General features: G+C 44.5%; 2 protein-coding genes across 8 annotated transcripts in view; one reads left to right on the forward strand and one right to left on the reverse strand.

The window, feature by feature from the left end:
* Positions 1 to 730: 730 nt before the first annotated feature.
* Positions 731 to 55901, forward strand: slc35f3b (solute carrier family 35 member F3b). 2 transcript variants are annotated; one of them, XM_027016532.2, is made up of 8 exons: positions 731 to 894; positions 2053 to 2267; positions 43162 to 43504; positions 49007 to 49226; positions 52176 to 52301; positions 52953 to 53145; positions 53274 to 53363; positions 53825 to 55901. In XM_027016532.2, the coding sequence occupies exons 1-8, from the start codon at positions 788 to 790 to the stop codon at positions 54055 to 54057; spliced, it is 1527 nt and encodes a 508-aa protein (XP_026872333.1). In that variant the 5' UTR covers positions 731 to 787; the 3' UTR covers positions 54058 to 55901. The 2 variants fall into 2 exon arrangements, with proteins under 2 accessions (XP_026872333.1, XP_026872334.1); XM_027016533.2 differs by lacking the exons at positions 731 to 894; positions 2053 to 2267 and adding an exon at positions 33063 to 33218.
* A 4554-nt stretch (positions 55902 to 60455) lies between these two features.
* The window catches only part of tarbp1 (TAR (HIV-1) RNA binding protein 1), a 12902-nt gene continuing 1798 nt past the window's right edge, over positions 60456 to 71559 (reverse strand). For 4 of the 6 annotated variants that reach the window (XM_035530259.1, XM_035530258.1, XM_035530257.1 and 1 more), the window contains exons 4-29: positions 71412 to 71559; positions 70839 to 70891; positions 70554 to 70651; positions 70220 to 70355; positions 69743 to 69839; positions 69424 to 69513; positions 69179 to 69311; positions 68566 to 68805; positions 68328 to 68425; positions 68057 to 68215; positions 67640 to 67863; positions 67303 to 67537; positions 66831 to 67019; positions 66555 to 66748; positions 66314 to 66385; positions 66084 to 66204; positions 65777 to 65887; positions 65530 to 65682; positions 65335 to 65421; positions 64679 to 64899; positions 64476 to 64557; positions 64208 to 64379; positions 63919 to 64098; positions 63000 to 63124; positions 62475 to 62611; positions 60456 to 60930 (exon numbers count right to left, since the gene is read on the reverse strand). The exon at positions 71412 to 71559 is cut by the window's right edge. In XM_035530259.1, the coding sequence (XP_035386152.1) occupies positions 60768 to 60930; positions 62475 to 62611; positions 63000 to 63124; positions 63919 to 64098; positions 64208 to 64379; positions 64476 to 64557; positions 64679 to 64899; positions 65335 to 65421; positions 65530 to 65682; positions 65777 to 65887; positions 66084 to 66204; positions 66314 to 66385; positions 66555 to 66748; positions 66831 to 67019; positions 67303 to 67537; positions 67640 to 67863; positions 68057 to 68215; positions 68328 to 68425; positions 68566 to 68805; positions 69179 to 69311; positions 69424 to 69513; positions 69743 to 69839; positions 70220 to 70355; positions 70554 to 70651; positions 70839 to 70891; positions 71412 to 71559 (3718 nt within the window). In that variant the 3' untranslated portion in view covers positions 60456 to 60767. The remainder of the gene's footprint in view (positions 60931 to 62474; positions 62612 to 62999; positions 63125 to 63918; positions 64099 to 64207; positions 64380 to 64475; positions 64558 to 64678; positions 64900 to 65334; positions 65422 to 65529; positions 65683 to 65776; positions 65888 to 66083; positions 66205 to 66313; positions 66386 to 66554; positions 66749 to 66830; positions 67020 to 67302; positions 67538 to 67639; positions 67864 to 68056; positions 68216 to 68327; positions 68426 to 68565; positions 68806 to 69178; positions 69312 to 69423; positions 69514 to 69742; positions 69840 to 70219; positions 70356 to 70553; positions 70652 to 70838; positions 70892 to 71411) is intronic. The other 2 variants (XM_035530256.1, XM_035530260.1) reach the window with 2 other exon arrangements.

Consider the following 71559-nt stretch of genomic DNA (forward strand, 5'->3'; position numbering starts at 1 on the left):
TGATTTTGTTATAGGCTATTTTGCACAATTGTAACATTTTAATTCGTAAGCAAACCCGTTTCGTTATCACTTCCAATAACCATCAGCCGTTCACTTTTTAAAGCGGCAAAATGGTTTGACGTGAGACGATCAGGGAAGCTGTGCTAACTGTGGAAAAGGCCTAGAGCTGAAGGAATTAGAGCACTTGTATCCTATTTTTGGGTCGCAGTTACCATGGGTCTCAGTGAGACGACACGATTTTCGCGTAAATGTTCTCTCATAGGAAGCAGCCCACATACACGTTAAAGTGAACAAAAATGCCATGAACACGTCAGCAATGCCGAAATAACCACTGTCATGAGAGATGGGGGGGGGGACGGGACGACGACGACACAAATCTCAGAACTGACAAAATGAAGTAATTTGTAACTCCACCAGAGCGGTTTTCATCAGAGCCATCACGCTCTTCTCCCACTCGGTATTAAAGACTCGCTGGAAAATCGGTTGTCTTTTGCGTTAAGCCTAGCCCAAGATCAAAGCTAATTGCCCTCACTTGCACATAAAATTCGGAAACCACGACCGTTCTATCTACACGAACGGCGTCTTGTCCTCCATTAGATGGCGCTGTTGCATTTCTAGAAACCACTAGCGATGCTCGATAGGCTATGATCGTCTGCGGAGGGAAAATGTGTAAATGCCGCGACTCTTGCGTGGGTGCGAGGCGGCGTTATTGTGTCACTTCTGCGTCCCAGGTCAGTGTGGTTGCAGCGAGGGGAGCACAGACCGCCGACCCGCTCTGTCCCGATTCATGGGTATCATGTACAGCGATGGAGAGGGAACGGTTTGGGACCGTGTCGGACGCCCACGACGGGATTGCATGTGTTACCTGGGACCACCTACCACTCTGATGCCCATGTAAGTAAAGTATACTCTTACTTTGTCGCTGTTGACAAGGAGGTTAACTAAAAACTTTAGGTCTAAGCGCTGTAAATATTATTTTGTTATTTTATTTTTATTTTTTGGAAAATGGAAGGAAATAAAGAAACGCGAGATTTTAACAAAGCAGTCGATCTGTCCATAATTATCCAGTTAGTACATTTACAGCCTAAACAATGAATATTTATCTGTTGGTCGCGAAAAATACTAGTTTCTTCCAACTATGGACACCAGCCATTTTTAAATGTAAGGACTATGTCAGTATTCAACAGAGAGTGGTGGTAGACGAAAATGAAAATGCTGATACTGAAGTTAAAAGGCAAATAATGCTGTTTTACACTAGACCTGTTTATTTTCGAAGACACTTTTTTTTCCCCCAGACTAAATCTGGAATAGGCCGGCCTATTAAATCTCAGATAAACGGCTCGCACTGGCTATTGTGCGACCAAGGTACTTCGGAACTGGCGAATAACGACAATGTACTCGGAGATTTCCGTGCTGTGTTGATGCACTCTGCAGTAAGGACGCAGCCGTAGCAGTAAAAGAGTAAACTCTGTCTAAACTAGCAGGACTCTTCGTTTCCTGGGAGAGAGACATGCTTTTAAAAGTCCCCCCTGCTCTGCTGTTTCAACAAAGATAACAAACACAGTTGGCACGCATTGTAAAGGACACGGAGAAATTAATGTGCACTGTAGTTTAATTGAGCTTTCTGATAACTAACAAAATTTGCATAAGGTTTTCCTATTGGGGACTTTGCCTGTTGTGTCAGTAGGGCTGTCTCCGTTCTAGTAAGCGGCAGTCACTTTAGTTTAATGTCTCACACCCTCACTGTGCCCGCCGAGCGCCCTGCCAGCGAAGGGTGAAGATTCCCCGCTAATATTCTGTGCACTAGTAGCGGTGCCCACGCGTGCGCCACCCACAATTCACGGTCAATTATCCCGGGCTCAGCAATATAAAAACACCTTTTGGGCGAGTTAGAATAGGCCGTGCAGGTGCTCTATTCAGAAAAGCCGAAATGTCCTATCTGAAAGCAGACTAGTTTTCATTATGTCTGTTGGTACCGATTTGTCAAGGTCTCACCTGGCGGTCTGATTGCCTGATTGCCATATGCTCAGCTCCATTCTGTTTCCCCTCCAGCGGTATGCGGAAATCGCCCAATGTTAGTCCGAGACGGTTGTCCGACATCAGCCCCCAACTCCGACAGCTAAAGTACTTGGTGGTGGACGAATCTATCAAAGAAGACTTAAAATCGTCCCGGTCGGTGGAGGACATCAACAGCGCATCCATCGAGGAGAGAATCTTAAGAATAACCGGCTATTACGGTTACCAACCATGGAATTCAGTTTACAATAGTAAGCAATTTGTCTTAATCACTGTCTTTCAGATGTGTGGCCTTGGCGTTAACACCAGTTATAGCAGTATGCTTGTGAGGTCACGACTACAGTGTATAGATGTATGCTATCCATCCCAGCCGTTACTTCGGGTTTGTTTGTTTTTGTTAATGAACTCTTTCTTCAACTACCTGCGATAGGCAGTGAGAGGTAGGCAAATTTTGTGTGATGGGCTACATTACCTAAATGAAACAATGAGATATTAATCTATATTTTCCATAAAAGTGGGACCATTTTGCTTTAAAGGGATACTTGAACTAGTTCAAACCTGTTTGAAAATTCTGCTTTGGTTGTGGTGACAGTCTTGGCTCTATTTTGGTAAATGTACTGCGCTGGCATTTGTGACATCTGTCATGTTTTCCCATACAAGCAGAGGGAAGCCTGCTGGCTATGCACGTGGGACCAGCTCAGGACCTCTAAAGAACAGCTAGAGCGGCAGTGGGTAGCCCAATTAGCTGCACATACGCACTTGAACGTATCTAACTAAAGAGAACAATAACAACAAACAATTTGGCTTCTAATGTGTGATGTGGGTGTGTCTATAGAAGTCTTCAGTGTTGAGGTAGGAAATGACATAGCAAGTTCCTCAAAGCGAAACATCCTCCAGCGCTGTAGGGAAACGCGCGCTCAGCTTTCTCCTTCAGCCCATGGACAAAAGCTTGTCGTGTATCAGGTAGAATAAGTCAGACCTTTTTCCAATACTTTCCAATAACTTGGATGGCTCGTACAGCCGCAGTGCAGTGGAAAGATGTCTCCATCACTATTACAGAGTGCATGCAGTGCTCTGAACACGCGCCCACGTTCCCACGGCTTCTTTCTGCTCTCACATGGCCCCAGTCTCGTGTAAACACACCAGGCCTTTTAAGGGTTCCATTTGTGCCTCAAGGATTTTAGGGTTTCATTTAAAGGTAACCCTTCAGGGAGGACAGTGTAAATGTGAATGCACTGCTTTCATCACAGTGCCCATTTGGTTTCGAGTACTTCAGGTCTAATATTGTTTCAAAAGGTGTGGCACAGTTGTAGGACATGCACACAAGTAAGGAAACCATGATATTTTGTGTTCCTCTCATGGTATCAAGTAGATTGTAAGCACACAGCTTTTTCTTGCCCATATTTTCATTCTAGAATGTTTTTTGCCTGCGGTGGGGAAAAATAAGACTATCACTATATCACCAGAAAGTAGTAATGCTATCTTTTTAATTCAGTACATCTCCTGGGAATATTTTAGCCAAATGAAGGAGAAGAGCTTCACCACCATGATTAACAGAAGAAGAGCTCCCTTTGATTTTCAACAACCGTGAGCGGTCACCAAATAATTAAACGCACCTTATTTCTTACTGTAAGGACACATGGATTGGAATCCATGTACATGTATTTACTGAACAAAATGACAAAGGGAAACCTGTAGTGCAAACAGCAGCAGGGTCAGGCGAAACAATCCAAATAGAGAAAATCACAGAGAAACCAAAACCCATGAACAAACGCCCAAGATAAACAGGCTTGGTAAGCAGATACAAGCGACTGGCGATACCCTACGATGACTGCAGGTAGCAGAGGAGAAAATATGCTATGGGTGATTGGGGTAATGAACAGGTGAGTATAATTTGTAGTGATGGCAACAACCAGTACTCTGGAGATGAGGACCTCTGATGGCCAGAACGGTGATCAGCTTGGATCAGTTAAAAGTTTCACATTGTTGCCTCTTTTAAATACTATGAAAAGAAACATAATGGCACTTGGTGTCAGCATTAGTGGTAGGCGTACCAATACTTTCATAACATTTATTGTTTTGATTACTCATGTAATCAAAACGATAAACGTAGTCTTGCACATGCCGTTGCATGTGCCATTTTGGAGCATCGGCATTTGCTGTTGAGTGTGCGGAATCTGCTGGAGCAGACCCTGGCTACTGTGTTACGGTAGTTGTGAGTCTGTGCATGGAGGCATGACTGTATTCATCACGCATTTGGCAGGAGCTTAGGTGTCCCTCGCCTCGACTAACAACCGTCACGTCCACCTCCTCCAGGCTTCGATCGGGCCGCTGGGGAAATACTCGCCGGTGCAAAGGGAGGGCTTCTCGACGGCACCTTGAGCGCACGTGCAAAGGTCAAATGTGTGATGGCAGTGCCACCTTGGTGCAGCACAACACGGGTGTACCCGCAGATACATAACAGCCATATAATCTTAGGTCAAAGGTATTAAGTAGACGTGAAAATAACTTGGATCATCCCATCACCGGTGCGAAATCAGCAGAACTTTTCAATCAAAAATTTAGTAAACGACGTTGTTGATCTTTTTAGACCTTGAAGTGTGAGGTGTGGATCATTTGGAAATCCTACGGCCCCACCTGCGACGCATGGTAGGCCACCGTCACCAGTAGAAAAGATTTGGTTTTCACAGGGTTTTGTTACCGCAGTGCTATGCAAGACTATGCCATAGCATGTAGAATCGAAAAATCTTCCTTTGTGCTTGACATATAATCAAATACAAATGAGATTTCGCTGAGGTCATATATATTTGACACCTGCAGCTGCTGGAAAGAACATCCATGAACACAGCAAACCCCACAGCATCTATATTTCGTACAAATGGATGTTTAGACTTTTATTCTTATAGACCATATGTGGACGTAGACAGACGCAGTAACTTAGTTGTTTCTTGAAGAATCCTTGCGCTTCACGTATTACCATGAAACAATGGTCATTAAGACTCTCTCTGCATGAAAAGTGAAAGATTTCCTGCCGGTAGATGAATAGATTGATGGAGAGAGAAAGACAGTTATCCTCTTATTGGAGATGCATCCAAATGAAAATAAATAAATAAATAAACAAACCAACGAAGACCAAGCCAACATGCAGTCTAGCAGATACCGCTGGTATGAAGGCTGGTGAATCACTTGTTCTTGTTTGTGGAACCTTCCGACAGTGTTGCATCTTGCGTGTGAAAATGAACAACACAACACAGATGATGGAAAGAGAATTCGTCAGTGTCCAGGGATGTATACAAACTATATTTAATGAGAAACAAAAGCTATTTACCTATAAAACCTATTTACAAACGGTGTAGCAGTGGTTTCCTTTAAACTTGCCCTCAGAGCAATGCAGTTATACTCTAAGCTGATATTGCACAGACCAACAAATGATCACATGAGAAGTTTAATTTTTCTCTTACCCACAGTTTCACTGACAGACTGCAAATGGGTTTGTCCAACTCACTAGTGTATTCCATTAATGAACCAAGATAAAGCATATTCAGGTTAATACTATTATCAGGAGACTAAATTTGGTCATGCAGTTAAGTTAAAATCATTTGCAAGGCATCAAAGCGAGCTCATGCTATGCAGAATGTGCTATGTAATTTATTCAAGGGAACTGAAAATGCCACACTCAAGCCATGGCTTTGTGATTGCCTGAGACAGACAGCTATTTAGTCTTTGTAAATGTCTTCCATTCTGCCAGCAGATCAGTGTCTTTCACTCTACCCTTTCCATGACTGATGCGTAAAATAGTGCTGTTTGTTTGAAGTAGATGCCCGATGTGTAATTCAACAGTCTTTATACTGAAGTTCTCTCTCTCTCTCTCTCTCTCCCTCTCCCTCTCTGACTCCCTTTCCAAGGCTCCAATACATGCAGAAAGTTAGTTCTGTACAAATATGCAGGGAAACAGATGCATATGCTATATAAATTGGCATAATTGTGCTCCTAGAAAAAAGGCGATTTAACAAATGGATCTCACACACACATGCCACTCACAAATCAGAAAACCACAGCTGCTCATCATGGTGTACCCATTCTTCCCTGTAGTGGAAACGCTGTGAGTTAGGGTCTGCCTTTGTTTGTCTTTCTCTCTCTCTCTCTCTCTCTCTCTCTCCTCCCCTCTCCCTTACCTCTCTTGCTCATCTTTAGCTGCCGTGGAAGGAAACAAGCTCCGATGCTTAGCCTTCATCCTCTTTGCAATCGCAGTGACCTTGTGGTGCGATGGTGCCATCATGAAGTGTGTGTGTGTGTTGGAGTGTGTGACTCTCTCTGGCCTTGAATTTATCTTTAATGGATCTATAAAGACGAGTAGATTCTCTATTACCCAATTTAAGTGCAGTGGCTGAACTGGATATTACACTTTTTCCAGTTAATTGCGTGCATGTCCGATAATGGTATTGACCTAAACATAACATTTCAGTATGGGCATGGCAAATTGAAATGTCAAACAAACAAATAGGAGCTATCACAATATTACCACTAGCACCACTAACACATTAAAAAAAAAAACCTCTCTAAGCCTTTTTTCAACCAGTGTTTCAAAACACAGCATGACTCATCTGTGTTGGTCATATTCTTGTGGACTGCTGCTTGAAATAATTAGGCAGTACATGTGCAATTATTGTGTGTGCAACAGAGTGCTGTCACGTGTAAGAGGAGTTTGACATTAGGAATGGTACATATGGAAATGACTACTTGGGTATAACATTTTACAACGACTGTGATTCTAATTAGTAAATGTGCATGCGCGCACACAAACAAAACTACTGACTATGGTAACATGAACTTCTCTGCTACAGTCCATATACCATTTTCCTCTCCTCCAGTGAAAAAATGAAAGCCTACAGATAAAAAAAAAACCACTGAATGTAGTGCAGGCAGAACAATGTTATATAATATTTACTACATCAACACACATTAGCCTTCTATGCTAATCTGTGTACAAAACGACATGGGCTAAAGTGATTAGATTCCAGCAGATAATTAGTTGGAACCAGTTAACCACGCTGTTCAGGAGAACCACTTGAGCAATGTGTGTTCTGTTCAGCTTCTCTTCAGGATTGGGATTAAAAGTAAAATCAACCTGCCAGATTCATAACCTAATGTACAACCATTATGTAAGTTAGTGTCATCTGAACATAATTGGGCAATTGCTTTCTGTCATTTTCAAAGAATCCAGAATTCACATGAATGTACGTAAATAAGACCTCTGATTTGGCTATATTTTGTATGGGTTAGGTGAAGGATGTATGGCATACCTGAGCATACCTCCAGAAAGGGCTTAGATATAGAGGGAGGTGGAACAGAAAGTACTGAATGAACTAGAACCCAAAATCGTTTCGGCGAGTAAATTTTTTTTTCCGCTTGGGAACTTTTCCTTTTGGTATGGCTTTTCTGTATCACTCTCAAAAAGAACATGGTGCTCTTTTTGTTACGAAATGGGTGATTTTTACAGTGGCACATTTTGTAATAGTGACAGGAATGAGCTGACTGACACTGGCCAATCATAGGCATCTATGAGCTCCGCCCCCTGATGTTGCATGAACCTCAGCTCAAAATTATGCAGTGATTGGCTCCATATGCATTGGAGGAAGCATGTGACAGCCCTCGCCCTCTCTGACTGGAAGCTGTCTTGTGAGGGGAGATTTACTTGTTGAGTGGGAATAGGATACAAATAAATTCGGGGGAAAAAATCCTGCAAAAAAAAAAAAAAAAAGGACAGAGCGCAACATCAAGGCCACGACTTATCCAGAACAGGGATGGCCATTTGAAATCCATGTGGTCCCCCTAAAGCAATCTTAATGAACGAAGTAGGTGAAATAATCTTCCTTGTCACAACAGAATAATTAGTTCTAAGGATGTAGTTAAAGTTTAGTTAAACTTACTATTGATCACATAAATATAGTTAAGTGTTGACGTTCACACCGGAGGCACTGTGTTACTGAGTGAGGAGTAATGTTTCAATCACTGGGTCTTTGGGTCTGAGCAAACGCAAGCGGGTCAAGTGAGATGGCTTGGGGCTCTAGAAGGTGAATGCTGCTGCTTCCTGCCAGGTCCTGTATGCCTATCAATAAAACTCTTCTTCTCCTCAATCACAAAAGCGAGTAATATCACCATATGTTGCAGTACTTAACTAGTTCTTATTAGAATTATTTACAACTATTCTGAAGTGCATTCTGTTTGGATGAAATCCTGGTGGGATGCTATGCTTATTTATACTGGCAATTATAAAATTTGAACTTTAATCTTGATTTATTCAATTTAATTTTATTAAGACAAGACAGTCCCTGTATCTAGTAAACCTTTTCCACTTTTGTACTTTGTAATGAATTAACATCAGTACTTTAATGAATTTTGCACATTCTTTAGAACAACATCATATAACCATTTTAGAGATTATCTTGACTGTGGGCATATGGATTTGGTTTTCACTTTGACTGGACAGGATATGCCCCCAGCATTACTCTATTTTATGCCTAGGTGGTTTTGATTACAGTACTGCTTAAATTACATGGCAATATGGTGACCTTCTGGAAATAAAGATGAACTCCCAGTCTCCAAAGTAATTATACTGTCCATTCAAACATAAGAGAAATTCACAGGTGGCAAAAATATTTTGTTGTTGTTGACTTTGAGCTTCTAGTGCCCTATTTGGTGAGCTAAGGGCTCAGGCCTTACATATTTATTATGTTTTATAGGTGATTAAACTTGGCAAGCCTGAATAGTTCACTGTTTACTGACCCCCCCCCCCCCCCCCATTTGGAATTTAGAGTTTTCTGTTTGTTTGTGTCTGGCTGGATTGGTGTTGGCAGAGTTTCAAGCTATTGATCTTTCATTCTCCTTAATGGAGGGCAATCCTGCTCTCTCAGTGGAGGTGCCCATGAACACATTCTTTCTCGCTCTCTCTCTTTCTCCCCTTTTCTCTTTCTCACATTTATTAGCAGAACCAGCACGAACCTGCTTCTGCTGCCGTGACATAACCCCAAGCGTGCTCAGGAGACTAATTTGGAGTTGATTCCTGTGTCCACGAGAATGACCAGAGAAGAAACTCCTTATTTTCTTCTTTTTGTTGCACAATTTGAGGCAATTTGAGGCCCATGACACTAACCCTCAATTGGTCAAGTTGTACTCGGTCATAATTGTAAGTCACTTTGGACAAAAGCATCAGCTAAATGCCATAAAATGTAAATCTAGGGTAGATATAGACATAATGGCCAAAGGAGGATGCCCCCCCCCCCTTTGAGTCTTGGTTCATCTCAAGGTTTCTTCCTCATGCTATAGGGAGTTTTTCCTTGCCACTGTCGCCCTTGACTTGCTCACTGGAGGCTTGGACCCGGACATTTGTAAAGCTGCTTTGTGACATCTGTTGTAAAAACCACTATATAAATGCATTTGGATTTGAATTTGAATATAGAACTGTGAGGCATTTTAGATGCACAGTGTTACCTCGAAAGGTTGATAAGGTTAGGGGACAACAGTCAGCAGTCTGATGATGGCCGAGGACCGAGGGCCTGATCTGGAGTGCAAGTGGGGGGGGGAAGGGAGCAGTGGGATAGTGGAGAGGTTACATGATTTACTGAGCTGCTCTAGTAGCATAAATCACAATTCGGCCAATGCAGTCACCTTAATCATCACACCACCAGTGTACAATTCTCACTGCATTTTCTAAAAATGCGCAGTACAAGCACAAAAAAGTCTATCCTCAATCCATTATTAAGATAAAGCGTACCAGCAAAACCCGATATGTGCCAATGATGAATATACTCTTGAGAAAACTGGCTGAAATTGCTTAAGTTGTTTAGTTTTAGTTTTTTGATTAGTTTTGATTTCCCAAGCTCGGGTCCGCAGCACCCAGTGCTCTGATTATTAAGGAACCACTGTTCTTTCAGCCCTTAGTATTTCTTGAACATTTCATTTCAATGATGCTGCTATCTCTTGGGATCACTACATCTATCATTTCAGCGCTCTTGTGCTGCTTATCCATCACTACTTTGGTTGGCTAGCCATTACCATTTTGTCAGTCTGCATCTGGAAGTCCCAGAGGATCTTAGCTCAGTCATTCTCCACTACATTTGGGTGGTGTATCCTACTTTGACCTCGCAACTTCCAGCCTTTGCACAGATGTTTCTGTATACTATGCCGGCCTCTTGGTTATGCCGTTCCATGTACACGCCTGCAAGCATCTTGCATCCTGCTGTTACATGCTGGATGGTCTCATTGGCATCTTTGCACATCCTACAACGTCTCAGTTGGCTAACCTTTTTATTCTGTGTTGCCCTTATCTTGGCCTCCAACCTCCTTCTCCACGGAGGATACTGCTCCTTGGTGGCGAGCCAAATACGGAATATATTTATTTAACTGACTGGTCACAGTAGCGATCATCTAATGAGCTTCATTCACATTTTCCAGCAGCCTTTCGGGTACTTCACTTGGTAGTCTTGGTAGTTTGGTAGATGACTAATGCCTAGCCTAGCCATGATCTTCAATCTCAGGTCAGCAGGTCTGGTATTGGTTCCCAGATTCGGGGTGTGGAGATCATGTCCACCACTCACCCCATTCATCGGTCTGCCTCCCCCTTGCTGTAGTTGTACCTCTTTGATCACTAATTGTTAGAGCAGTTGCTGCCTGCAGATGTGGAAACATTGAGCTACTAGTTGTTTCGATGTTAGTGTGGATGTTGGGTTTCAAAGCATCCATAGTTATACTCTGCATATGCTCTCTTGCACTAAGGCCTAAGGAGATCAACAGCCTATATCAAGGTGTGCATAACTCGGGCAGCTTCTTTTCCTCAGCACAATGGGCCAAAAAGAGATTTAACTGACCCTGAAAAGGAAAATATTGTAAAAAGTCTTTCAGAGGGATGCAGTATTCATAAAATTGTTAAGATTTGGAGGTGTGATCGCAGAACCATCAAACATTTTGTTGCAAATAGTCAACAGGGTAGCAAGAAAGGTGTTGAGAAGAAAATATGCAAATTAACTGCCAAAAATTTAAGAAGAATCAAACGTGAAGTGACCAGGAACCCATTATCCGCCGGTGCTGTCATATTCCAGAACTGAAACCTACCTGTCTGGAAGTTCAAAGTGTTCAGTACTCAAAGACGTGGACAACGTAAGGATGGCTGAAATCCGACCACCACTAAACAAGACACATAAGGTGAAATGTCAAGACTGGGCCAAGAAATATCTGAAGACAGATTTTTAAAAAGATTTTATAGACTGATGATATGAGAATTGATTCTTGCCGGACCAGATGGATGGGCCCTTAGCTGTATCAGTAATGTGCACAAAGCTCCACTTCGACTCAGACGCCAGCAAGTTGGAGGTGAGGTACTGCTATGGGCTGGTATTATTAAAGATGAGCTAGTTGGACCTTTTTTGGTTGAAGATAAACTCCAAAAATTAACTCCCAAACCTACTACCAGTTTTAAAAGACGCTTTCTTTAAGCAGTAGTACAGGAAAAAGCCTGCATCTTTCCTGAAGACCATTACATTTACATTTACGGCATTTAGCAGACGCTCTTATCCAGAGCGTCTTACAAAAGTGCTTTGTGATTTACTCATAGAATATATCCTAGTACAGTACAGTAGGTTAGAGTCCAACATACCAATGAACTAGAAAACTATAGAATACAGGGATCAATGCTGCTATCTACAAGTACAAGACCTTATGTATTTATCTTAAACAATAAGTGCTAGAGTTTGTTAAACAACATAAACAATACCCTACAATAAGTACTAATTTAGTCAGTCAATATGGGTGCAGGGTCAGTTGTCATTTAAATATTCTGCAAATAGATGGGTCTGCGTTTGTAAACTGCTAGGGACTCTGCTGTCCAGACAGCAAGTGTGGGTTCATTCCACCATCTTGGAGCCAGGACAGAAAATAGTCTCGGTGCTTGTTGTCCATGAGACCTCAGGCAAGGTATTTCAAGCCGAGCCGTACTTGAGGTTCGAAGTACGCGAGGTACAGCTCTGGCTTTGACCATTGACCTCATGTATGAAGGGGCTGGTCCATTTTTACCTTTGTAGGCAAGCATCAAGGTTTTAAATCTGATGCTTGCAGCTACTGGGAGCCAATGAAGGGAGCACAGCAGCGGAGTAACGTGTGAACTTCAGAAGATTGAAGACCAGTCGTGCTGCTGCATTTTGGACAAGTTGCAGAGGTTTGACGGCTCTTGGAGGAAGACCAGCAAGTAGTGAGATGCGTTAGTCTAGCTTTGTGTTCACAAGAGACTGCACAAGCACCTAGGTAGCTTCCTGCGAGAGAAAGGGCCGAATCCATCGTATGTTACAAAGGAGAAATCAGGAAGACTGGGCTAGATTAGAAACATTGAGTTGAGAATAACAACTGATTTGTCCAAAGTTATGCCCAGGCTACGTGCAGCTTTGCATGTTGATACCAGGGAGTTCTTGACGGAAACTGTAAGGTCATGGTAAGGATTAGGAGTACCTGGGATGAACAGAAGCTCAGTTTTACTGGGGTTGAGCTTCAAGTGGTGGGCTGTCATCCATGACGCGATGTCAGTCAAGCATGCTGAGATACATCTGGAGACCTACATGTCAGAGGGTGGAAAAGAAAGAAATACATCACTAAGAGAATGAATATACAAAGAGAAGAGAAGGGGGCCCAATACTGAGCCTTGTGGAACACCAGTGGAGAGACTACATGGTTTGGATGTGGATCCTCTCCATGTCACCTGATTGGCTCTGCTTGGAGATGGTTTCGGTCCTGTCACACCAAGCCTGGAGAGAACAGAGAGAGGAATGTTGTGGTGCATTGTGTCAAAGGCTGCTGAAAAGTCTAGAAGAACAAAACAGATGACAGTTTGGCAGCTTTAGCAGTATGAAGTTTCTCCATCAGTGCTATGAGGGCTGTTTCTGTTGAATGTGATGGTTTGTAGCCAGAAGGATTGGGATCATGCAGCTGGTTCTGGGTGAGGAATAGAGGTAATTGATTCTAAACTGCTCGTTCAAGGGCTTTTGAGAGGAAAGACAGAAGTGATACCAGTCTGTAACTGGTAATGTTGGAGCCGTCAAGAATGGCCTTCTTGAGGATTGGTACCACCCTGGCAGTTTTGAATGCAGTTGGCACATATCCAGAAGATAAGGAGTTGTTGATGATAGAGATGAAAGGAAGCAGATCTCTTGCGATCGTCTGGAACAGAGTGGAAGGAACAGGATCCAGCGGACATGTAGTTGGATTGCTGGAAGTCAGGAGTTGAAGAATTTCATCTGAGGAAAGAGGAGAAAAAGGGAGCCAGGAGAAAAAGGAAAAACCATGAATTTTATTCAGGACAATGCTCCAGCATATGCATCAAAGTACTACACTGCGTGGCTAGCCAGTAAAGGCTTTAAAGATGAAAGAATAATGACATGGCCCTCTTCCTCACCTGACACAAACCCTGTTGAGAACTTCTGTGACCTAGTGCATTTAGGCATGAAGACATTCAAGACATGAAGTTCAAACTGAGCATCAACACGTAGCATGGTTGTTGGTACTAGACAGACTATTCTGAGTATTTCAGAAACTGCTGATCTACTGAGTTTTTCACGCACAACCATCCCAAGGGGTTTACAGAGAATGATCTGAAAAATAGAAAATATCCTTTGAGCAGTAGTTCTCTGTGCGAAAAATGCCTTGTTGATGCCAGAGGGCAGAGGAGAATTACCGGAATGGTTTCAACTGATGGAAAGGCAAAAGTACCTCGTTATAATCGAGGTATACAGAAGAGCATCTCTGCACGTACAACATGTCAAACCTTGAAGCTGATGGGCTACAGCAGTAGCAGACCACACCAGGTGCCACTCCTGTCAGCTAAGAACAGGAAATTGAAGCTACAGTTTGCACAGGCTAACCAAAATTGGACAACAAAAGATTGGAAAAATGTTGCCTGGTCTGAGGAGTGTCGATTATTGTTGCGATATTTCGATGGTAGGGTCAGGATTTGGGGTAACAACATGAAAGCATGGATCCATCCATCAGGCTGGTGGTGGTGGTGTAATGACATGGGGGGGGGATATTTTCTTGGAATACTTTGGACTCCTTAATAAGATTTGAACATCAATGAATTGGCACAGCCTACCTCAGTACTGTTGCCGACCACGTCTATCCCTGTATGTCCACAGTGTGCCCATCTTTTGTTCGCTACATCCAGCAGGATAATGTGCCATGTCACAAAGCTCTAAGCCATGAAGAATTAAGGCAGTTCTAGGGAAAAGGGATCCACAATATATGCATTTCTAGTTAGGAGGCACTGTTTGACAAATATGAAACGTTGGAGAAACACAAGGAACTGAGAGGACATGGAGAAAATATGGAAGGTTAACAACAAGGTTGTGACGGGGGCACTCGGGGCTGTGACCCCCAAGTTAGACGAGTGCCTTCAACAAATCCCAGGATGACGATATAGATCTCAGCCCAGAATCCTAGGAGCACATTATGAAAATACTGCACCACACATTCCAACTCCCAGGACTCTGATAGAAAGTCAGAGTGTGAAAGGAATAACTTGTTAGGTCTTAAAATTGCCATAGAAATGAACAGAAACAGCTTTTGGCATTGAGATTTGAGTTTGCATCACCATACTAAGTTCATGAAAGTCAAATTATGTTATTGTATCTGAGTCAAAACTCTTTTTGGCAATACTGATATAATAAGGAATGTGTTGTGGACCAGCAGAGAGGTGCATGAGAACAGTATCCCCCCCCCCCCCCCCCCCCCCCCCCCCCGCCAGAGTATCTGTATGTGTGGATTTAATTACAGTTTCTCCTTAATCATCTAACACAATCAGAAACCACCCACCTCTCCAGCTATGAACTGTCTGTACTCTCACTCACTCACACCCTCTCCCTCTCTCTCACACACACACACACACACACACACACACACACAGTGAGTGTATCTGAGCTCCCCAACTGTGCCATAGTTTTGTCAATTAGAGAAACAGAGGGAGAAGAACCATAGAGAGGTCAGTCAGAGCTGATCTAACCAAGCCCACATTTAACTGCTGCACTGCGCCCGTGCGAGTCAAACATTTAACACACTGGAACAAGGTGGACAACAAGGTGGAGGAAGACCGCCTCCCCACCCCTCCCCCATCGGCTCGCTGCCTTTGAAGGAGCCACACCTGGCCTCTTTGAAGAAGATTAATCTGCTGCAGCTCACGCGCCTGGCCTTCGATTCCTCCCACCCACGCCGGGCAGAATAGTCTGACACTGATGTTCGAGTGAAAGTACCTGATACAGAGGACTGATAGAGGAACAGAGTGTCCTCTTCTCTTGCTGTGTTCCGTGTATGGAGTGATCAGGCAAGCACGTGTCAATGTCGTCAGGCGATTGGAGAGGCTAGAATCACGTCACTGTGTCCGAGTTTCAAGTTTCAATGGGCCCCCACTGGTCTCCATACATCAGAAGGCAGAGACGGATGAGGCTGAACCGCATTGTCCAGACAAATATACCAACCTTCCCACCTTCTGCCCCCCCCCCCCCCCCATACACACACACACACACACACACACACACACACACACTCAAACCAATCCTTTGTAAGTTCACAGAGAAAGCCTCTGTTCACTACAAATGGCATCTCCATTCACTCCGGTGCTGTTAGCTGGCATCAAAGACAGCTCCAAATATGTCTAGCTAATTCATATACGACAAAGTGTCTGTTGCACCGAACCAGGATGGAAGATTGGCACAAATTGGAACTTTGCCGATGCACATTGCTCTTTTAATTGCCACAAAAAGAATCACATAACTAATTGGTTAGAACATTATCTATCCTTTTCAGTTTAACTTGGGTAGTAATAGATTAACAGTAGAAATTCAAAAGCATAGTTAGTTATCAGTGTAGTATTTAAGAAATGAATGTTCCTTTCCGGAACATAAGTCAGTGGACACTTAACTGGGTACAGGTGTCAGTATCTGGGGGGGGGTGTATGAAATCTAAAAGCTGAATTGACTTTTTGGAAAAAAGAAAGATGAGATGTAACGAGAGCTGCTCTGAATCATAAGAAAACATTCTCTTCCCAGACAGAAAGGATCTTTCTCCTAGACACACAAGCAACTACACAAGGAAGACATGGTTTCATTTTTTTTTTTAGATCAGATATAATCTATTCTTTCGAATTTGAAGGAATGGACTATGCACAAGAATACATGCTTGATCCTTCCAGATGGAAGGCCCACCCAAGAGCCAGCATTCGGTTGGCATTTGGTCAGCATTCTCTTCGCTTGTGAGTGTCTGCTCTGCGCAAGCAACTGGTTGGCCCCTGCACAGAAAGTGCAGCAATCGTTATATTTGCAGGAGACACGTGTGCCGGGTGGAGTGGGCATGTGGAGCCCCCTCAGGTGGGGATACAGGCCAAACTCATTCCTCCTCTCCATCATCCCAAGGATTTGAAAAGAATGCACATCGAAAACGCCACTTCCATTGCTCTCCGCTCCTGTGGATTCTTCTGGGAGAGCCCTGACAAGCTGCATGCACGTACGCAGCTGGTGCGGCCAAGTTTTGATGTACTTTTGATCTTTTGATTACACACAGTGCCTGCTGTTCCCCAGAGTCACCACTGCAATATTCTGCGGTGCAATTGCAACACGGTCTCATGCTCCCCTTGCCAAGCTAAGAAAACGCAGGAGGTAAAAGCCAAATCGTGGGCACAAAACCAAGACTAAGAAGCTCAGAGCTGGGCGCCTATGTGTAATAATTCAGTGATGACAGTCATGCAAAAAAACAAAGATGTTCGGAGAGAAACGGGGAGACTGATGTGGCATGCAGGTCCGGACTTCTGCGCTTGACACGGCTCACTCAGTGTAACAGTAGTAGATGACCCGTACGCACTGCCTATATGGCCAACCCTATAGGTTTGCTTTTAGTGTGAGGAACAGCAGTGCTCTGTTTGGAACAGAGGTGTTGTGCCTACCAGATTGTACGTTCTGCACTCATTAAACCTGTTCTAAATCTTCCCTGGAGGTTTTTTACTTTAGAACCAGGGCACTGGCCTGGAACATTGCTCTTTTCAAGCAGACCACAGAGTGGGTTGTCAACTATTTTCTACTTACTGTTTTTCTTGCATATTAGATCTGCAATTAAAAATTGAAACGCTTTATGCTGTCTTCTTTATATGCTGGTGGTGAAAAGTCTTTTTTGCTAATCTGAGAGCCTTTGGGCTGGAGTGACTATATCTTTACAATGTCACCAAAAAAAAATCACTCCTTGTTATAGAATTCTAGGTATTTGCAACCCAGATCTCAGGGAGCGCGAACCTGGGCTTACGGTGAGTACAGTCCATTTTTGTTGCACTAATTTGCTAATTGGTACTTGGTAAAAAGGTTTTGAAGATGTTTTCTGCTCATTTATATTACGGCTACACTTATTAGATATTTCTATCGATGCAGCTAGCACATAAAATGCTCTGTCTCGCGCGTGCTGCTTTATTTTTTAAATTTATTTATTTATTTTACTGAGTATAATTGGTATTTTTGCTTGCACTATAGCTTAGATGCCAGACTTTTCTATTACTTCAAACTGTTGGAATTAATGAAGCTGAGAGTCAGGCAAGCTGCATGTACTGGTGCTCTCAAACTATAGGAAGATAAGGACATATTATACATATATACAGGGCAGAAAGGGAATACAACATTTCATGAGGGAGTGCGCTGGCAGTGTAGGACCCAGACGCGAGTGGACTTCAACAGTTTAATGAAAACGAAAGTGAGGCACAGGTGACATGGCTAAGTAATGAGGGAAAACGAGACACCTGTGTGGGGGCGTGCCAAGAAAACCAAAAACACAAGCACATTGAAGAGACAAAACCAAGGGACCACATGGCGCACACCGCCAGGTGGAGGAGAGTGCTAGCGAGGGCGGAGGGTTCCACAATGTTTGCTGTGTAACTAGGGTGGTTATGGGGTGTTTTTCCACTAAATGCACACATTTCCCTCCACCCACCTCTCCTGTGCTTCCACTAAGAGCGCAAGGCCTCCACCACCGGCGTCTCGCACACGTGCTCGCTTGAAGAGCGGCCAGAATGACAGATGGTGCCGAGGCTGAGGAACAGGGCCCGGGGCCATAAACGGAACCTGGCCCGGGCCCGGCCAGCCAAGAGGGACCCGTTAGAACTGTTGTGCACGGTCGCCGCTTGCAAGGGGGGTGGGGGTGGATGAGGGGTTGGAGGGGAAGTTGGGATCACGGCGCAACAGACCTGATCTCAGGCCTCCTCTAGTCAACACGTGTGTATTTATGCAGGATTATTTTCTTAGTCTTATTCTATGTAATGCTCCAGTTTATGTTGATGCAATTTATGCAGTGTTAAATATAAACAAACAATTTAAATTTTGCATAATTTGCATAATTTCAGTCGAAACACTCCTCACTGGCTTTCCCCTGGCACAGAACCAAAAGGCTATTTGCATCTGCCAAAAGTTTCTTTAAATATTTTTTATAAACACTTTCATTTTTATTTGAGCCAACGGGAAGAAACTGAGTTGTAAGATTATACACACACACACACACACACACACACACACACACACACACACACAAAAACAACCTTAATATGACTACCTGCTGGACCAATTAGATTAACTGTACTTGAGAACGGGCAGTTGCTCTTCCACTAGTAAGGTTTCTGTAAGCCTTTTTTTTTTTTTTCCCCCCAATTCCTGTGCCTAACCAGGGTACTGTGAAAGGTGTGTTACTACCTCATAGCCTTGATTTACAAATCACAAGTGCACTTACAAGCAATTATGCTAATGCTTAATTTGCTTTGCTTTTTGGGCTGAAATTGCATGTATTTATTTATTTATTTTTTACATTTTGCTCCTGCTGTAAATGATTTATCATGTCGTGGGAGTGATACAGATGCTGTCTGGGAGTCTGCCAGTCGCAGTTTGGACCCCGTCGCACCAACTCGTCATAACTGAAATTCTGCAGGCTGCCCGGGCTGTCGTTTATTATTCATTTCCTTTCTGGCCGCGCCGAGTTGCACTAATCATTTCCTCTGCGATCAGAAATTGAGGCTGGCACAGGAAAAGGACCGTTCCCCCAGGGCCGGCCGAGAGGCGGCTGACTGACGGTCAGCGGGGGGCGTCCAGATCGAGCACGCAATGGCATGTCGGTGCAACCCGAGCAAGATTCTGCCGAGCTTTCCAGTGCAACCAGTTGGACACCACAGTTTCTGGTCTTTAACACACGCAAGGTGGCAGATAACAATGCAAGTTCAGGATGTGCCCTGCTGGAGTGATTGAATTCTCACAACTGTCTGAATCACAACTGCACAATCCAGTTCTACACCGGTGTCCAGACACGCGGCCCGCCCGGGTTCATTGCCGAAACAAATCGACGGAGGCAGCGATGGAATATGACCCGCTACAACGTGATCGGCAGTCACGTTTCAGCCGAAGCACAAAGGGACTCCGCTCAATCGGCTGAGCCCGGCGGTTCGTGGCCGAAGCCCTGTAGCGGGCGCCACCCAGTAGGACACTCGCCGATGCGAGCGGGCGGGGAGCCGTGATGGCGAGGCCCCGGCCGCCTTCTTCCGTTTCTTGGCCGTCGCAGAGCTAGAAAAAGAGCAAGGTAATTCTGGAGCGTGAGAACGTGGAGAAAGGGGTGTGGGATGTGACAGGTTGTCATAACGGTGTTCCCAAGAGTGAGAGTGAAAACAGGAGGACGACAGAGCCATGGAGAGCCGTCTTGGCTTCACTCCTCATTGGTGTTACTTGGGAGAATTTGCGCTCTCTCTCTCTCTCTCTCTCTCTTTATCTAGCAATTGAGCCACCCAGTTACAGAACATTTGAGCACAATCGTACTGCTTTGCTTTATGAGATGGGAGCGTTCATCTTCTTTTCTTTCTAGTTGAGTGAAGCAAGTGTACGTATCTGCATGTGGAGAAAGTGTGTGTATGTCTGTGCGCTGTCCTTGTACAGTGAATCCACAGCGACCCCTGCAGCTAGATCCATTACTGTGTGTGTGTGTGTGTGTGTGTGTGTGTGAGAGATCCTATAATGCTGTTAAATAATGATGATTGCTGTTAAATGAATTGCTGTAAAATGAAATGTAATTTGCTGTGCGGTAGTTGTGGTTGAATGCTATTTGGCTAATAGGGTAGATGTTGTTAAGGCGTATATTGCCTAACGTTAGTTCAAGGATAATTGTATGTCGGATAGTTGTGGCCGAGGGGTATTTCACTGTTGGGGTAGTTTTGGTTGAAGGCTGTTTGGCTGATGGAGTGATTTGGGTTAAAGGGTAATTGGCTGTGGGGGTAGTTGTTGATGGCAATTTGGATGATGGTGTAGTTGTTCGAGGGGATATGGGGTTTCATTTGTGTTGAGGGATTATTTACGATGGGGTAGCGGACACTGAGGAGATATTTAGCGCTTGGTGTTTTTTTGGGTTGAGGTGTAATTGGGTGTGGGGTAATTGAAGTTGAGGGATATATAACTGGTCCATGCACATGTTCTGTACCTACTGTGACATTACTGAACCTTACCTTACCTGTTACTTCAATGATTTATATCTGTGCTATATGATTGACAACAGGCATGCAGAGGCCGTTTTCATTTTTCTGGGTTTTTTTTTCATTTGAGAATGATGTCGGTGTCGGCAAACGTAGCTAAGTGGCTGAGGACGAACTGCTCTCATACCCCTTGCAAAACTGTATTTTTACGGCTACCCACCAGGTGTCTCTCTTGTAGCGTTACAACAGCCACCCAAGTGTGCAGGTATGAAGGCCTCTCGGCTTTAGAAATGAGAAGAGATAGGGTGATATGGAAGCAGTGTTCCTGAAACAGCAAACTCTACCACCATAGAGTACTAGACAGAAAAGGCACGCATTTCGGAATTGAAGGGGTCCATAGTATCATATAGCTATTCCAGAATGTCTAATCCGAGATGTTGGCAGGAATGTCGAGTCTGTTATGTGTTGAACACACGTGCCTTCCATCTATTTTGTGCCCATGTAGGTAATGCATCACCTCATTGTTTTAAACAGTAAGAGTCCTTGGCCAGTAAAGTATTTTTTTACTCTAGGATAAGACAATTTAAACCTGTGTCTCTCAGTCAGGTTGGGGTTTTTTTGGGAGCAAAAAGAAATATCCTTGCATCATTGGTCATTCATCTGAAATTGTGATGGATGGGAGCTCAGGAACAGTTTCGAACTCCAGGCCCCCAAAAAGAAAAGGTTTCCAGGAGTGGAATGGCATCCGCGCCATGCACCCCGGCAATCTGCATCATTGCCCGTCCTTCCCGTGGCCGTCAGAGACTCGGAGTCGATTCTTCCTCGGTTGGGAGCAGGGCTCGACATTCTCCTGGTCTCTTCATATCACTTGCCCCCTTCCCTCTGCCCTTGACGTAGCGTCCCCTTATTACGTGCACACAGCGTGAACAGAACTGAAACGCACCCCCCCCCCCCCCCCCCCCCCGCAATGGTGAAACGCCGTGTCTATCAGAAGCAGAAAGCTGCACTCTTCTGTCCTGTAATAACAGGTTAGTGGCCAGGCTACTTCCTGGCCTCTTGAAATGCACTCATTTGGACAGGATGGAAACAAGCTCTTAAAAGGGTGCTACTCCCTAGGGGAGGATCAGCCTTATTGCAGCATCCCCTCTGCTGAACTCAGACCAGTTTTAATGTGCCCTGCTGTGCTGCTCATGGTTAGGAATCTCGTTGAGAGCACCGATCCCATAACGGCTCTCCTGGGCCACTGCTCTGCACCCCTTTTTCGTACATCTAGGGCACTGGGTAATTAGCATGCAATGCTATGGTGGCTGCTGATTTCAAACCTGCTTGGAATGGAGACAAAGGTATTGACTCTTTCCCTTCCCTCCCAGTGAAGGGGCAGTAGCTGTCTGAGTCCAGATGTCCGCTCGTTGGCCAGAGGATAAAGAGTCTGGGTGATGAGCCGTGAAGGACTTTCACCAAGATCATGGTCACCTCCACAGGAAGACATGTGTGGCATGCACCTAAAATACACTGTGTGAATTAATATTTCCCTTTTTTTTTTTTACTGTTCAGTGTCAATGGAACTGATGTAAAAGAGTCAGGAGACTTGATTGGCCTGCAGTGTCTAAATGTAGACAGTGAGTGAATGAATGAGTGAGAGAGGGCAGGGGTAAACAGTGAATGAATGAATGAATGAATGGGCAGGGTAGACAAGTGAGTGTAAGGCTAAGTGAGGGCTTAGACAAGTGAGGGCAGGGGTAGACCGTGAGTGTGTTAACACCTCTGAGCTCAGTGTATGATACGATATGTTCCAAGTAGTGTGTAAACAGGGAAATACAAAATGCAGTGCAGTCCGTATGTAGACATATATAAGGATATAGAATGCATTTAACTACATATTACCAAGAATCAGGACCATACATGGTCACTGAACACTTTTACAAGTTATCAGAGGCAATCCTCCTTCCATTGCCCCGCTGATATTCCTAGGTGGCCAATCACAAAGCAAGCCTAATTAGCCTAAACCATATCCATGTAAGTGGGTGGTCAGCCATGCCTGCTCCTTAACAGACACTGTTCAGAACTAATTTTAGCTGGTTCACTGCACTCTCCATACAGCACAATGATGACACTGCTTACAGAACCACTTTTTACTGAATTCTACTGAGCGTGCGCACATACTTCGTGTGGGCATGTGCCTGTGATTTTGGATGCGTATATTTGACAGAAAAGTGGGGTTACAGCTTTCATGGGCAAAGCCAGGGTGACGTAGCGCGCTTTCTCCCAGATGTCCTTGGACGCCACTACAGCAAGTGGGCGCTCGGCCGTACGCCACAGATAGCTCATTATGCTGTAGTTCCCTAATAGTGTAAATAGTAGCTTATTCTAGCCTCTCAATGCTTTGATTTGCACTAATGCAGCACTGTCACCTTAGAAACGTGGACTAACACTCGTAGGCTGTTGATTTGAGGCGTCTTGGAGGCACATGATCCGGAATATAGTAATCAACCCTGATTAAGCTCTGGGTGTGTGTGTGTGTGTGTGTCGTGCGTGCGTGTGTATGCTGCGTGTGCGTGTGTAAGAGGGAGGAAGAGTAGGGTCCTCAAAGTATCTTTAATGACCTTAGTCTCACTTTTTGACAAGCGCCTGAATGTACTTGCTCTTAACCCCCACGTCACGGCTTTTTAATTATAACCTCACATAAACAACAGGGCCACAGGGAGGCAAAGCTAGCAGACGTCCCAGACTCCACACTTCAGACCGAGGGAAGAAAAAGGATGCTTGTTCTCCTGGACACACATCGCATCCTTGGCAACCTTATTGCAGCACAGCTGTCACCACGCCGTCTTCTTAAACGACTTCTTTCAAAAACTGGACGCGCTGTCCGATTTAGATGGACGCTCAGGATTTAGTCGCAGCACGGACGTTAAAACAAATCCAAAATGTATCCAAAAACGAGCGAAAACAAAGCGGCTTCGGAGGCCGAGAGCGAAACGAAGAATACTTCGAGGAGTGCGTGAAACGATGAAGGGTTTATGTGAATGCTCACAACTGTCCGGGCTAGAAACGGATGTCACTCGGGGCAATATTAGAAGTACTATGCTGAGGAGTATTTATGAGCCGCTGTACATCAGCTGTAGTTGCCATGGTGAAAGCTGCCTTTTCAGTCCATCAGTACACTATTTACCAGATGCCCTGTCAGAAGTCTTAGAATGTCAGTATGTTGGTAGATGGAGCTCTAATAGGACATGCATCTCCTTTTCCGGGGACACGGGTGCATAGGACTCGTAGCTAGAGGATGTCCTCATACTGGAGGTCTAGCACCATACAGAGGACAAGGAACAGCTTCCTGATGACGGGACTAATGTGGCCTGTCTATCAAAGATGCATCAGTAAAGACTTTCGCATCAACCTATTGAATTTACTAATCAGTTCCAGTTGGTGGCTTGAACAAATTAGTGCATTTTTAGGGGTTGGAACAAAAAATTTAAATTTCAAATTTCAAATAATTTCACATAAGTATGTTGTAAAAATGTTCATAATGGACAACAATATGATAAAATGTCACATTGTAAATGCCACACGTGATGGTATAGCATGGTATAGCATGAGGAGTTCACTATAAAAGGCTCCCCAAACCATTTGGATAAACCTAATGGTCCTATGGTGTGTTTATGCTGGTGGCGATCTCTTCATGCTTGGCTTGTGCCACAGTGAGAGTTTAGGGTCACCGAGCAGAGTAGGTGGCAACGTATCCATTGTAGTTAGTATCCACACATTAGTGACTCCTAATTCTCTGACATGGGAATGACCTTGGAAGCTACAAGGTTATAGACTACAACAGTTTACGTGATGAGGCCCACTAAAGAGAAGATATTTGGTGACCTAATATGAAAATATCATTAAAATGATATATTGTAATAAGAAAGTCTTTAAATATGGCATAAAATACATATTTTAAAACTGGATCTATATTTGTGGAATTTTGTAATAGTCATACTTTAAAATAATATATTATCTATATTATTTTGCTTGGCAGCAATATGCCTCTGTAATAAAGATGTATTATTGTTCTATGTTTTTTAAAAAGTATGGTCAATCAATACTAGATGATCACATTAAAATAAAATCAACAGTGATTATGATTGTCTTGTCCACAATATGGACTCAATAATATAGATAATTAAACCACAGTTCTCACTCAGCACAATTAACAAAGAGATTAAACCAGTATTGACATTTAAGTCTATGTGCAATCGTGGAGGCTGTTCCGGGTACTAAGCAAGTTGAACAAGATTTACCTAAAGCGCCTTTTGATGGAATATGAACATCCGATGGAAATCTACTATGATCAGCATTGGTTGTGAGTGTGTGTGCGTGTTCCTCCATCCATATGACTCCGATTCTGGGACTCTTCAGCAAGCATCCATCTTTCCATGTCTTCATGTTTGACTATACATCATTTTTCATTCTTTTCTCCTCCCCCCACCACACTGTTAATGCTCGGACGCATTTTCATTAAAGACTGGACAAGGGTTTGTATTAATTGCAAAACAGTTTAAATTTCATTTTCAGTGGATTGACATTAAACGCCTCCTGAGAATTAAAACTTGTAGACCACATATGCATACACTCACACAGACACACACACGCATGTGCGTGCGCGCACACACAGACACAGCAAGCATCCATGCTTTGTCTGATGCGTACTTCCTTTCATCTGCATAGTAAATAATTGATCAGCTCTCATAAGAATGCAAGGTTTCCCCCTTCTCCTCAAATAATGGCTGTATCCGCAGTCCTGCAAACATTTTCACTCCATACCAAAACACATTAGAAGCCACAGCTCCCAGCGTCCCTCGGTACAATAAAACCACACTCAAAAAAAAAGGAATGCATTCTCTGTAGTTCACTGTAAGTGCGTTATTGAAATGAATAATGAATTCCATGCCATTTCACACCAAAAAGGTGCAAAATATTCTCAAACTCTGATAAATGTTGTGGCCATATAGAGCTGCAGTGTTGTTGTTGTTTTTTCCAAGCTTTTCAACTGCCACTGCCTCCTTCAATTAAAACCTTGCTTAAAAGCTGTTCAAAGCTTAGGCTCAGATTTACAGACAGGCAAAACTCCCCCACAAAATGTAATGCCGCACGCTTGATAGGGCTACAGGGTAATAACTTCATTTTGAGCTCCATATCAATTTTACAAAATACATGGGCACATTTAAATATAACAGCTTTCAGTAGGTCAATGAGCTAACATAAAAGAACATAAAACTCATTTTGTGGGAAGCCATTTGAGCCTCATAATGGGAGCTGAATGTTCAGTGAACTGTTGAGCAAAGTTCTATGAACTCCGACCTCTGTTTACATCTCTTTTTAACACCGGGAATTCAATTAAAGGATGCTCCTCATTTCACTTCCTCAGTTCGGGCTTGCGGCTTTCTTTTATCGGTATCCTTTACCTTTTATTTTTTATCTGTATCTGCTAATATGGAACCATGAAGATGTTACGATCTGAAATGTGCGAAGACTATAACGGCTATTTTATGATTAAAGAACCCCACCCTACGGCATTACCTTCTCTTTATATTCTTAAAACTCTTAAAACTCCAAATGCTAAGTCGGAAATTAGTACAGTTGGGATAACTGTCCTTGACTAGTGCACAAGGCTTCCTATAAACCCTGTTAATTACAGCCTGGCCACAAAATCGTCAACTTCTATTTTATGTATTCTGGAGTCACATTAATTCACTTAAGAAGCACAGACCCTATGTGCATACATATGTGCTTTGCTCCAGAGCCGGCGATTGAATGGAGCTGTATTTTATCACTAATATAGTCTACTGCCACTGTATTTGGTTGGTTTGTTTGTAAGGCTTGCACGAATGGCTTAAAACTCAGTTTATCATTTAATTTTTTTAATTTAAATTTAAAATTAAAGGCTCCTTCTGCAAGTTCTGCCGCAGCCTGTTTCGTGTGCCATACTGCCACCATCAACAATTAGGAACTGCATCTTTAAGTCGTGATGTAGATTTCCATGGCCATGCCAGCACTTTCTGCAACATGAAGCGGTTACGAGGTGGACACACGTGCTGAGAGGAGTGAGATTTATTAGGGCAAATCCATTATAAGAGTCGTAGTCAATGTCCAGATTCATAGAAGGGGAATACATAGTTAACACAAGCACACAGAAAGGGGGAACTGGCTGTAACTAAACAACACAAATATAAGTTGCATTATAAAAACAAGCAATAAACCTAAGTGATAAAAAAAAAAAAAAATGAAGCAGCCACAAATGACCAGCCACAAGACTGAACAAACACAGAGTATGTACACATGTGCTAATGAGACCCAACAATGGTGATGCAAATGAGACAGAGAAACCAAAACAAGGACCGGAACAGGAACACAATCAAAACTAGAAAGTAAAGCAAAACAAAGACATGCGACAGGGTAACCACGATGACAGGATGCTAGCGAGGGGCCAATCGTTCATCTTCATCAGTCAGCTTGGGAATTGTTTGAAGATTGGGAAGCTCTCCTTGTGTTGCGTTTTGTAGTTACGCCCACGTCATTTAAATGACACTCTTAGAAGCCTTTGCGCTGTTACTGTTTAGTTTTAAAGAACAGGTTGAGTTTTGCAAGGAGTAATTAAGATGCTGTTGTGCTCATTCCTTTAGCCCTCAGTCCTCTGGGTTCTGTAGCCTTTTTAACGGCCAGCATAAGTGCATGCTCCCATCATTAATAAAGAGCATAAAGTGAGTCAGGCTCAGAGCAAAGTGGAGTGCTTAAAAGCCATCACATGCCCAGGCTATGGTGTGGACACCGTGCCCACCGGTGGCGTTAACATGCTCGTGAGGGGGAAGAAAAAAAAACAAAACACTACAAATGTAGGCACCTGCCAAGAGCTGATTTTCGACCGTGGGGTCACCTGAACCATGTGCACAGCCTCCCCGATAATGGCACTCACTCACATGAACTGACTTCGCCCATGTTATGTACAGTGAGCAGAGATGGAGTCACTTGCAGGAAATAAGTTCTGAGTTTAATAAAAGCGGGAAAATCCAAACTTGCAGTAAAAAAAACCCAAAAAAACAGGCAAATGATGGTAACTAGTAATCAATACAAATAGACAAACCAGACCAGTGACATACAAGAGGATAAAAACCAAGAGAACGGGCGTTAGTCAAAAACCAGAGAGAAACAATAAACTATAACGACGGCTCAGAAACGTAAGACCAAGCAAACGAAACATTGCAAGCACTAGCAGGACTGACCAGAATTTATAGACAGACATCATGAGGGAAAAAAAAAACAATGCACAGGTTAAACTAAAAGTCAGGGGACGAGGAACGAACAAGACGACTGTGGGTAGTGTAGTTCGCAGAAGGCCGGTCCTGTGCAGACTGCCCACCGCATCAGAGGGGTTCAGTGCCAAGCCCTTTTAGAGTCTGAGCCCATCCTCATCAAGAGAGTGGGCTCAGAGGATGCCAGACACTATGCCAGGTACTGCAGAATACTAAAGGAGTGGAAAGCTACATCAGCAAGTCTGGAATCAATCATGGGTGAGTCCGTCTAGATGCAGGGCCAACGTTTTATGCATGCCGTGAAGGTACTAAAAAAGATGTTGTCTAAACAGTTTCCATAGGCTTGCTCGCTCAGCCTAAGCACTTTTTCAAATTTAAGATTTTTTTTTGTCAGTGCTTTATGACTCTGCAGTGCTTTTGTTTGACTGATGTCTACATTACATTTAGAAAGGTTTTTATGTGTGTATTTCTTTGCATTTGTATATATATTACTTTTTGATTCCACCAGCTCCATATTTTAAGTTCTTAAACTTTGACCACGCAGTGTTGTTTAGGGTTGTCCTCATGCCCTTAACAAATATTCTGCAAGTATGTCTGAGCCTACTCTGAACAGAAGAAAATTATGCAAATGACTGATCGGTTACTCAAAAAATGGCGAAAGGAAAATGGTTCTTTACTCTGAAGCCATCCAGGGACCACAAAGAAAAGAACGTCCCGATCCAGGAATCGATTATTGTGGTAATCCAGTTAAGTGGCATGGACAGGCCCTTAAACCCGCATGACAGTTTACAAACTGTTTCTTTTGATATATTGAACAGGTGGGTGAGGATTAACTCCTCCGTGATACTGGGAAAGTGTAGTTGTTTTTTTTTCTCCCCACTTTGGGGTCTACCACAAGAAAAAGAAGACTAGAGTGATGTTAAGCTGCACTTATTATCCTCTCAACACACTTTTCTGAGCTCAGAGCTGCTACAAGTCCTTACAAATACTGTGCTGGATTAAATCCTAGGATTCCATCCAGAACCACAAAACAGTGGTGGTGATTGTGGATGGATAATGAAGGGATGTTTCAACAAGTCCAGGCTCCAGAGGATAATATCTTTTTTGCAAAAATGGAGAGAATTTTAAATAATCTGAACAAACTATCCAACCTCATCACTGGCACGTTTTAAAATTTGGGAAGCCTCTTCGTGCTCAGCTGTATAGTTTCTAGCTTCAACCAACCCACTTCAACATCTTAGTCCAAAATCCCTGTGTGATGGAAGAACCCACTCTCAAAATTTGACATCAATCCAGAGACGTCAGTTGCTAGGCTCAGCATGACTCTTATTATGAAACAGCTGTTACTCCTGACCCAGTATAAGAAGGAACCTAGTGAATTTGAAGGAAAACATTCGTTTGCACCTACAGAAAAGAACCATAGTCATCACTGCTTGCAGACAACCAGCAATCACCAACAACTGTTTCAAATGATAAAGGCCAAACACTTATTTCAGAGGTTCTTTCATACAATGAAGAGACAATGTGTTCTATGTTCAGGAGCTAAGGAAATGTGAAGGATCAGTACACTTTATAAGTTAAGATGTAGAAATCTCACCAATCAAGGGAGTCCAGAACAGCAGGGTAGGCTGAAAAATATCACAATGAATGTGGTTAAGGCCGAATGCCTTCCAAACTCTGCAAGATGGACTGGATCATTAAAGCCACCTCTGCTGGTAGGAGAACCATCTGAGGTTGCATCTCCTGCAGAAGCTAGAAAGCTGGCATGCCTCTGTGATGGGGCAGAAGATGGCTGAACTACCCTTCTTTCCACACATCAAACCTTTCTGGAATAGACTATTTTGGTCCTTAGAAGTAAAACGAGGTCAAAGCTGACTGAAGAGGTATGTACGGCTATTTACTAGCAAAGCAGTTCAACTTGAAATGTTTATTAGACAGACTCCTGTATTTCAGCACTTCGGAACTGCAACGATTTGCAGAAAAAGCCACAGCAAAGAAATCAAATCCGACATGCAAAGAAGCTTTGGGGAGATCAGCGTGATTAGCAGGACACTTGCTCACCTGAAAGAAGCAAGATCAATATATACTGCCAAAGTTATTAAGTGGACCTTTAATGCACTCTATTGTCTATGAAGCCACGCTGCTGTAACTTATGCAGAATGAGGCCTGGCAATGTCCTACTGAAACAGACATGGAATTCCTGGGAAATGACCTCCTCTTGATTGGTACCATGTGTCTCTACAGAATACCAGTATAATCCTCTGCATCAATAGGTCCTTCACACATATGCGGATCACCTCCATGCCATCACAGATGCCGGTTTTTGCCCTTTGGCTGGTACACAGTCTGGATGGTCTTTGTCATCTTTGGCACATAGAATCCTATGCCGGTTTTTCCCAAAAAACAAGCTGAAATGTGGACTCGTCCAACAACAGAACAGGTTTCTTTCGGTCCATTTCAGATCACTTTGGGCCATGAGAGCATGTCACCATTTCTGCACAAAATGAATATATGGCTTCCTTTTTACAGAATCTAGTTTCAGGTTGCGTTTCTTGATGCAGCAGCGGACTGTGTTAAGTGACAATATTTCTCAAAAGTACTGTACTCCCGAGCCTATGTGGCTATGTCCGTCACGTTTCTCGAACGGTACCGCCTGAGGCACGAATGGTAGCATACGTTCAACAGCAGGTTCCCCCTTGGCCTTTGTGCACTGAGATTTCCCCTGAGTCACTGAATCTTTTTAGAACATTATGAACTGTAGATGGTGAAATTCTTTGCAATCTTGTGAAGCAAAACATTGTGTTTGAACTTACAGACAGTTCTTTTCACACAAAGTTTGGCACAAAGTGGTGAACCACAACTCATCCTAACCATCCAGAGACTAAGCCTTTTGTATATATTCCTTTTATGTTTTATGCTCAGTCTTGATGACCTCACTTATTACCAGTTAAGGTGCTTATTGTGGAGGCTTCCGGAACAGTGTTGTATGTATAATCTTGGTCTTATTTTGCTTCTGGCCAAACTTTTTTGGAGCATGGTGCAGGCGGCACATTCAACTGTTTTTTTTTTTTATATTCACAAAATACAACTAGGTTTGTCAGTGAAAATACGGATTTTTTTTCTTTGTACTTTTATTAGGTAAATAAAAGTTCAAGCAATTTAACAAATTACAGTTTTTAGTTTTTAGTGCAATTTTAGAAAGTGTCCCAACTTGTTTTTTTTTTTAAAGAAATCCTTTAATATTTATTCATTTACTTTACTAATACTATTTTGTTGCCACATGGGTCAGCTAGATTACATCCCTTCGGATCATTTTAAAGAAGCCACCATGTACCTGTGGTGATATGATGCTGGGATTGCCCCTGGAATTGCCTAAAACAAAAAAAAATGGAGTTTTGCTGCACTGCTGCTGAATTGTATCTGCCCTCATGACTATCAATTTGTACTTCTAAACACCTTGAGTTTAGTGCTGCGAATTAGATATGGTATTATAAAGTCTTGCTTTCGTAAGAGTTTAGTGTCAGAATAGTTTTCAAAGAAAGGGATTGATTTCAAATGATAAATAACAAACAATAGCCAAATCCCAGACAAATAGTTGGTGGTGATGCATAGTGGTGATGGAGGCTGATCTAGAAATCTGAAGTATGCACACAGCTGTGGTCTGGTCAGCAGAGGGGAACACTACTGGTGGTAGATTATGATAAAGACTGGGCTCACTTAGCTGTTTTTAGCTTTTCAGAACCTCTATGTTGTGCAGAGGGTGCCAATGATTTGTCATAATTTGAAAAACCCCAGTGCGGTTTACACTATTACCGCTGTAGAGACATGTTCCTGACATATTCAGTATGGAAACAAAAATGTCCTGAAAATAAATCATAGTGGGACATCTAATGGCTCATAATGTGAAATTCAAACCTAGGTGAGACTCGTTGGCCTCGGAAGTTCCTGCCCTGGTGTTCTTCAAGACAAATCAGCTTAAACAATGTCAGTTTTAAGAAGTGACTCCTCAGTGAAAGATTTAAACAATCTAATGAGGCGAAAAGGAGTTACACAAACTCGCCCAGAATAAGAAGTGTTTGCGGGTGGGGACATCCCACATCCCAGTTTAAAGATGGGACTTTGCCTCATATGCAGAGTCTGGACAATAAATAATTCAGGGGATTTCTTCCAAGATGAGTGAACCATAACCAATCATCCCACCTTTTCCTCTTTCTTTTTATGCCTCTCTGTTACTGTCTTTGTCTGTTTTGACTCTTTCACTCACTCACTCATTCATTCATTCATTCATTCATTCATTCATTCACTCATTCATTCATTCATTCATTCATTCATTCACTCACTCACTCATTCATTCATTCATTCATTCATTCATTCACTCACTCACTCACTCACTCACTCACTCATTCATTCATTCACTGACACACACACACACGTGCCCTAATCAGCATAGCACGTGTTAGGTAAACTTTAGATTCCCTGTCCCCCCCTCCTCCCCCCCACTTCAACAGGAAAGACCAGGTCCGTTGTGCTATGGAAAATGACGAAGAGTTGCCTTGACGGCAACTCCCTGCTGAAGTGCTTCCAGCAGACAACAAAAGTGGAATTTTTAACAGAGATAAACAATGAGGTTTTTAATTGAGATGAAGGAAAAACACGCTTCATAGCTGCGTTTTTGGAGATATGAGCAAGCTCATCAGATTTCAGTAATTTTATATACAACACATTTTTACTAAGTTCTGTACATCAGTGTTGATCGCATATATTATGAATTATGGATTAAATATGTCACCTGTTTCGTGACAAATGAAACCAGTAATGCATTATGACAAACCAGCATCGCCACAATTGTCCATACTCGATGATAAAATAGGTTTGGAGATAATATGGGAACTGTATTATTAGTAATATGCACACTGATCTAACAGACAACTTTGCGTGTCGCTGATGTGTCGCCAAAATACCACTGCGGTAGTTTTCTCGCATTCATTTTTTCGTTGAACTTTAAATTGTTACTGTAAAAGGAACAAACTGCGATCACCGCAAGGCCGTTAAGGCTGTACTGAGACGCAGGTGCAAGATGTCCCCAAATTGCAGCACGATCTCAAATCGAAAGCTTACGGGACAGCGCTAAGAGGTTACCGCATAATCTCGGTGGGAGGAGAGCCGGAGGGGTGGGGGGGGGGGGGGGGAGGGGGACGGATAGACATAACGGGAGGGAGAGGGAGAGAATTAAAGCGCCGTCCACAGTCCATCTAGTCTAGCGATTTGTCCAACATTGCTTTTAGTGATGTAGCCGACGCGGGAAGAGCTCTGCCTCTTCGAGCTCATCGACATGAAGAAGCATTCGGCCAGGGTTGCCCCGCTGTCGGCTTGCAACAGCCCGGTCCTCACCTTGACTAAAGTGGAAGGTATGTGCGTTCCGAAGTAAATGTTTCGGGATATTTTTTTTCTGACTTAAATATGTTAACTGCATGATATGAAAAGTTCGTGTTTGGGTGCGCTGTTGCATGAAGAACGGGCGCTACAATGTGCGCTTGTCGTTGCTTCTGAACGGGCTGGATTTTCGGATAAGTGTGCCTTCGCTTACGCATTATGATGAACGGTGTTAAATGTTTAATTCGCAGTGCTACGTGGATGGACGTATAGAGAACATTTATTTTAGTCAATTTAGGTACATCATTATGTTATTATAAGAGAGTCGACGAAATCAGTCATCATTCTGTAGGATAATTGCTCCTCACAAAATAATCTGGATTGTTCTTGGTCCGTTCCCAGCCACATCGTAATGCAAGTGCATTAAGTTGTTATTGCAGTTAGGGACTCCCTACACCCCTCCCTTGGTGACAGCGCATTGGGAAATAAAAGCACAGTCTTGGATTATATCAAATGACCAAGGACCCACTAAAAAAAAGAGTAAATAAGACTCAGTCCATCTTGAATCAGTGATGGTACCCTTGCTGTGATCCTGACAATGTAATGTAATATCACATCATTTACCTTCATATACTGGAGATCTAAAAGTACAGATTTTTAGGATGTTGCTGTGTTTGAAGCCCAGTACCAAGTACAGAGTGATGAATATGCATATTCTGTGATGCTGGGATAAGTCAAAAATTGGTATTTCCTGTTGAGCTACTTTGTGCTAATCACATCTCCCGTCAACTCCTGCTTCAGAGCTGAATGACTGGCTTGCATGCATCAATCTGAGAGAAGCTGGAGGTGCATGAGAAAGCGAGACAGATAGAGAGAGCCACTGAGACAGAAACAGAGACATACAGAGACAGAGAGCCACTGAGACAGAGACAGAGACATACAGATAGAGAGAGCCACTGAGACAGAAACAGAGACATACAGACACAGAGAGAGTAGCAGTGTACTGTGACCAAAAGCAGCGCTTTTCTTTCAGAATTCTCCTCTAACTGTAATATACCTTCAGTTCACTTTTTCTCGTGTCGTTCCTTAAGCACTTTAAAGGTCAGTTCTGGAATATTTTATTTCCTGTATTACTCCAAAAGTTATTTAATGCTGGCCAATTTCAAAATGTCTAATGTCAGAATCATTAAGTGGCAGCGTGTTTCTTTGTTTTCTTGGCTTCTGCGTCATTACCACAGATGACGGAAGGCCGAGGGCGCAGAGCTAAAAGTGTAATCATTCAAAAGTATCATTCTAGTTGGCTAACTTTGTTTTTTGTTTTGTATTTATTGGGAAAAAAAATCACTTTCACTTATTTGGAACTTGACAGAATGAATCACTCTCTCGGGGACCAAATGTTGCTAATTTCAGGGCTTTGTTAAATCTGAAATCTAAACACATCAGAGGGAAAGAGGAGATTTTCGGACTTGACCCATTTTGGTCAAGTACATTCCGGCTCTGTTTTCCCCATCTTTTTTTCCCCGAGGTAATGGGTGAAACCTCGTATTGTCTTCCAAATTCTCAGAGTGCCTCATACAGAACAGTTTTTGGGCTAAGCAGTGTAGTGGTGTAGTAAAAGTATAGTATTTACAAGACATGCAGTCCTTTGTTGCATTTGTGTATTTTGATTAAGTCACATGGGGACCCTTGCCCGTTGTAGTGTGTCATGGGATACTCTTTTATCATATGCATTTCACTCACACTTAGCTGACTAAGACAGGAATTAAATCAATCATTCCATTTCAATGGACTTGACATGTTTTGATGAAATATTAAATAACTCTGCTCAGCAGCATTATCATGAAATTCTGTGACCTCTAGTTAGGAAGTAAATGCCACAATTATGGTATTTTGTATACAGTTCTCCTTTGAGATCATTGAGATATTTTACTGGTTTTTATTATTGTTCAAAAAAGGCCGGCACCTAAATACTGACGAGCTCTCTGGACTCTGAACTTATTTTATTTTTTTTACTTTTCTTCCACTTCACAGTAGTTTATATCAAAGTGTTGGCCTGATTCTCCTCCGGTTTTGTCCAGCCAATATGTACATAAATGCAGCATGTAATTAGACAAAATAGTTCACTTACTGTGAATCAGTGTCAAAATGCATAAAACAGAATCCTCCTCCTCAGGCAGGTGCGTGTGTGTGCGTGTGCGTGTGTGTGCGCGTGTGCGCACGCGTGTGTGTGTGTGCGTGTGCGTGTGTGCGCGTGTGCGCGCGTGTGTGTGCGCGCGCATGTGTGCACGCTTAATGTTTATTGTTCCCACTGAGCCTAGTCAGGTTTCAGCACTCACTCAGGTTTTGTGTCTCAGGGGATCCTTTACCGCAATCAGCATTTAAGTCACAAAAACAATTCTGTTTGCAAACTCAGAACTATTAGCTGGTGTCATATTAAACTTCAGTCATGACAGACCAGCATTATGTGAGGGCATGCAAAAAAGAAACTGAAATCATGTTTTTTGTTTGTTTGGGTTTTTTTGCAGTAGTAATGAACAAAATATAACATACTAAGCTTCACTCTCCCATCTAATTCTCATATCATTGTCCAGCCATATTTAATGGTAATTAGCTACACTGATGCCAGCTGTCAGACACGGTTATATTCTTGGGATGTGGACAGGTGCAGTAACCATGTCATTTACCGTTATCCTGGCAGGCAGTGTATTTGGTGCAGGAAACCAGAGGCAGATGACTGCAGAAAAGAAGCGGAGTGAGTCACGGAGCTGCCGTCGCCCGCGTCGCTTGGCTGGCGAACATCTCTCCTTTTCATCTCCGGCCTTCGGCAAAAGCGCAGCTCTTCACCCCCAAAGAACAACTGAAAAGGGAGCGAGGGAGCCTGCGTTTTTCTTTCATGCCATTCGCAGACATCTGCAAACGCCATAACCGGGCATGCGTCGTGTAAATCGGCAGGGCACACAGATGCGGTAACGGAACCCTTGTGCCTAGTTAGGCCAGGTTCACTGGGCCCAGCGAACTGGGTCAAGCCCAGTTCGCTGTGCTAACTATCGGGTTCGGCGCATGTTTTCGATTGTTTATCAATTAGTCAGCCAAATCCCCACGCAGAGCATGCAAGTGTTACGGCCTGGGTCTTGTGCATTCCTAGAGCAGCCCCTTGATGGGACAGCATGTTTCTGAGGGGGGGAAGAGCACACTAGGGCTTCTCTCCAGCCGAGTCTAAATGGCTGCACACTTGCTGGAACACATACAGGGGGCGCTGGCATGCTTAAAGGAGCAGTACAGTGGGAGTTCTGGAAGGCTGCTTTCTTTTTGCCATGACTCAAGGGTACCTTAGGTTTGTGAATGTCACAGATGTCAACGAAACGTCCGTGCGTGTAACCTAAAGAAAGCTGGAAAGGATGTTAGCTGTGCTTTAAGTTCACTTTATTCTGTCAATGTCCAACCAGAAGATTCCCAGAACTCTTAAATTAGACATTTATGTGGTTAAAGAGATTAAGGTTACTGCTTTTAATCAGATGTATGAAGTAGTCTTACAGATGCCTTACAGATGTCTTTGTCTCATAAGGGATCTAACACAACCGATATTCTTAAGGCAGTCTAGAGACAAACACCAAGCAAATTCAGCAGCGCTGCTGTATATTCGCATAAAGCTTCTAATAATGCTTTAGCAGAAGTAGAAGCATCCTTCTTAATTCAGTCATGAGGTTCAAACCCCTTGTGTTGTCTCTTACTGGATTATGTGGAAACACGCTCTGTAAACCTAGCCATTTTGCCGCCAGGGGAACAAAGATGACAGCTCGGTTCAAGGAGACACGCGGAAAGTGGCAGGTCATCAGTTAAATGCGGCAGGGGACTCACGGCTAATCTATGGAATATCGATCTGTAGAAAAGTGTGCCGAGGCCAGTGTGTTAAATTGCTCTCTGTCTTTGACACAGGGCGAGATGTATAAAGAGAGGGGAACTGTTTTGTAGGGGCCGGGGGGATGATTGTGATTGGCGCGGGGGCAGAGTGTGTGATTTGACACAGTAGCAGTAACTGGCATTTTTGGTGCCAGGTCATACGTACAGTTAAGTTAGATTTCAGAATGGAAAGGTAATTGATTGAAATGCTGATGGGTTAATTATAGATTTAAATCTAGTGCATTTAGATTACTGCCTGTTTGTTCACTGTTTGCTCAGTGGCCTGTTCACGGTCTCGAACGAGTCGAGTCGTTCTGTCAAATTCGAGTACTGCAGTGCCGAAGCTACAGGTAGAATTTCTTAATGGGGGGAAGGTCAATATACAAAGCATTTTATGTAGTGAAAGTAAGCAATGACATTATGACATTATAATGAGATAAAAGTAATGCTTATGGAATTGTTACTGTGGTAAAGCTGACTAGGTGAGGCCGATGCCTTGAGCTTTGACCTTTGACCAAGGCTCTTCCTAGAACGCACGTGTACACAGCTTGCTGGAGTGGTTGTGAGTGCTTAGTGGTGTGTGTGTGTGTGTGTGTGTGTGTGTGTGTGTGTGTGTGTGTGTGTGTGTGTGGTTACATCCTTTCCTGTTTGTCCATCCGCACTGGCAGTTGAGTCAGTACGTGTTCAGTAAGAGCGTGATTGACAGGCTTCTAGCAGCTGAGCTGTAGCTCACTCTGTGCCTGCACCAAATACTGTAGTAAAAAAAAGACAACCAGCCAGTGGCCACTTCTTCATATCTTTCTGATTCCTCACATCTCACTTAAAACGATGTACAAGCACACTGCATTTGAAATGTACTGTTATTTGCATTGCACTGCAGTGCTGTGCAGTTTTTACATTTTGCAGTGTCAGAATGTAAAAGGTACTATAAAAAAGCTTTCTATGTTCTTACCAAAATAGACTTTTAAGGAGATTATTACACTGCCGGACTGGCTGAAAGCGACTCTACTGTTTTTAACTGTTTTTCCAGCTTCTTTGATGCATACAATCGGGTCATGATCAGAGGAGGATGTGAGGCAGAAATGTCGACCCGCACCCCCATAAAACTGCCAACCTCTTATTGCACCCCCTATTGATCAATTTTGTTTTACTATACCATGTGAGATGACTTATCAATATTTTAATTCTATTTATAAATGAGTTCTTCAAACCAAATCAGCAATAGTTGTCAATTCGACCATGACATACAATGGTAAATTTTTACGGCTACATAATTCATGTTACAGACGATCAGTGAGTGGGTGTGTCAGACAACAGTGCTCAATAGTTTGTAATTTAAATGACCCAGTATAGTTTGAAACATGGCCATTCGCTCTTCATCCTGCCTTGCACCCTTGAAGTCAGCAGATGAGTGAGGTGCTGGCCACCTATCGGAACAGACGTGACGCTCTGACACATCCAGGAAAATGTCCAGTAGATGACCAGTAAAGATCTCCTCCCTTAGATCTATGGTGTAGGGCACTATAGATTTATGCCCTAGTCTTGCATTCTGAAGTGAATTCAGGTAGTCCCTTCAGAAGCGGCGCATCACGGATCAATGCCCAGGGGAAAAAAAATGTTCCTTGAGATATATGGCTGCCTCCCGGTGTGGGTGGGTGTGGTGGTGGAGGCCGAGGGGCATGCTTTTTCATGCTGCCCGAGCTTGGTGAAGTGGAAGGAGGGGGCAGGGGTCAGGGCCGTGCTGGGGGCCGTGCTGGGGGCTGTGCTGGGGGCCGTGCGGTCATCAGCAAGAGAAAGCTGCACTGCAAAGTCAGACGAGCAGGCGCAGAGCTCATGAAGGCTGCAACACCACACACACACACACACACACACACACACACACACACACACACACACACACACACACACACACACACACACACACACACACACACAGGTGTATTTTCCACTTAATCAGACACCTGTCAGCTGACTTCCTGAGGAACGCTGAACTTTAACATTTGACATTTAGGGCATTTAGCTGACGCTTTTACCCAAAGCAACTTACAATTATGACTGAACACAATTACAATTATGACTGAATCGAGCTACTGAAGTTTAAGGGCCTTGCTCAGGGGCCCAGCTATGGCAACTTGGCAGTGGTGGTGCTTTAGATAGCAACCTTCTGATTACTAGTCATGTACCTCAACCAGCAAGCCACCACTGAAAATAAACTTCGACTACGTGAAAGGGCGTTTACAACCATGAGAGGCAGCAATTGTGCCATTTCCCTGTTCGGCATGGAGGCGACCGAGATTACACGGTCATCTTATGCCACCCCCATTTTCAGTTTCTCCACTGTGGTTCCAGACTCGTTGGGGCCTTCCGATGGGAAGCGTAAAGTGGGTTTGCACAAGCGGGTGCTGTTAGGTTCAAATCCCAGGGAGGCCTCTGACCTTTTGAATCCAATTATATTGTCCCGTAGAGTCAATGGTTTGACCCTGGAGGTGCAGCCAGGTGGCTCTGCCTACCCTCCGCTTGCCGGAAGTGCTCTGTCCCTACCGGGCGCTAATGATAATTAATGAACTGACCGAATGTTTAGCCATTAGCAGATGAGTGACATACTTCTGCTGACTCTATTCATCATGCTTAAGACGAGGTCATCCATCCAGGGTCCTTTTCACTCAGTCACTTATTGCTCCTATCGATCTAAAAGTACACTCATCTCAGCTCTTCACCGAGAAGCCCTTTACTACCTGTGATGGCCCGACACATCTGTTCCTTTCTCTGCATCTTGAAAAGGCGAAATGATATGCAAATTGCTCCCACTTTCCAGTATCGCTTAGATTAGCTGATTCATGGCCCCTTCATTTCAAACAAGGGGCCTTGTGTTCAGAACATGGTTCATGTTTTATTTATTTGCAGTTTATCAGTGCAAGTGTGGAAGCGAATGTGTGTGATGTAGAGGGAGTGGGCCCGATGGCACGGTTCAAAAAATGTTCTTAGCCCAGTGATCCATCTCTCAGGAGTTGATTGGCTGGGTCTTCCAGCATGTTTGCATGATCAGGCTAAGCTGTGATCTGGATCAACAGCCAGAACAATGTGAAAGACAGAACAGATGCCCAAACAGAACAGGTCTGTAGGTGAAATGGAACCAAAGACAAAAATATCTCTGAAATCAAAATCTCCTTATTATGTCTTTGTGGATGTGTCTGAATATTTGTGTGTGTGTGTGTGTGTGTGTGTGTGTGTGTGTGTGTGTGTGTGTGTGTGTGTGTGTGTGTTTTAAATAACCCAACCACATGTCATTTTGTGTCATCCAGCAGAGATCAATGTGAAAGGTAACCACATGAACTTTAGGACAAAAATCAAAGAACACTGAAAAATCCATTTAAATAAATAAGGTTGTTAAAATAAAGAACAGTACTCATTTATTTATTTATTACAAGTTTTGATTTAAGATCTTTGGACTACGACAATGAATTTCATTCAATTCAAAATATACTACAGACTACAACAATTCTCACAAACCCTGTAAGTCAACAGCAATCTAAGAAAAGTTATTTATTGTAGAATGAAACAGCTGCCTGATTTCCGTTTACCACACAGTGAAGGGACGTGACGTTTAAGTTGGAATGCTTTGCATCAATGCAGTCCATCATAATCATGTATTATAATGTGTTCTCAATTAAAATGATGCATTTTTTTGTTTGTGTTTGTTTTTAAAAGTCAGGTTGTTCTGTAATTATGTGCTGAAGCGCTTCCAAATGTTTCCTTGTTTGTACTGGCTATAGCTCTTTTCCACATCTGATTGTTTATGGAATACTTAACTCTCAAGTAGTAGGGTAATGCAGTGGCCAAGGTACTTGACTAGTAATCAGAAGGTTGCTAGTTCAAGCCCCACTGCCACCAAGTTGCTACTGTTGGGCCCCTGAGCAAGGCCCTTAACTTTCAATTGGTCAAGTTGTACTCAGTCATAACTGTAAGTTGCTTTGGCTAAAAAGCATCAGCTAAATGCCATGAAAAAATGACTGAATATACTTCAGTACAATGATCAAGTTGCTGAAAGTGAATGAAGGCTATTAGGGACAATAAAATAAATGTCAGAACTAGACAAACAGATGGTTCAGTTCATTGACATTTTATGGCTTTTATAGGAAAGGTCACTACAAAGATGTTTATGCTCTATAAATCACTTCTTCAACTAAGTTCTTCCACACTGCATGATATGTGATTTTGTTCACATTTTACCTGCATTAAAGCAAAGGAAATCTTTTTATTTTGAGTGGCAGTACTAGAAGATTTCAAATACAGCTTTTTAAAAAATATTCCAGCCTTCAAATATTCCCTTGCAGTGTGTAGCATACAATATGATGCCTTTTCTGTGTGTTATGCATGATTTGAATCATGATCTAACTGCGTAACATGAGTATCATATGGCTGAATGGTAGTATGCAGTTTTTCAATAAAATATGAATAGAACTGTGACACTGATTGGCTAACATACTGGTGACTTATTTAGAAGTTAGAACACATTTAGCGATATATATGCTTGTGAACGCACCTTGGGGTCAAAAGCACGTGTAATATACATTTTAAATGCATCGTTCATGCCCGTTATTTAACCCATTACATCCTCTATACTGGTTTGGGCCAGACCAATAAAGCACAAAATATAGCAGTTGACAATTTTATATGATTTCTACTAGCGATTATAGTAGTAACTACTGAGAATTCAGAAAAGATGTATAACGACTAGACTAGACAGGACTGCTAATTTACAAGAAAAAAAGTGCAAGTGACGCTTTATGGGAATCACCGCGAAAGGAATTGAGGGCTCATGACATTGCAGTCGATGTGCTTTCTCAGCAGGTATAGACAGATGGAATACTCCACCTCGGACTGGCTGTCTCATCAGTCTGATAGTTTATTCTGTGCAAGACTGCGGTGAAAAAGAGGGGCTCTTTGACAAGCTCTTGTGACTGGGAAGAGCAGAAGGTTCCCACAGCGGCTCTCGCGGTACCTGTGGAATGCGACTCTACCCTAGACGATCGATGGGAGATGAAAAACGGGCGGCTTGTTCTTCTGATTTGAACATGGGAATTAATTTCAGTGCTCCTCCCTTGCTCATTCTACCCGAGTAAAGTTTCATTTTGCACGAGAGTCTTATCCCAATTCACCGTACAATTAATCATTCTGATAGACTGAGGTTAAAGGATTACCCCACCTAAAATAACATTTAGTAGTTAATTAATGTGGACGTGGGAGCCAGTTAGCATTATGCAAAGTTGTTCCCAAAGACCTTCATTAAGTGCAGGAAGACTTGAAGGAGAACAGATTTACCTTCAAAAAACAGTGGTAATATTACAAACTTTTAAAATAACTAATTCGGTGCAATGTTTTTAAAAAAATTTGATTTCTTAGTAGTCTCACAGGATTAGTGTTAAAACTGAGCTCTGGGTGTTGGCGTCTCTGACATCATCGGCGAGAATGAAGGTGAATAGGTGAATGTGAAGTGAGCTCGGGTTCCTAGCTATTCTCGATTACCAGATATTTTACTTAAAGGCCCAATTAATTTATTGACTCATGTAAGATGCAACGGGATTATTTTTAGTTTCTAAGAAGGACATACAAAATGTGAATATAATTTTACATAAACTGCACAAAGGTACACAAATGTCTGAATAGGAAGAATCGATGCTGATAAAGTTCCCTATTGTGTTGAAAGGTGTTCAGTGTGAGTGCTTGGACATTACTCACTGAAGACAGTACTTCAGTTCTTGTGCTTCGTGTACGTCTACGTTTTTCAGATTGTTTCAGATTTCAGATGTTATTTTCTGATCACATGATGATCAAGGAACATCTTTACATCGTCCATTAGTAAAGAACAAAGACACACAGTGTCACTGATATAAAGCTCTAAATCTAGTTCAGTGCTAAGTGTGTCCCCTTGTGACAAAATATGTTAAACGTGAGTGAGTGAGTGAATATTTAAGTGAGTTACAAGCCAGGTGCAGGAGGTGCTTTGCATATAAAAAAAAATGGTCTAGGTGAGGTGCTTCCACATGTCCATGGTGCATTGTCTTTTTGCGTGTGCAGGAGAGGACCGGCCGCGGGAGAATGTGGCAAGCACAGCGGACAGACAGCCGTCTGGAAGTGGACCAGGGACGGAGTCAGGGGCTGGGAGGCAGACACTGCACTGCTGCGTTCGTGTATCTGCAGGGCAAGTGCGCAAGGCGTTGTGGGGCGTGGCCATGGTGATATGCGTGTGCTCATCTTGGGCTGGCTTCACCCAGTTAGCCAAGCTGACCTTCAAGCAGTTTGACGCACCCTTCACCATCACGTGGTTTGCCACCACATGGAACTGCCTCTTTTTCCCTCTGTACTACATTGGCCATTTGTGCAAGGGTCCAGAGAGGCAGACGCCCAAGCAAAGGTTCAGGTATGTTGAAGGTAGTGCACTGGAATATGAAGCTGCACTGGAATATGAACTGGAGAGAGAAAATGTGAAGCTATACTTTAAGCAATGTCGTTCCTAAGTAAACCCTATCAGCTAGTTTTAATGTTAAACATTCAAATAGAAAAGAAAGATGCAAACTCCATAATTGGAGAATAAGTGGTCCCATCCTTTATTGCAGGTTAATGTTAACAAGCATTATTGAGGCACCCCCTGGAGAATGTCTAACAATCAAACAAAGAACCCACATTTGTCGGAAGTGATTGCGTTCACCCCATCTTCTTTTACATTTTAGTGCTTGCATTGTCCACCATTACATCCAAACCATACATTAGTCAAAATATGCAAACTGATATTCAAAACCCACACCAATTGGAACCCGTTGCCACTACAATCCAAGAGAAGACTCCTAAGGAAGATTGTTTTTCTATACAGTCCAGAGCCTGCTGGAGAGGTAATATATCTTATACTGAGGTCCACTGAAGCCTACCCAAGATCCTTTGCAGAAACCTATACAGAGGCCTCTGCCCTGTACACAAATCATTCTGAAAGGACACAGAATCTCTATACTCCCTTATATTTGATCTTATTAATATATCTAATGCACTGTTGAACCTCCCTGTAAACATTCTTTTTTGTTACCTCAGCAACTTTCACAGCGCACAAAATGAATTCCCTCACACATTCCTACACAAATGCTAATAATGACGTTTGGTGTAAAATAGATGCAGTGGCACCTAGATGAACCGCATATATACCTGAAACTTTCTCTAGACCTCGACTGGGTAACAAGCTCAATTAAAAAAAAAAAAACAATTTTTAAAAAACATTTCCACACCACGATAACCTCAATACAAAATCCTTTTTAAAAAACTTTCTATTCATTGCATTTACATGGCCTTTGTCTTGTGATAATTTTGCTGTGATGTTATGTAAGACCTAACTGAATGTGCTAATTGGTTAAGTCTCAATGAGCTTAAAGGCTTATTAACATCCCCAGCAGCATCAAGTTTCCTTCTAAGAGGAAACCTTGTTTTAATGAATATCTCTTTTGCTGCGACAATTTAGGGAGACTCAGGGACTGTCACGCATCACACACGCTACGGAATCTCAGTGGCACAGCTGTCTTCTCTGCTTCCCTTAAGATGTCCATACCTTACACCCATGTTCCCTGAATACTGAACACAATTCCCACAATGCCCCTACCTTGCACCCATGTTCCCTGAATACTGAACAGCCAGCTTTGTTCTTGTTGAATCTACAGACTAGCTACTTAAGGGAAATGCTTTATATATTATAAGATTGTGCCTGGAACATCTTGGCCATTAGATTTTTTGACAGAGTAGAAGTTCTGGCTAGTGGTTCATCCTATATATTCATGGTCAGATTGATGAAGGATGAAGTGTTACATTTTGCGCTCACCAATGTGATTAAAATACACTGCCTGACCAAAAAACAAAGGTCACCACCTGGATTTAACTAAGCAAATAGGTAAGGGCCTCCCATTGGATAATTACTGCATGGGTGATTATGTTTCAGCTAGAAACAAGTTATTTAACCCTAACTGATGCAGTGAGTAGCTTCTCATTTGTTAAATAATCATGTCGAAAGACACATCCTGTGGTCGTGGAAAAGATGTTAATCTGTTTCAGAAGGGTCAAATTATTGGCATGCATCAAGCAGAGAAAACATCCGAGGAGATTGCTGAAACTACTAAAATCGGGTTAAGAACTGTCCAGCGCATTATTAAAAAGTGGAAGGACAGTGGGGAAACATCATCTTCGAGGAAGGAATATGGTCAGAAAAAAAATCTTGAATGATCGTGATCGGAGATCACTTAAACTTGGTGAAATCAAATTGTAGAAAAACAACAGTAGAATTCAGGGATATGTTTAATAGTGAAAGTAAGACCATTGCCACATGCACAATGCAAAGGGAACTCAAGGGATTGGGAATAAACAGCTGTGTAGCCTTAAGAAAACCACTTGTCAGTCAGGCTAACTGGCAAAAATGGCTTCAATATGCTAGGGAGCATAAAGATTGGACTCTGGAGCAATGGAAGAAGGTCATGTGGTCTGATGAGTCCAGATTTACCCTGTTCCAGAGTGATGGGCACTTTGGGGTAAGAAGAGAGGCAGCTGAAGTGATGCACCCATCATGCCTAGTGCCTACCGTACAAGCCTGTGGGGGCAGTGCTATGATCTGGGGTTGCTGCAGTTGGTCAGGTCTAGGCTCAGCAATGTTATGGTCCCAAAGAATGAGGTCAGCTGACTACCTGAATATACTGAACGACCAGGTTATTCCATCAATGGATTTTTTCTTCCCTGATGGCACGGGCATATTCCAAGATGAGAATGCCAGGATTCATTGGGCTCAAATTGTAAAAGAGTGGTTCAGCATGAGACATCATTTTCATGCATGGATTGGCCACCACAGAGTCCAGACCTGAACCCCATTGAGAATCTTTGGGATGTGCTGGAGAAGACTTTGCATAGTGGTCCAAATCTCCCATCATCAATACAAGATCTTGGGGGGAAAATTAATGCAACTCTGGACAGAAATAAATGTTGTGACATTGCAGAAGCTTGTGAAAACGATGCCACAACGAATGTGTGCCATAATCAAAGCTAAAGGCGGTCCAACGAAAAGTGTGTGAGACCTTTTTTTTTGCCAGGCAGTGTATATTGCAAGGCATATCAAAATTTCAAAATATATATTCTCCCTATCAGAGTTGCTCTAGCCTATAGACTACTGGACATGTGTGACACTGCAATGAGCTTCACCATCATGGTGGAACTGTAATTCAACAGATACATAAAAACATGTGTCAAGCCTCTTCACTCAGACATAGGAGCAACAATTCTCCCTGTCCATGTTCCAATTAGCAGCACAGACCCACTTTAACAGATTCCTAATTTTGAGCGACATCGGATAACAAATCAGGGTTAGGGTCACCCTATCCCCGTCACAAACTCCAAACAACAAATCCCCATCTGCTGGCTATTAACAACCTGCCCGTCTCTATGAAGTGGCTGCCTACCAATTCTCAGGGACTGATATGGGAGTGTGGCCAAATTTGGTAATGGAGTGAACTTCCCTGAAGGTCCTTGACCTCACATTCATTTGAACAGTTGATAGCTGTGTAATATTGTATTCCCTGTACATTTATAGGATAGGAATGGAACCATATTGTGGCACTGCTGAGAATAACAACTGGCAACTCCAGCTCATGGACAGTGCAATATCTGATGCTTTTTAAGAGCATCGTCTGATGCATTTTTGCAGGGATATGAAAGAGTAAATGCCATGCAGTCTTCACTTTAGCAGATTGGCTTAGCCACCTTCTCCAACGTTTGCCTCCATATCAATTTAGCAAAGTGGTTTACGCAGCACAGGCTGTTTAGTTAACTACTAGACACCAACACTGGTCAAAGACCAGGGTCACCTGGCCCCACTGCTCCAAAGTCTTCTCGGCGGGGCACACAGTTGCTGGTCATAGCTGCAGCTGTGGAGGGGAAGCAACTGGGCAGAGCTAAGCTGGTGTGGTGCGTGGGATCGGCATGCCCTGTGCGGGGCTGCCACATTGTCCTGTGGGGTCTGCGCATTTTGACTTCTCCTGATCCAGTTCTCTCTACCCCACTGCTAGGCTGCTTTCATGCACTCCTCTTTACCTTTCTCCTGAGCCTCAACTTCAGACTGCTAAGGTGTCCATTACCATCTGAGTCTTCTTGAAGATGCTGCTTGGCTCTGAGCTTCCTGTCATCACACTCCACTAGGATCTCCCAGGTGCATCACTGCCCTGGATAGTAGGGGAACTGGTGTACTCTAACTGCAATGGCGCGCAGCCAGTCTCAAAGACATTTTACCAATGATCCAATGATGCCCGAGTCTTGGGTTTTGGTGAACCAGAACTCTTAGTCGATGGTGCAAGTCCCTCTAAAATGAGTTTTGATTAATGCCACCCTCACGTCTGGATAGTTTTCTGTAGCCTTGTTGCTAAATGATCAGTACATGGTAACAGCCATGTTCGGATAATGGAAATAGCAGGAGGCACAAGGGCTGCATGACGAACCCAAGCAGCCCAGGCTGAAGACTGGTTCTCGGCAGTAGTGTGCCTCGGGTCACTTCCTGCCCGCTGTATGTGACCATTGTGTGTGCCCTCACCCTGTTGCCTGTCTCAATATCTCACCTTCATTATCACTTAGTCACTTCACTGATGTGAGGTGTAGCCTCTAACCTCGCCGCCTCGCTCGGTGTGGCGTATCTTTAGGCACTGGCATAGTGGCAGAGAAGCTCGGGTTTCATGAACCGGAGCCGCAGTTCTGTCTTCAACGACGTGTTTTCATCGTATCCCCGGGCATAATTTGAGGCAGGCTTCTAGTGCTTTTACCCTTCCGATGACCCAGCTGATTTGGGTCCGTGTCCAGTGACCAGGTGCAGAACTGTGCAGCTAATTTAAACATCATCCACATGCCTGTTGTATCTCTGTTGTATCTCTGTTGTATCTCGACAGTCTTCCTCAATTCTACCTCTAATACCAGCGTAGTGTCGGGCAGGCAGAACAGATTCAGAAGACAACAATTCTATTTCATCACTTTTATTGTACAAAATAAATAGTGTTGCTGTTGACTCTCGTTATTTTTGCACTACACGAGGTTCCCCTCACCTGCCTCAAGCTTTACAAGCTAACTACATAATGGCAGGGGCACAATATATCTTTATATATCAGTTATTTCAAACACAAATTACACAATGGTGAAAAGTTACAGATTAGTTGACAATGCTTCAAATGTAACCAAATGAGCACCGTAATCTGTAAATGTATCTGACGAACAGTTTTATTAAGTGCACAGGCAGTTACAACATACAGATTTATCGAAGCAGGGAATAAAATCTGAAAGTAAGATTTGAAAGTACATTACTAAATAGCACAAAAACTACAACTTTTGCATTCCAACATCAAATGCCTTAGGATAAAGACAAGACATTGGAAAATGTGTCAAAGCTGTTCTGTGTCATTTTATTCAACATTCAGACACTGGTTCGTAACAGTAAAATGCTAATTTGATAATTTTTCATTTTTATGGTATCCATGAATAATCAGACTTAATCGCAATAATTCAATAAGGTAAATGGCAGTAGGCCAGAAGTGCATTACAACGTAACAGTCTACTCAATGATTGTACTGACCTGTCAAATATTGGTGACAAAGTTATTATTCACTGTGCAATGCTTATTCTGTGCTGTCAGAACTGTGTAAATGTATAACTACATAAGATTTCTCCCAGAAATTGTATAACTGCACCTATAAAGCTGTTTTAATAAATATTTATTAAAATGATATAAAATTGTTTAAAATGCAACTAAATCCCTAGATAAAATGTCCAACTGTAGGCAGGAGATTTCCTTGCACTAAAAAGCATCAGGTTGGAAGTGGCGTATGCCAAGCCTCCGTGTTTGCTGACCCGTGTGCCCACGTGTTTGCAGGGAATGTTGTCGGTTCTTCGGCGAGGACGGGCTGACGGCGAAGGTGTTCCTCACTAAAGTGGCTCCCTTTGGCCTACTGTGGACTATGACTAACTACCTGTACCTGCAGGCGCTGCACAAGATCAACACCACAGACGTGTCGGCTCTGTTCTGCTGCAACAAAGCCTTCGTTTTTCTGCTCTCTTGGATCGTGTTGCGCGACCGCTTCATGGGCGTCAGGGTGAGGTCTCTCCATGTTCGGGGTTTGTTTGTCTTTATGTTATTAGTACTGGGGTGGGGGGGGAAGGGGTGTTTTTTTTATGCTGAATTAATTTATCGTAGTGAATCGATCATAGATAATTGCTGAATTAATTGATCATAACTTATTCTAGATTAGTGTGGAAATGCAGCCTTTATGAAATAATACATAAAATGCATAGAAGGAACAATGTTTTTGTAAATAAAAGGTTAAATGAAGGAAAGTGCATAATATATTGTGCACATTGCATAATCTTCTAGTAAGCTCTCTATTCAATATCAACTCTATTTCAATTCAGTCTGGAAGTCAAATGATAATTACAATGTCAATATTGCTTATGAGAGATATATGGAATTTTGATAGCACTAACTTATAAAGTGGCCTCACTTGCCTGGGAGGGTTGTGAGGTAGACAGAAAAGAAAAATTGGTAAAATTATACACATCCTGCCCTTGCTAGAGTAGAGGACTAGCTCGGCAGACAACTTGCAGGCACACCCAGTATCTCCAGTAAAGCCTCCGATATAATAATTTAACCTGAGTGGAAAAGTACACCATCTTTACCTTGACACAAACACACCACTGAAAATCTCTGAGATGTGCAAACAGAAAACTGCATTATTGTAGGAGTAACGAGACATACAATATCTTTTTATAATGTTAATCACAAGATTTTAGAATTACAGCGCTGACCTTTGGCAGTGGGACAATCACGATGCACACTAGGCTATGAAAATAAGAGTCTCTGAAGTGTCATTTTGGAGCCTATACAGCAGCCTATACAACCAGCACTAAAAGTCAGGGTTATGATGTACATCTTGAGATTTTATGAATCAGTGGTGTCTGAGGCAAATGGAAATCAAATCCCAGTCCTAGAGTATGCCTTAGCCAACAGCTACTAATAGCACCCTGTGAGATAAAATGTTACCCATCATGCCACAACATATTTACATCTATACAGCTTCTAGTTTGGCAACATTAGAATAGGATAGACCACCGGAGCATTATCTATCATATTAGAGCAATACCGGAAGGCTGTCAAAGAGGATAATCTCACCTCTGAAGACGTATGAGATGTACGCGCAGTGTACATTTACCTCTGGATTTAAACAAAACGTCAGTAGTAAAGAGGGGAAAAACTAGTTAATCAGTTTTGTCTTAACAGCAGAAAATGATGTCATTGCTGTAGCAGCTGGAGAGTTTTTTCCGGAAGCCTGCCCGCTTTGTCCTGCTCGGTCTGTTCCTGTGGCTGCGGCGCACAGTACCGTCCCCTCACTTCCCATAATCCAGCCTTCCCATAATCCAGCCTTTTAATTCACTCTCCAGCCTGATTTACAGTGGACAACCCCCTGCGTGCAGTCAGTCTCTCTCTCTCTCGCGCTCTCTCTCTCGCTCTCTCTCAGTAGAGGAGCCAGGCTGTTTTGATGCCTGCAGCACTGCAGGGGAACTTGGAATCTTTTCCATCACGAGGGAAGGAATGAGAGCCTAGAAGGGAGAGATTTGTCTTGCACTTCAGACAGATGATGCTGTTAAAAATGCTTTCAATTCAGATTGTGCATGTTTGAGCCGTTTCTTTTTTTCCGTGGAAACGCTGAGCCAGCAAATAATAGCTTGAAAGCTATATCACAACAATCACCGTAATCAAATCAAATCCACATTTATTTATATGGCTCTTTTTACATCAGATGTTGTCACAAAGCAACTTTACAGTCCAAGTACAAGCCCCCAGTGAGCAAGCCAAAGGTGACAGTGGTAAGGAAAACCTCCCATGAGCATGAGGAAGAAAGACTCATGCTCCTCTGGCCGACAATGGTCACCACAATAATAACAGTTTAAAGACAAAAATAAATGTAAAAAATGAAAAAATAAGCAGTTCATGTCTAGCACAACTTTCTAGAGGTCCTAGTCCCAAGGGGTGCATGTGTCTAAGATCCATCCCAGAAGAGAATGTCCGTTAAGGGCAACAGAGAAGTAGCTGGCTAGGGCGAAGGTGTGGTGGGCCACAGTAATCTGATGGTATCCTGTGGAGCTCTTTGATGTCATGCTGTTGCTGTGCTGATGCTATTTTGACACCATTTGATGTCATATGATGTCATGCTGTTGCTAAGATGATGCTATGTTGATGTCCTGTGATGTCATGCTGTTGCTAAAACGATGCTGTGTTGACGCCATATCATGCTGAGGCTGAGATGATGCTATCTTGATCCAATCAGAAAACAAGCATCCCTGCCACACCAAAACTAGAAGTAAAGGAGTGCTATAAGAGAGAGACAAAATGATACAGGAAGAGGCAGGCAAGTAAAGGAACGCATGGCTGGGGGCGGGGTTCCAGAAGATGGGGAGGAGAGGAGGATGAGAATGAGAAAGGAGATGCTGTAGAAGTGGAGGGTCTCTGGGAGTTTTTGCCATTATTCTTTCTGACAACTCCCGAATACTGTACTAATTCACTTAACTGATCTGAGTTTCTGACCTTATTTGTTTTTATTTTTTTTAACTTAAAAAAAAAAAAATTGTTTATTGTGAGAGAGAGAGAGAGAGAGAGAGAGAGAGAGAGAGAGAGAGAGAGAGAGAGAGAGAGAGAGAACTGTGAATTGGATCTGGAGCATTAAAACTCTGTTTCTATACCAGTCAACACCCTGGCTGCTTATGGAGATATTAAGTTTTACGTTGGATCTGGCTCATAATGGAAGAGGCACTTGAAATGCTATGGTCATATATTCAATGATCGTTTGGTGTTTTATGGCCTCTAAAGATCAATGCAATCTAGTCATGTAGAGCACCACAACAGGCGCTTGGCCTAATATTGCTTTTAAGAGATTTTCTAGCCTAAAATCTATTGGATTTCTTTGATGGAACTTCACAATTTCTTTTGTTCTGGCAAGGAAGGCCTGTTACTGCTGAATCACAAATGACCACACTTTTACCTTCTGCAGATCGTTGCTGCCATTCTGGCCATTGCGGGCATTGTGATGATGACGTATGCAGATGGATTTCACAGCCATTCCGTTATTGGCATCACTCTGGTCGTGGCCTCGGCTTCATCGTCCGCTCTCTACAAGGTAAACCCGGTGATCTGAGCCAACGCTCAGGAAGGTGCGAATGCTCCACTGGGTTCCCACTTCTGACCTTCTCCAGCAACCTAGGGACAAAAATGCTAGTTTGCTTTCTGTGTAAAGCTAGCATGCAGGACTTTTACAGTGAAATCTATGCAAATGTTCACAGTTCACAGAGGTTGCTGGTTAGCGGTTCGTGGTTTTGTATTTCTATCTTGATGTAAAGCAGAAAAACCTACCATTTTGTCAGCATCCGTGACTGCGGCCTTGTATAGATCAGAATTATTAATGAAATATTAGGACAACACCTAGAATGTTCTCAACTAGCACTTTTGAGCCAATTTAGTTGTTTTTGAGCAGTGTTTTATTGTAATTCTGTGTATGATAATTCTCTTTAGTATCAAACTTTTTAACTTTATTTTATGTTTCTTGGGTTTTTAATTATTCAAAACAGAATATTGACCCATTTTGTTAATGCAATATGAAACAATATATAAACTTGCCTGTCTGTCTGTCTGTCTGTCTGTCTATCGAGGACGGGACGTCTGAGGGATTTGTGAACCCTCACTACTCAAACCCTCAAGGACAGTTAATGGATGGACAGACAGACAGATGAAAAATATGGAGGGGGCGAGTAAGCTGTGTTGTTTCTCGTAGGTGCTGTTCAAACTAGTGCTCGGCAGCGCCAAGTTTGGGGAGGCGGCGCTGTTCCTGACCATTGTCGGCGGAGCCAACTTCATTTTTATCAGCTTTGTGCCAGTAATTCTGTACTTCACCCACATCGAGTACTTTGGATCTCCTGACAGCATCCCTTGGGCCTACCTCTGTGGAGTAGCAGGTCTTCTGCTAGGTATGAGTTATGATTCTCACTAACAACTTTAGTGGTGTTAAGTTTAAGTCTCTATCGTATTGGCAAAATTGTACTTATTGACAACAGAATTGTGTATTAAATTCATATATTGTTTTATTTTTCTATAGCATTCAACATCCTGGTCAACTTTGGAATCGCTGTAACTTATCCAGCGTTGATTTCACTTGGAATTGTGCTAAGTGTTCCTGTCAACGCAAGTAAGTGATGCCTGGTGTTGAGCTCTCAAGGGTTTAACTTGGATCCATGTTCACATTTGGGGCTAAAGATTTCAAATGAGAACAAACTAGAATTAGTACTTTATATTCAGCTTTGAAGAACATTAGGTACCAGCAGGTAGGCATCTGGATACATTTTTAATAACACACATCAACAATCAAATCTAACATCAAACATGCAACCCACAATCATGATGGGACGCAGTCTTCTTGCTTTGATCAAAACCATGACTTATTATGGTACAATTTTAACATATGTTGTATACGACTAAGATTTTTAATGAAATATATTTTTTGCAAACTAAATATTAGTATATGCATTATATACGTTCAGCCTAATCCTTAACTTTGTACTGAATCAAGTAGCAGGGCCATTACTGTGTGGAAATAGCAGAGTGCACCTTTAACTCACCCCCACCCTCCCTTGTCTACACTTACGGCAGTGGTGGACGTGTACACCTGCGAGATCCACTTCAACACGGTGCGGCTCATCGCCGTTTGCATCATCTGCCTGGGCTTCCTGATGCTGCTGCTGCCGGAGGACTGGGACCAGTGCCTGATCCAGCTGGGCGGCCGGCTTCGCAATCGCGAGCTGCCCGGGGAGCCTTCTGACCCGTCCGCCAGCCTCGGCTGGAGCCGGAGGGCCCAGACCTCCGTGTCCACGTTCACCCGCTGACGCGGACCGGTGCGGAATTTGCTGCGTCGAAAGGAGAAGCGGCACTCGGAAATGTCAGCCTGGCTAGCTGCGGATGCAAGCCAGCGGGGACCGCTTAGCGCGTCCGCGTTTTCCCCAATGCCGTTTATTTTGTAATGGGTCTGATTCAGTGTTAGCCTGCCGGCATTTGCGGGGCGTTCTTTTTTACTTTAGCGGGACGTTAGCATGTTTTCTGATCTGTGTCCTTATCTGTTCAAGAGAGCGCTACTGGCATGGCTCGATGATTTCCAATAAGACCAAAGTAGTGGACCGTCATCTCATCATGCTTTTACATGACTCAACCCCCTCTGTCATAGATTTAGTAGATCATATCATATATAATGTTTGTTCTTCACTATTAGACTACACCCCCATCCCCTTGTTTCGTTAGGTCTTTAATTTCAGGTAGTCGAAGTAATTTATATGTGCACCAGAACTACTGTACGTAGCTGAACAGATGTGAAAGAACAGGCCCTAATAATTAGGATCGGATATGGTGCTTTATTTCTTCTCGCAATTCTCTCTCAACCTGATCCTGCACGCATGCTGTCATCTAGACACAGTCCATCTCTTAATGTCTGAGGTAGAATGACTGCTATACATACTGGAAACGCTAGGCCAAATGGCCATCAAACGCTTCAGTTTAGGGAGACTGATATGAGCAGTGACGGCCACAGAGCAGGGCCCCATTTCCCAAACTCATCGTAATGTTAAGATCATCGTAAACCGGTGAGAGAGCGTTCAGTATAACACACGCTCTACCATTTAAAGATGATGTTTGTTTTGCGGTGCTTTTGGGAAATCCCAGCCCAGGATATCCATGTGAGGAGAACGATGTTTTGTACATACGGACCTCACCTGACACAGATTGAGGAGAGACGAGAAACGCCTTGGGCCACCCGCTTCAACGTTCCCACACCTGCAAACAGAACATCTCTGGAGTTCTGACTGTTGCCTTAACAAACTTTCTTTCCGCTCCCCTACTAACAGAGAGCACCTCGGGGTCTGCCTGGCTTTTCAGAGTAATGGCTGTGACGAGGCCGGCACCGCTAACGCCTAACCTCCGTCTCACGTCGTGTCGTGAGTTGTGCTGAGTCATGCTAGCCGTTTGCCTGCGCATTCCCCACTACATTACTGATTATGGGCACGCATCCGTGTTTTCAAGTTTTGCTTTGTGTTTTCTTGTCCTTCCCTGTATCAGCGAACAAACATTTCCTGTCCTCTGAGCTCATTTTGACAGGACCCAAGAAGCTAAATGTTTTACATCAAGTCGGTCTACTGAACTCAAAATATGTGTTCAAAGTGGTGTAACTACCCAGATTCAACTGGCAGTGCCACGGAACAGGTGATAAGAACTAGTGCCATCTCTAGTACACGATGCTTTTTGCACTCATGGATCTCAATACTCCCCAAATATGGCTTTTCAGTGCATAATAACGGAACTGTGATGTAAGGTTGTTGTTTTTTAAAAGTATTTCCTCTGAAAAGGACGGTATTTTGACATGGAAACGCATGCAGAATTTACTGCTAGCGCTCAGCTAGAATTTAAGGCTAGCAGTTAGCTTCACTGCCTCTTTAGTTTGCGATTGTAATCATCAGCACTGTTTCCCATTGTCATTGTTCCAATGACAATAAATATGAAATTGTATTCCTCTGGAATTACTGCTAGAATTTATTGTAAACCTTTGTAAGGAATGACGATTTTTACACTGAAAATGCAACATAATTATCACATGCGAGGAAAATGAAAACATGAATAAATGACAATTTGAGTTATCAGATCTGCTGTATCTTTTGTGACACGTAAATACACGGACATGTTTTTATTCATTTTGAGTTTTGTCATTTGTTTTTATTTATTTAAATAAACTATTAACAGACGCTGATCTATAGTGACTAAGTGATCTACAGTGATTTACGGTATGTAAACAGCCATTCATCTTTTTACCACAGAGATTGGTACTGGGGTGTACCAATAAAATAGCCTGTATACAGGATAAAATAAAACAAAACTCACTTTTGGTAGCTTACGGGAAGTGGTGAATATAAAATATAAATATGAACGTATGTGATTATGAGGATTTCAGTGTAGGAGCCGTTAGCAGAGATCTCACTTTTGAAGGTTTTGTTTTATTCCATAAGAGGAGAGAGTAAATAATTAGTGTACTGCATTTTGGGCGTCACATTGTTGATTTAAAGAGCATTTTAAATTTTACAGACAAACATTCTCAGTGAACACAGAGAAGTAATGAATACATTGAACTTCTAATTAAATTCTCCAGGTTTAACAAGGGGTTAGTTGTGTTGAGGAAGTCGGCATTGGAGTCTCTTTGTTTTCCATTTAGTCGCTCAGTTAAATGAAATTTTAGTCGAAAATAATTTTTTTCTATCTTCACATTTGGTTGAGGTGATGTGGGTTGCTCTGTTCTGTTCCTGGTTATCTTCCAGGGTTCGATGTGACACACGTTGCTCAGCTATATGCACCAGACTGTTGTGCATGAAAGAACTTCCTATAGTAAATTGGGCGAACACCACAAAGCATGAAAGTAAACAGAGAATGAAAATGAAGCCATGGGCAATTCTCTGGACGTGTCAAATGCAGGGAGGAAACCAAGCTTAGAAAAACCTTAATATCTTCGCTTTAAGAAGATGATCAGTTAAAGTAGGTTCATATACTAGTTACAAACCATGTAAACTGTATACATCATTTCTAGTCTGCATCCTATATTTGCATTATTTCACTCTTAGAAACACTAATTTTAGTACTAGTTCAATATTACAAGTGTACCAGTAAAAAAAATGGTGGTTCAGGGATAAGCTTTAGATTAATATACTGATAGATTTTAAAGCCCTCTTGCTCATTTTTTCTGTTTTTCCACCCTCAAATCCACTCACAGGACCCCCAGATTTCTATTAACATTGTAACGGCATGAATTTTCAGGCTCTGTCAAATAAACCTGGTAATCATCTTTGGATAATGACCCACAGACCGCTGGTGTCAAACAACATTTGCTTTTAGTGGAATAAAAATACATTAAATATGAAAACATTTTTTATTTCTAAAGTATACAACCTGTATAATAAAGGTTATGAATAACTAAATGTAGTGCAAATTTTGAAAAAATAAGGCGTTGACTACCATAATCTGCTGGCATGTCAGGTTTTCCAAAAATAGAAAATAACATCAATGGCCTTACAATAAAGTATATTTTTTTGCAAAAGAGTGCACAAACGTAATTCAAATCCATAATTCCAAATGTAGCACGTTCAAGGCATCATGACGTTTCACTTCCAGCTTGCTAGTAGGCAAACCCTGCAATGCAGGCTCAACAAATTTCATGCTCCACTCGTACTGTAATCTGCCCGTAAAAAAACGTCGCCTGTGTCTCCTCAGCAGCAGCCGAGCTGGGAAGCCTGTCTCGCTCTTGTGGCTTGGAGGGAACTCGCAGACAGCCGGAGTTATCAAGGGAACTTTCGCCACAGCTGTGCCAAAGGGAACAGGTGGAGGATGAGGTAGAAAGAGATGACGACGATGGAGATGTACCACACCCCGGCCGAGCCTCGTTCGCTCTCTCCTTGTGGCTTTGGTGAAACGGCGCACTCACGGTGAAGACTGAGGAGTAGGCCGACCCCGCCATACCGGGCCCAGAGTCTCGGGGGCCCGACGGGCCACTGGCAGTCGCCACGGTGTTGGGAGTTAAGCACCCTCTGCTCTCCCCATCCATCCTCTCCTGCCCTCCCCTGCTGACCACCCCGCCCAGCCAGGCCCGGACCTTCTCCCTCAGGCTCTGCAGCGCCCCCTGGAAGCGCTTGCTGAGCAGTGCGTACAGCAGCGGGTTAATGTCCGAGTTGAACAGAACAAGCCAATAGGAGAAAGTGACGGCAGCGGGCGGCACCTGGCTGGCCGGGCGCGACAAGGCCATCTCGGTGGCCTGCACCAGTGCCACGCCCATGTAGGGCGTCCAGCACAGGAAGAAAGCAGCGATGACCATGAAGAGGCGTGCGACGCCGTGATGCTGGGCAGGGCCGGCGTGATGGGCGTGGCCTCCGCTCTGGAGGTGAGCCAGGAAGGCGTGCAGACGCCGGCCTGCGGGCCTGGAGCTGCCTTCCCCTACAGGTGTGCTTCCTGCCAGACCCACCGGAGGACAAGGAGCATCGAAGCGGGCCTCGGACACGAATCGCCCGCTCACGTAGTACACCAGCCGGGAGGGATCGTGCATTTCCGTGCCGGCAGCCGAGCCCCGGCGGGCTGATCTGGGAGCAGAGGGCGGCAGGCGGTCCCTGCCGCGCTGGAGGTGCTCCTCCAGGCTGTGGATCCTCCGCGCATGGTGGCGCGCAACGCGCACGATCTTCACGTAGCAGAAGAGGATGACCATGGCAGGAACGAGGAAGGACAGCGCCACCATGAAGACCGTGTAGCTGGGGCTGCTGGCCCAGTTGACGGCGCAGCTGTACATGGGGTTCACGAAGCTGATGTTACTCCAACCCAGGAGCGGCGGGGAACTTGTCAGCATAGCCTGCAGCCAGATCCACAGCACGGCCGCCCCCGTCCGCCAAACGGTGCAGCGCGCGTTATATCGCAGGCAGTCCACGATGGAGAAGTAGCGATCCAGTGCGATGGCTGCTAGCGTGAGCACGGAAGCAGTGCAGTAGACTGAGGAGGTGTAACCCACGTAAAGACACAAATCCTGCAGCAGGAATAAAGATCTTAACCCATACATCCGTAGAGTCAGTGCTTCATCTTATATTTCCAACTTAAATATTCGGACCAGAATTGATCATGTGGATAACAAATTGAAGATAAGCCTGACCTATATTGCATGATGCAGTGTTATTTTCCTTTAATATAAGCACTGTTAGCCATTATGATTTTATAACATCAAACATATCTGTGCGACAGAGAGGCGATGCTGGCCATACTGTGCAGTTGACCCATCCGTTATTGACGATCGAAACGGCCACAAACGGCATGACGCCAATGCCGACCAGGAAGTCGCTAACCGCGAGATTAATGATGAGCACCGATGTCACGCAGTGGAACGTCTTTGTTGCCATCACAATCACGATGACGAGGACGTTTCCTGCCGTTTGTGACAGTCGACACAGACAAAAGATCAGTGACTTTGAAAGCCATCACTACAGAGATGACACAAACGCACTTTACAACGTGACCACCCCCCCCCCCCCCCCCCCCCCCCCTTACAGGTGGGAAACGAATTAAGTTTAATGGAAACATGAAATAGCGAGGGACAGGAGTGTGTCTATAAAAGATGCTACAGTTCGCGCTAAGGTTATAATAGCTTGAGAAAGAACAGTTCGTGTTCATCATGTTCATCCACATTACAGTACTGTGCGTAATACAAATAAGTTGAGGACTGGCCAGCATTCCTCACGAAAATTTGTTATTAGTTAGTGGCCACTGTACACCCTTAAAGTTGGAACAAACGTTTGTATCACCTTGGCACAATTATTTAAATATTTGGGCATTTGTTTTCAAAAACAACTTTTAGAGTAGGACTAATTAAAAAATGATACGTGGAGCAAATCTTGAATCAGCCCGGGTTTCTTAAGTATTTAGTTTGAGAGTCATGTTGTTAACGCTGAGATGCGTCTGTGATGGTCTATATTTGCATAAGTGTTGGATTTAGCAGTAAAAACTATACACGAGGCTAATCGTTATATGGATAACAATAGCTGTTATAATCATAGCTGCTATAATCATTCGCGTAATCTTTTCCAAAATACGTTTTCCAGAAATGTATTTAGTACAGATGTACTAAACTCATTAACGCACCTGTCACTGCACCAACACACATCAAAACCATGAGCACCTCCAGAAGTTTCTCCATATTTGCATTTCACCAAGAAAAGTGTCTGTATCAAACCACCGGTGGCCTGGCAGGTCCGTTTGAATAGTCAACGCGGTCACATCCGATTTCCAAAGCTGGTGAAAAATGGTCCCGAAATTGCGCGCGTTAACGACAGAGGCAAGGGAGCCATTTATGTATTTGCCAAGTTATAGGTTATACCTAAGAAAAACGAGAGATTCGGTTAACGCGTAAATAATCGTCTTCAAACCAGAAAACGATATGTCGGGAGAAACCTTTCCTTCATCCTACCACCCCACCATGTCAAAAACATAACCGTGCGTAAAGCGGGGCGTGGTGTGCAGTGACCGCGTACAGGCTGAATCAAATCGCTGACATATCGGAAAATCAAACAATAACGAATTTGAATTATTAAATGTCAAAAATGACACATCAAGACAGGTAATGACTCAAGCTCTGCTATTAACTACATCCACGTTTAGGGTCGCAGTTTGCGAAAACTCTTTCGACTTAGTCCATCAGCATACATAAGTTTAGAACTCACCAGCAATACAATAGTTATATAAAAGTTTATTTGTCACAATAAGCCTGATAAAATAACAGTTCACTTCAGTCTTGACCTCCAAATTGTAAAGGAAAAACGTCATTTTGTATATTATAGTTTATAAGTTTCACTTCATGCGAATTTTACGGGGGATGGCAGATAGTCTCTGCGCAAAGCCATTTTGGAGGAGAAAGTTAACAGTTTTAGCAGAAACAGTTTAAGACGGTACAGAATGCACCCAGTCTCTCGCTAGAGCATGCCTGCTGCATTAGTTCCACATTCGGTGCTGGCACCGCTCACGTCTGAAAGCCCAAACACAGTCAGGCGCCGCGGCCAGAAGGCGCGTGTTGCTTGGTGTACTCCCACACCAGCAAGGCGGCGCTCACGTGCACGTTGAGCGAGCGCGTGACTCCCCGCTGCGGGATTTCCACGCACGCGTCCAGCAGCTGCAGCAGGCGGGCCGGGATACCTTCTCGCTCGTTCCTGTTGGAATGGATTGGGGGGGGTTTAAATGGGCTCGTCGACCTAGATTAAGTCAATGCATTCAAAAGGGAAGCCAAAGTGAATGCGATGCACACACAAAAAAGGTTGCAGGCCCAGGCAAGCTGGGGTTAACATTCATTAAACGTCTACAGCTGCAAACGGTTCAGGAAAGCCAAGCCGGTTTTAAGATAATAATGAACAGCACAGCTGTTAAATTAAGTAGATAACAAGCCGTAATAAAACATTGTTTTGGACTGATGCTGAGCTAAAATCTACAGATGTCTTTTTCCCACTGCAGCAAATTATGCATCAAAAATAAACACAGCAATGAGCGAACACACACAGTCAGAATAGTGCACCATAAAACACCAGATTAGAGATTAAGTGTCAAATGATATCATCCATGGTCCTAAATGATCAGAGAACCAGATACCCTTGAGGACAAAGAATGTAGTATTAACGTATTAGTTGACATTTAAAAGAAACAGTCAGCATTTTAAAACTGGGTTTTTCTCTGAAATAAGTGATTCTAAAATAAGATTCAACACAAAAAACTCTCCCACAGACTTTCATGAACAGAGTAAGACACCAAAATTGCTTTTAGAAACAAAGCAACCAAGAGTCAGTTCCGATATCCAGTTAAGTCCATTTTAACACGAAGATGAAACGGATCCAATTTCTGATGTGAAAATCCACCATGGCGACCTTCACAGTTTCATGGCCCTAGGGCTGATTTATATATGTATATTAGCCCTATGGCAATGAGACTCTGAAGGTAGTGGTTGTGGATTTTCACATCAGAAATTAAAGCTCGTGTTGGGGTTGACCTGGTTCTATGCTGACCTGGCTGGGCTGACTGCAATCTAAGCTCCTAAGGACCCTCTAAATGGTTAAATGAAACATATTTCTGTAAAATATGTACTCAGGTTGGCAAACATCACACACTAGGTGAACATAAGGCATTTATTATGGTATCTTTACCTCCTATTGCATTTCTTCTGTTCATTTTCTGTAAAGCTCTAGTAAGGGTTGTGCGAGTCTTGCAGTTCTTCACATAGAAGTGTTGCATCACCACCGCTTTGCACCAGATGTGGTCTCGTTTATGGGATCACAAGGAACCAAGAAAAATGCCACAGGCCCTTTTTTTCCCCCAACAGGAAAGGTCGTAAAGTATAATGGTGGGGTGGGTGGGTGGGTGCGTGTGTGTGTGTGTGTGTCATGGTTTTGCTGAGGAGGACGTGAGCATGCTGGGACAGGCCTGCACCATCTCTGGCAGCGTGCAGAGGTGAAGACATCACCCAGGGAGAGCAATGTCAATTAGCCTGCAAACATTCAACAGCCCTGTCAGCTCCCGCAGAGACGCACACAAGCCTGCCACAAAGCCCCAAGCTCTCTCTGTGTGTGTGTGTGTGTGTGTGTCTACCTACCTTCACATCACTCGCTCTCTAAACAATTATTACGCAGCCTTAAAAACAAGATCACCAACTTGTCGCAAACACTTTGCTCAGATGGTGACTTGCTGGAGAATGTGTTAGTGCCCTTACCCCAACAACAGGAGGGTCCTCTCTGGGAACCTGTAGTCTTGGAGACTCTCGCTGTTGGCTGTCTGCTCCACTCCGACTATGCAGTACCCATCCTTCTTCTTCAACTGCAGGAAATCTACCAGCTCCATGGGCTTCACCTGAAATGGGCAGAGACCCCCCCGTACACTAAGCAACGCTGTATAAGCGCGGAGACGGTCACCTTCGACAGAGTAGGGAGAGCGGAAGCTCGGAATATTTACGGGCAATAAGGGGGTTTTGGTTTTGGGCAAGTTAGCCTCCCATTCGGACTGTGAAAACTAGCTTTAGTCTCAAAGCCGACCCTGGGAGTAGTAGGTGTGCTTTGAGAGAGTTAAATGATCTTTTATGAAATGCATTACAACTAGTATTAAGACAAATAAAATTTCAGGTTTGAACTGGACAAACGGCAGTCTGTAGAGCAGAACGGAGCTTCAGGATGATGGATCGAGAGCACAAAGCTGTCAAAAACACCTGCACCCACACACCCACCCACCCACACACCCCTACCTCCAGCAGAGGCAGCCATAGCTCAGAGGACACACTCAGGGCTTGGAACTGTTTGTCACTGATGTGACGCAGGCTGTCCAGCACCAAAGCACTGGCTCCAAAGATCTCACACGTCCTACAGAGACCTGTGACACACACACACATCACTGATTTCACATGTTCACAAAACAAGATAGAGAAAACCTATATGCATGATGTATGCCAATATGCTTCACTTGCTTGTCATTCATGGATGTATGGATGGATGCATGGCTGTATCCCTGGGGAAACTGCAGAATGTCAGTGACCCTGAACGGAGCGCCTCTCAAATTCATCAAGCGAATATTCGCATCTGATTGGCCGCACTCCTGAGATAATGCACGCGCACACAGGTAGGCCTGCCCCTGGGTAAATAATGGCCAACGGTCGCCGAGTCCAGCGTCTGTAGAATCAGTGTCTATAAAAAGCTCTGACAATGTGCAAGGACAATACGCTCCCCTGAATCTACCTTATCATTAACAGTCAATATTTATTCACAGAATGGTTTTCCGTTAGCTGAAAACATGAAAATGAACTCTATGCACAAATACAAGGAAGGGAACTTGGGGTGGCAAAACAAAACAAAACATGGGGGCGGGGCCTGTGGCCCTCACGGTCTCCGTGCCAACTGAACCAGACATTTAGATAAGGGTTTGCGTCTCTGCATTTGCCATGTTGTCATGTTTGGGAGAGCATAGCAACCAAGCTTAGCAACGGCGCGCCACGTTTTCTTAACCGCGATGGCAAAAGTGGGCTTGCACCTAAGCGCGAGCGTCAACGCAGTGTTCCGACGACGAGAACTTGCGCTCCTCCTAAAGCGCCTCAACGGGGAACAGGAGTTTGTGCCTTTGCGTGCGCGCACGTGGCCGTACATGTGCGCGCAAGAAGGGACGGCCGATACCTCCCAAGTTCGTGGGCTTGTCGATAAGCGAGGCGACCACCAGGAGGGCGCCGGTGAGCTTGCCCAGACGCGCCGCTCTCTGCTGGGCCACGAGCTCCGGCTCCTGTTCCTGCACGCTCAGCCTCCAGGGGGCGATCTTCTTCTGCACGTCTGCCCAGCGTTCTTCCTGGTCCAACTCGCCTACAGTGCGCACATATGCAGAATACACGCACAAAACCCCATGATGCCATGCCAAAGCAATTCGTGTTATTCCTTGGCAGGGCTCTCTGCCGCCCCCTGGTGGTGCTACCTTGGTCCTGCTGGACCCAGTCTCCGGGCTGCAGTTCGCTCAGTAACCTGCCCGCGTTGTGCAGAGGGAGGGAGGAATCGCTGCGAAAGTCTACCAGCTTCTCGAACTTCCACGCGGGAACCCACTCGTCATCCGCCACCGCCGACAGACGAGGGAACGTGTGGAATATCGTCTGGAGAAGGGGGTGGGATTCAATCCCAAGATTTTGGGTCAGCCAGTCTGCTCAGAGGTGCACGCGTGTGTGTGTGTGTGTGTGTGTGGGCCTCACCTCTACACTGTAATCATTAAGGGGATGAAAGGCACTGAAGAAAAAGTGCTCTTGAATTCTGGACCAGTTCTTCATAGCGTTGCTGAAGGGTCAATAGTCAGTGGATGGACGCACACACACACACAGCACATGTTAACAAGAACTTCTGTGAACCTTAATATAACGGCTCCATTTTCGCAGCAGGTGTGGTCCGAAATACTCACCCCGTGCTCTGCATGACCTCTGCCTGGTGCAGGCAGGCCCGCACAGCCGTGGCGAGCCCACCCAGGGAGGCCCCCAGGGTGGCCTCGTCATGAGCTGCGGCCTGCTGGGCCTCCAGGGCCCAGAGGCGCTTCAGTGCCAGGAGAGCGTAGAGGCGCACGCTGAAGATATGGCTGAAACACCGCAGAAAGACCACCTCCACCGCCTTCTGCCACTGCTCCACCTGCAGGGTGGAGAGAGAGAGAGAGAGAGAGAGAGAGACACATGGATGCAGCCGTTTTTCAGGGACTCCCACCTCCGCTCAGTCCCGCAACAGCCGCTCTTGCGCACCGTTGTCAGTAATCGAGTAACACGAGAACCGAACGACCGTTGGTAGTTACGCAGCCTTCTCTTCCCAAAAAGGCCTCGGTTCATAAGACCCTTCACGTGCAGGAGGCCAGCGGCTCATAGTGCCATACTGTAAACTCTGTCTCCTGATTCGGTAATCCCAAGGACATTTACAACTCCAAAAAACAAACAAACAAACAAAAAAACAAACAAACAAAAAAAACCACATTCGGTGCACCTCACGGACGAAGATTCCTGATGTGGACCGGCATCAGTGGCAGTTCCTTCATCAAACCGGCCTCTCCCAGATTAGCGTCAAGAAGGATCCTACCTTATTCTCCAGCCGGGGGAGGAGGACGCCCAGGTGCACCATCACGGACAGGAGCGTGCAGACGCTCGTCTTAGTCTTCTCCCGGTCCTGCGGGGGGGGTGGACAGGCGAGAGAGGTTTGGTCTCCGTGCGTCTCGTTCCCTTCCCGGCGCCGAGGGGGAGGCGGAGGGGGTTTGGAGGGGGGGGGGCCACTCACCGCGCTGAAGCCGTCCCAGAGGCGGTGGATGAGAGTGGGCCAGAGATGGAGGATGAGTATGAGGGTCCACTCGATCAGGTACTTTACAGAGGCTTGGTTGGCGTGGGAGGCCGCCTGGAGTGTGGCTGGAAGCACGCGGCCCGCCACGAAGCCCTGGCATTAAGGACAGCGAGGAAGAACATTCACAGTGTGGTGTGTGTGTGTGTGTGTGTGTGTGTGTGTGTGTGTGTGTGGTGTGCGCGCTCACCAGCCTCAGTTTGGGCAGCAGTACCAGCAGTGTCTGCCACACGCGGTTCTTTACTCTGTGCTGTATGGAGTTGCTATAGTAGCGCACTTTTGACTTTGAAATCTCCTCGTCCTGACCAAGCGCGATTAAAAAGTACAGCAGAGAGAAAGAGAGAGAGAGCGAGAGAGAGAGAGAGAGAGAGAGAGAGAATACATTTGAGATCATGCATTGAGTATCTAAATCAAAACATACCCATCACACATGCACATGTCTTCATTTTGCCTAGCCCTACCCCACCCACACCCCCACCCACACCCCCACCCGCCACCTTGCCCAGCAGCCGCTCTGCCAGCTGCTCCATCAGGCTGTGCTGCAGGGTGTCGCTCACGTCCAGTCTGCACAGCAGGGCCAGCGCGCACAGGCGCGGGTACTGGTCGTCTCTGGTAGCGCTGCAGGCGAGAGGCGGGCACACACGTCAACATGGGTGGGACCACCCCCACCGATCGGAAAAGCAAAGCAGGTTCGGGCGCCCACGGGGCACGGGTAACGACCTCTGACCTGCCGATCACCGCGTTGGCTGCGCACTCCTCCCCGAGCTGCTCCACGTACGTCTGAACCTCCCGCACGGTTCTACGAGGAGAAGATCCTGTCGATTAGCCCAACGCCGTCCGGCACAGCGGACGGCTGGAAGCCCCAGAGTCCTTCATCAACACAAACGCCGAAAGAGCCTTTAAGTCGGGCGAGCTCAACGACCGAGTTACCCACGGCCGGCTCTGAGCCCGAGCCCGAAGGCCGTTACCGTTGATCTCTCCGGAAGACCGGCCCGTAGACGCACGCCTCCGTCAGCAAGTCCAGGTGGTTGAGGGCGCCCCCGAGAGCGGGGTCGGCAAGGGGGTCCGGTCCCGAGGGCAGCCAGGTGTGGCCGCAGTGCCGGATCAGCTCGTTCAGCACGCCTGACTTCAGTTGTGCCATCTGCAGCAGCTCGCCCGTGACCTGCGGAGAGGAGAGAGCCGCCTCAGGGCCGCGCCTGGCGGAAGCGCCCGCGCCCGCCGCGCCCACCGCCTGCTTGGCTCACCTGCCGTACGCGGGGCACCAGCTCGGGGCTCTGGGCCTCCGTCAGTTCCAGGATGGGACGCTGGAATGTCAGGCACACAAAGGCCCGCAGCGCCGGCCAGAAGTCGTGCGAGTTGGTGCTCGACGCCTGCACCAGCCGCCAGGAAGCGGCCACCGCCTCCGCGCACAGGGCCTCCTCGTGTGGCACCACCTAGTGGCCGAGCCCGAAAAACAATGAAAAGAGTTTTTAAAAAAATGAAAGCTAGTAAAGGACTGCCATCGTGGAAGTCAGCACGAACCCACAAAGCTATGAAATTCTCAGGAAATTCTTCAAGCGGGAAAATGCTAGAGAGAGAGAGAAAGAAAAAGAAACCCATCCCACATACTACCAAACACATTCACATTGTGGGTTATTAATCTGCCCCTCGACCCCTACAGAAAGTGGGTAGAAGGCCAAGCGACCCAAGGTGCCCACTCCGCCCCGCGGTCCTGACCTGCGGCAAAACCACCCGTATGAAGTCCAGCGCGGGCAGCGCCAGGCAGCCCGGCAACAGGGTCAGGGCATCAGTGGCTGCAGCGAGGGAGGCGACATTCCAGAGTGGTCCGGCCCTCTCCACGGGCACCATGCCGCACCTGTGGAGGAAGCTCAGGCACACCCACTGGTCCCGGACGAAGCGGGCCGCCAACCTGCCCCAGTCCCTAAGCAACAGGGGGCTGTCATCTGGACCGCTGTGGAGGCAACCGCAAAAAGGTCAGGGAGCTGCTAACTAAAACACCCGGGGGCGGGGCAGAGCTGATAACGCACAACACCGGACCCTTAGCCGAACGAACCCGACTGCCGAGATTGTGGATGATGAAGGCTTCTGTAAGGTCTGCGTAAGGCACGGGGGTGAGGATGAGGAGGAAGGAGACGAGTGGAAGTAGGTCCAGAGCGAACAGAGGGACCTCGTGGCCTCGGACTGTGGCTCAAACAAACTTTGCTCGCCCAGTTCGCACAGCAGGGCCAACGTCGTCATGGCGACAGCCTTCTGCACCTGCCCTGCAAAGGATGAATTCTGGAAAACAAAAGTGCATAAGGTCACGCACGCACACGCGCACACGTGAACACACGACATCCGAATCACATCAGTGAACATGACGCTGGCAACATCCGGAAGCAGGCAGTCACGTAAACTTGTTGGGGAATCCCACAATGCTCGGCTCAAAAGTCAAAACCGTCCACTGCAGAAGACAGGTGAACGTTGCTACCTGCTCGGAAGGTGCATTCAGAATCCTCAGGCAGTTCCCGGTGAGTCTGGACACATAGTTGTTCTGCAGGTTTGACAGGTAACCCGGAAGACTGCAGTAGGTCTTCACCAGCTCCCCTAAGACAGAGTGGTACAGGGCAGCCCTGTCCAAATCGCGCAGCTACAAAAGAGAAAACGATCACAGTTCAAACACACACCTGTGTGGCTGCTTTTATGTGTGTGTGTGTGTGTGTGTGTGTGTGTGTGTGTGTGTGTATACACACAGTGCCCACCTCCTTAAGATCCCCATTCAGTCTTCTTAGTATGAACTCTTGTACTGGCTCCACCACGCTCAACAGCAGTCTTCTCACGGCAACAGCTACCTTGTCTTCTAGAAACCACAAAAAAAAAAAAAAAAAAACCCAAAGGAACAGAAAATAAAAAATAAATAAACAAAAAATCTGAATAAAACTCCCCTCCAAAAAAAACCCGACCTCCGTTCGTCCAGCCCCTGGGAGCCGGCGCACGCACCGCTCTCCCCGCGCCTCTCGGCGCTCGGCCCCAGCAGCTGCAGGAGCCGCAGCGCCACCTGCAGGCTCCTGTCGGCCTTGCGCGGCGGCAGGTAGGCGCTGGTGGCGAGCCGGCGCAGGACGTCCAGCAGGGGGCGCAGCAGCTGTTCCAGGCCGTCGCCGTCCGCGTCGGCCGAGAGGAGCAGGGCGCAGGCTGCCACCTCGGCCTCGCCCGCCGGCGGGATGACCTCCGCCTCATCTGCTGGGGGCGACAAGCTGCGTTTCAGAAATGTGATATTATAAATATATATTTATATAAATATATACAACGTAGTTTATGTAAAAGGACGCTTAAATCGTACGTAACAGTAACTGATCTCTTAAAGTAAGATTGTCATTCCTTATTTTGTAGAAAAAATGGGAGCAATTTATTACTTCAATCCATCAGTAACAGTATTTTTTATAATCATCATAATAGTACATTATAACATTAGGTATAATAACATTGTATGACATATTTTAAGGTGATTAGTACAATGGTCATAAGCTGAATGTATACTGATCCTCAAAATAAGACTTAATTAGGTATACAGAACATAAGCGTGAACCCAAGTACTGCTGTCCCCAGGTCTCACCTGAGCTTGCTGGTACCGTGAGGAAGGCCCTCAAACACTCCGAGCTGTACACGGAGACCCTCTGGGGCGTGGTGCCAGCACAAACCCCAATTGGCCGAAACCGGGCCTCGTTAGCATGTAACCAATCACGGAGCTGGAAGAAGGTCACAGGCATGACATGGGTCATGCTAAGCGCTAAGCTACGTGGGCCATGTGGACCATTTTGCGCAGCCCCGCCCCCTTTAAGCATTATCTCCTTCCGTTACCTCGCTCCAAAGTGTCGTGTCTCGACGAAGGGACTCATCGGCTCGGAAGTGTGCCAGAAAAGCGAAGACTTCCTCCAGAGACACCTCTGACTGCGAACAATAAACATGCAGCTACATTCAGAGAGCAGTGATATCGATTAAGTATTAAAAGATTAATAATATTGATTAAGTCTTGCATAGGCTTACAATGCAAAGAAAATCAACTGTACTGCAATTGCACAATTAAACTGGGCCATGTTTTAGCACAGGCTTCATTAACGCATTGACTTATTTAATAGGATGAATTCGTATAAAGCGGGTTTAAAATAAGCGGTCATACCACATCAGTCAAGCAGATGGCAGTGTGGAGCAGAAAGCACTGGGTAGCTCCTCTCAGCAGCACCTGGTGTGTGATTATGGTGCATCTCAGAACCTCTCTAAAGTCAAACAAATGCAGAAGCCACGGCCATTACATAACCCAATGCAACACGACTCTCCACGGCTGTGTGCACTGATGTCACTTAGTGGATAATGCCACAGCAATCAGGCCGCTGAGAGCAGATAAAAGTTTTTAACTCGATAGCCAACGGCAAGTCTGTCGCAACGGTTGAGGTAACATGGCAACTGAATGCCTGTGTATGGACAGCTGGTCTTTGAGTCTGGTACCTGGGATGTTTTTGGTGTGATGTTATTTAACCTTAAGGGCCATCACGTACCTAACGGAGTCACAATTTCACATAACTCTCAGACTGTCCCCGTCGGGCATGGATGTTCCTTCGGAACAAAAGCAGCAGGCGAACCACGGATGTAAAGATACCTCAGCACGTGCAGGCCGTCTGCGTTGAGAAGCGGACGGGGGGACAGGTGGGACAGGGCCCGGGATAGGAAGAACAGGGGAACGGCACACCAGTGCGGAGAGGCCAGGCGCCTTAGGAGCTGCAGCAAGACGGACCCTGAAATGAGAACGCCGGACGCCCACCGACGCCTCCCTGAGTCGGGGAAGACCATCAACCTGCACCTCGACACTTTCTGACCTCCGTTTACTGGAGAACCCCACAACATAAATTAGGGGATATCAGGGTTGCAGTCACAGACCCCCCTAAAGTGGGCCACTGGGAAACTAGGCTGCAGCGAGGCATGGCCGGCCGTACCTTGGTTCTCCTTGGGCAAACTGCTGAAGAAGGTCACCATGAAGTTCTGCAGTTTCAGGCCCAGCTCTGGACAGTCCCCAATGGCTTGCCCTGGTGACCTGTGCAGACACCAGAGGTCATTCTGGAACTGAGATCACAGCACCATTTAAAGAGGGAGGCACATTTATTTTTCACGCCTCACATTCGCCTAAAGTGACCGTTTCCTTAGTGGTTTAATAATGATTAAATGCATTATAGGGCCTAGCAAAAGCCAGTCAGTTTTGACATCATAAACAGTAGACACACCTGTGATACAGCGAGATCTCCGCAAGAACATCCATGAAGGGACCTACAACAAACTGACAGCCAAAGCACATAAACGTCAGTACAGGATTGCAAGCCACACTATAGACGTCTCACAATCAAATTTGTTGATTCAGTCAAGGCACCGAGTGCAAGAAGCGTGTTAATAAAGGGCAACTGGTTCAGGAACATGAACCATTATTTATAGCCAATACTGTACATTTCAAGCCTCTGCAAACACCATGTATTGATAATTGAATCTTCTTGCCGTAATCGTGGGATATTTGTATGTGAGCCCTCTAAGGGAATATATTATGATTTTAAATGAGTTATTTAAAACAGCACAGCTCAAGCTGGGCAATATTAAGGTACGTGATTATATTAATTTCATGTAATGAAACTGTACAAACATAAATGCATACGCAATACCCATATACACACAACAGACTAACTGAAGGCCCTGGTGTTCCACGGGAATGCTCCAAGCATTTGCACCTACTCCAAAACCATGTGTGTGACGGCAGTACATTTGACCACGCCCACTTTGGAAAGTCATCAACAGCGCAGTACGGTCACCTTGGATACGGACAAGGCAAAGGCGGGACACCGAAGGAGCCGCAGCCCCAGCAGGTGGTTCACCCCGTCTTTCATCACCGCTTTATTCTCACTGTGGAACATGCGCTGATAGACACACAGCAACCAGGACGAATGGACCAGCGCGCCC

This window comes from Electrophorus electricus, chromosome 9 (genome assembly GCF_013358815.1).
Source record: "Electrophorus electricus isolate fEleEle1 chromosome 9, fEleEle1.pri, whole genome shotgun sequence".
Classification (NCBI taxonomy): domain Eukaryota; kingdom Metazoa; phylum Chordata; class Actinopteri; order Gymnotiformes; family Gymnotidae; genus Electrophorus; species Electrophorus electricus.

Excerpts from the sequence above, each read along its gene's own strand:
- slc35f3b (XM_027016532.2), top strand. The coding sequence starts at position 788 with ATGGGTATCATGTACAGCGATGGAGAGGGAACGGTTTGGGACCGTGTC. Across the intron at positions 2,268-43,161 it reads ATGGAATTCAGTTTACAATA|GAGAGGACCGGCCGCGGGAG; the intron begins GTAAGCAATTTG and ends TTGCGTGTGCAG. Across the intron at positions 49,227-52,175 it reads ACCGCTTCATGGGCGTCAGG|ATCGTTGCTGCCATTCTGGC; the intron begins GTGAGGTCTCTC and ends TACCTTCTGCAG.